A 72,089-nucleotide genomic window follows, 5' to 3' on the forward strand; every position below is an offset into this window, starting at 1 on the left:
TATTAGTTTATGCAATTTACCAAACATTTGAAAAGTTCCTACCAAATGATTATGTACACCCAGCCACAAAAGTAATTCTTCCCCTAAGCGCTATAATTCCATTACTTGGGGTCTGGGTCATTTGCAGTTGTGAGAACGCCTAGACAGAAGCAACTCAACTTACACGTAACTTTTCTTGGCACTGACAGCAGTTGGTAGCAGTGAGTTAAGTCTGTATTGATGTAAAATTGTGAGTAGATGACGCATGAAACATTTCTAAAATTCTGAGATCAATCTCTGTGGTTCAGAGCGTGTTGTCCAATTATCACCATATGTTATTCCCAATATTGATGTGTATGTAATTTTTTTCATTATATACTGTATATTCCAAGAAATAAAAGCACCGCTCTCATATCAATCAGAAAAAAAAAATGAAAGTAGCTGAAAATAACAAATGTAGAACAACTGCTGGAAACAATTTTGTAAATAATTGCCTACATTGAGAGTCCCCCAATTCTCATCATTCCAACATCCTTTTCTTTCTGGAGAAAAAAAGATCTTGCTTATCACAATTTAGTATGCATTGAAATTGAAATTGAAACAGAAACACTTGAAAAACTTTCAGCCTGGCCGGGATTCGTACTCGGGTTCACCAAATAGATGTTCAATTAGCGAACCCTCACCCGTCGCGCCATTTAAACTTCCACTCCAACTAATATCTGGTTAACGTCGTTTCATGGAAAAATACTCAAACAAGATACTCAAACAAAAAACAAACAAATAAAAATATAAACAAGAAAATATAAGCAACTTGTGTGTCTTAATGACATACTCGAGATTTCCATGTTTTACTAAAAAACAAGAGATATAGACGTTCCTCAATGAGGAAAATCACACGAAAAGTTCTTCAAGTTGATTCTACGCCATCACCAGAGCAATAATGATTGGGGGCAGGGATCAACTCCAATCCCCCTCCCCGATAAAAAGCTCCCGCCGTTTGAGGGGCTCCATTTTCAGAAAAAAACTTACTCTTATACGATTGGAACGTGAAAATAAGAATGAAGCATAGAATATGGTCGCCACATTGCATAAACAAAACAGCACACACAAAGTAAATAGAACAAAAATGAGTCATGGACCCATTTCAGTAAAATCTTCTACTATTAGGGGCTCTAGAATAATATTTATTCGTGTGGCTATGAGATTTATCAATATTGTCCCCTTAAAACTTTTGTCATGTACACAATGAACCCAGGGCGTAACTAACAGAACCACAGTCCTTGTAGTGCGGGAGGGCCCATAGGCTCCGGGCCGCCCATAAAGAATAAGAGAAAGTTGGAAAGAAGGGGACCAAGAATTAGAAGAAAAGTTTTTCTAGGGGTCCCAGATAAGCTTACTAATCCTTGCACCCACCGGAAAAAAATCTAAATTACGGCGCCGGTAACGGGTTGCACCGATTGTCCCGATTTACATTACATTTTGTCTATTCACAACTTCTTATTTCCAAAGAAGAAAACACGACAGACATTATTTTCACATTCTTTAAATTGTATGAACACGTGTAGAAATAGACAGTTCTAAGTTTATGTCTATAGCTACTAGTTTATTTTCTTATGTTAATATGTGAAAATTGTGGCAAATTGAGGCCAAATTATCATGAGACTGCTGATCATAAGGCGCAATCCACTAGGGGTTCGAATTCCTCTGAAGAGCAAGATCGGAATTTTAACTGTTCTCAGTATTTCTGTGCTCTCGCTCCTGCATAGTTTGCAATACGTCGAAAGCACATGATGTGCCAGTGGCGAACAATACTCCTGTTGGGGCGACTTGTTTAAAAGGAAATTGTGAAAGCAGGAAAGTCCCAATGCAGCTACTTGGGTTCGTCGTAGCAATTATAATTTTTCTGAATGGGAAGGTAATGTTTATGTAATTCATATTGTAATTATGTCATCCTTTATTATTATTATTACTATTATTATTATTATTATTATTATTATTATTATTATTATTATTATTATTATTATTATTATTATTATTATTACCACACAAAGAAAGAACAAGTAACATAGTCGAAGGTATATATAGGTACAGAAAATATATAGAGTATGTGTCATGTTTCTTAGGTTTATACCTGAACGCAATAATATTATTACGTTTATGGATTTACAGATGGAATTATCATTTTATGGCAGAAAATGGAATATAAAGATTTGTTACCTGATAACAGTAATGCATTTTGTTTCGCCCTTCTTCTATGTAGAAAGGTGTTGTGACATCTTAAATAGGATTATTTCAATGACTAGCTTTGTAAGTTCGATAACAATTTGCAATTTGCAACTGTGTATTCATCAATGCTTGACCAAACTGGTTACTTGTCAGACGGTTACGAATGAAGTTGATACGGATGCCGTAATTTTGTGTTGTTTGCATATAACCTGTGTAGGAGGCCGTCTCAACTCTTATACCCAGAGAAAATGAATATTTTTATGTTAGTATACATCAGAAGTATCAGTTTTGTATATTGTAAAAAAATACTGAATTGCAACACCTGTAATCGAACTCGCGTTCCCAACATTACGAAACTAACGCCTAAGCCACTACTCTAAGACATCACCGTTCTGGAAAAAGGAAAAAAATGTCTCTGTAGTGAATTTAATGTACTAGTGAATGTAGTGAATTACAAGCTGTTACGATTCCAGTGTAATAATTTTGATTTTTTCTGATTTCAGTCATGATAAAATAGTAAAGTATTATGCAGAATTAATAGTCTAGATAAGTCAACATTAAATTGACAACTCGTATGTACGGAGGCGCTGCCATATGCTGTCGCCTCTGGCCCTTATTTTTCACGGCACGGCATTGGACAGATACTTATCTTGATTAGAATTTCCTCTGTCAGGCCACTGGAATATTTTTAAGTTAATTAATTTAACGAACCTTCCACAGTACCTTGTTTCCTATTTTTACGCGCTTTACTCATTTTATAGTTTTCCCACTAACTCTTTTAGAAGAGGGACAAAAACAGAAACATTGAGGAGAGTGAAAATCACAAATGGTATTCGCGCGTTCTTCCCTTGCCTGAAATAAAACAATAAAATATAGTGCACATGCAATTTTTAGTCTTCCATCTTCTACGTGCTGTCAAATCTTTAACACCAAACCAAGCAGAGAGCAATACCACTACACAAAATTCTCAACATGTTAGCTATTCATGACATAAGTACTGCATGATATAAATAAGCCCAGTATATCCATAAATCATCATTTATCATATTTTACCAGAAAACATGAATTTCTGACAATCTGATACTTTAAATCTTGTTAATACAAACAGTTAATTGATCTCAGCACTTATTCACTTACTTTCTTATGATCATCACAACAATTAGGGTACTTCCCGTAGATATAGAAAGGTGAAATGTAGTATCTAGACTTGGTGTAGCATGCAAGTAAACAAATAAAAAGCAAGAGGATTATAGTTCCCACCGCCAAGTCCCCTTCAATGGAGTGTGTTGTTTATTCAACAAAAAGACGTGAAATCCAATCTGAAAATTCATAAAATGTAAAATACGTAGCCATGTCTCGACTTTGCAATATGAATAATAATAATAATAATAATAATAATAATAATAATAATAATAATAATAATAATAATAATAATATAGATACAATATCATTTACGTAAAAAATCCTTTCCAATCAAGAAAAAATAGTAAATGAAACACCGGGATTCGAACCCGGCTGACTCTAATGACAGTTTTCTGCTCTCACACTGAAATTAATTCCTAAGACAAAGATAAGAAAATAAACTTGTAGTTATGTTAGATAATCATAGCCCACACTATTTCTACACGTGTTGATATAATTCAGAGAATGTTAAAATAATTCCTATCGTCCTTTATTCTTTGGAAACTAGAAAGTAAAGAAGAATTCTAAGGATGGGCACGAGCGAGTTCGTGCGAGTTTTCATTCAAACTGGACTCGACTCAAAACAGACATCTTTGAGCTCGACTCGAGTTTCGATTCGAGTCGAGTCAAAACGAGAAAAACAAGCCAAATGCTGTGTGTAGTTTCAAGTACTTTTTTCAAGTATCCTACATAAACAATATAATTATTAACAATGCTGCTACTACTACTACTTATTACTATTATTATTTTAATATTATTATTATTCCTGCTACTATGGATCCGTATAGTAAAATTGCAAGCTTATTATAATGAAAAAAAGTTTTATGAAAATTTAAAAAATCCTTGGGCAATTTTTGAACACAAGCCAAAAAGTATTTTCATTACTAGAACGTTGTCCTAGAACGCTCGGCCACGAGGGCCGACAGCAGTTTCCTTTAATTTAAACTGTATGTAGATCATGACTCTTGATGTCCTAATTGTATCGGGCAATAAGATCAGATGATATCTAAAATTCTTGGAATCTCCCGCACACCAAAATCTGCGGGGTCGTTAGTTGAGCATCTGGGCCCGTTCCATACACGACAAATTAATTAAGGTGACCATAATAACAATTCTGCAATAATATACGAATATATATCATTTCTAGTACTCCTAATAGTAGACATTTTTTTTTTTAATGAAACGGGCCCACGACTCATTATTGTTTTATTTACCTTTAGTGTGCTGTTCTGTTTATGTAATGTTGTGAACATGTTTGATGCTTCACTTATAATTTCAGTTTGGTATCTTGTCATAAAATGGGACCCCTTAAACGGCGGGAGCTTCCCTGGGAGTAGGGAGCAGCGGCTCCCCTGTCACCACAACTTACAGCCCGTCGTCGTGACAATCATTCTTTCTTAATTGGAAGGCATTGTTTATCCAAGTATTTTTGTTGGATAATCAACAAACTCCACTTTAGGGGTTTGGAAGAGGAAAATATTATCATGTTTCTTTCCATTGGTTTACTTGCTCGATATATCAAGCATGGATACTACATTTCACCTTTCTATATCTACGGGAAGTACACTGAAGGTTGTGATTATCATAAGAGAAAAAGTGAATAAGTGATGAGATCAATGAACTTTGCGTATTCACAACATTTCTAATATCAGGGTGTCAGGAAAATCATGACGTTTTCGGTCAAATACGACAAATGATGGTTTGATGATATACTAGAGTTATTCGCATCATGCAATAGTTTGTCATGAATAGCTAAGATGTTGAGCGTTTTATGTCGTAGTATTGCTCTTTGTTCGGTTTGGCTTTACAGATTTGATCACAGATGGCGTGGGTCAATGAAAACTTGACAAACTACCCACCACGACCCACTCTGACTCATAACCCACCACATACCTTGGCCCACTCTGACTCATAATTCACCACATACCTTGGCCCACTCTGACTTACTAGCAACCATGACCCACTCCGACCCACCACCCACCGTGAATCACTGTCCTCCCAAAACACATCGTCATTAACTGTGACGCATGACCCACGTCCTCTTTTTTAGCGACTAAAGAGTTTATACTTGTAATAGAACCAGGTTGTCAAATTCTAACTAATTGGAGTTTGAATTTCTACGGTCCATCCCTCAAGCGCCGCTCTGTTACAATAATGATGGATCTGACCATTACGATATAAAATGGTAAAGTGCTTGTCATGGGAAGACTTACGAGAAATTTCAATTACATTATCATGGTCTAATTATTTTCTTGTTGAATTATCGATACTTCTCAATAGAAAAGTGGATGAAATTTGTAACTCCCAAATCAAGGTACGTAGACCAACATAAACAAGCTTATATTATAAATTTTATGTCTATTTTTCTGACAACTTTATGTTTTGATTGTCCTTTGCTCTAAGCGATCTATATAATAAAAAAGCTTTTAGCAATTATTATAAAGCGCATGGTAAGTATATATGGATATATGGTGCGAATGATATATAGTTGAGTTGAGTTGATTTTGAGTTTAACGTCTCTTTCAGCAGCGAGGCTATATGAAAATCTACCTATCCCATGCATTAAACGTCGCCAACACCTAGTGGACCACTTGTGGGTAAACGCCGATCATCAATATAGAGAGGAGTCGAAGGATTACCGCTATTGTCCCACTGCCGGCAGGGTTTCGTCGATCGAAACATATATTTCGCGTCGGGGTGTTGAAGTACCCAGCGTGTCGCAGCGAGGACTTCGTTTGATCCGCGCTCCTTCGATTCGTCGCGGAGAATCGGGAAGGGACCAACACGAACTATCGCCAGTCATGTGCATGCGGTTATTATTATAATTTTTTTTCCTGACGAATTGTTCCTAAAGTGAGCTCCGGCCGTCAACAATAACCTCTGCTCAACATCATGTAGTGAAAAATCTTGAGTGCGATAAATGTATGAATTTAGATGACAACTGTCGTCGATCATTAGAAAGTGAATATGTGAGAACTATGAAATAAAGTAAATAAACCAGCGTCATTTTGTCATAAAATTACATCGCGAATGCATTTTATCTTATCTTGAACAGTTATCGTCTTATATATACGGTTAAAAGAGCACTCTGATTGACAAAATTGAAACGATCTCAACGATTTATCCCTTTACAAGCGAGGACACCTTCTCCTCCATCGTTGTTAAGGATACATTTCTGGTACTTTTTTAGTGTTTTCTAGTCTCACCTTAATGAAACAGATCACATTTATAGGCGTTTGAACATATTTTGGGGGAGTAATTTTGTGGTTGTTTGGCGTTTTGTCGCGTCAAAAAATGCTGTTTACGATGCAGTGAGCAGATAGGGTCAGTGTGTCAGAGTGCGTCATAGTAAGTGGTGACTCACGGTGAGTGGTGCGTTGCAGCAGGTCACGATGGATGATGGGTCGCAGTGGGCCACATGCTCTTGACCCACAATCCACTGAACCACTCCAACTCTGGATATGTCAAGACAGAAAATTGAAGACCAAAAATTGCATGTGCACCATATTTTATTGTTTTACTTCAGGCAAGGGAAGAACGCGCGAATAGTGTTCATGATTTTTACTTTTCTCAATATTTCTGTGTTTTTGTCCCTCTTCTGTGGAAAAACTGTAAAAGTGATCAAAACGCGTAAAAATAGGTACTGAGGAACTGGTACTGAGGAAGGTTCGCTAAATTAACTTAAAACAAATAAACCACAGCTCTGAAACACCAGAGTCCAATCAATATAAGTATTTGTCCAATGCCATGCCGTGAAAAATCAGGGCCCGAGGCGAGAGCATATGTCTAAGAGTTGAGACAACTATTTTTAACGACTCTTGACGCCAACAACACAAAATTACGATATGTGTATCAACCTTCGTAACTCTCTGGCAAGCAACGTGCTTGCACAAGAATTGATGAACACATAAGGGCTAAACACATCCTTTCTGCTGTAGTATGGACCAAGTTCCAAGGAATTCTTCGTAGCTGTGCACAAATTGCTAATAGTAATCGAACTTACAATCGGGATCGCTAGTCACGAGAATTATTACATTCAAGATGCCACCTCACCTTTCTACTTTGATGAAGGGCGAAACAAAATTTATTCTTGCTATCAGCTAACAAATCTTTATATTCCATTTCTTGTTGTCATAAAATGATAATTCTATCTGTAAATACATAAACGTAATAATATTATTGCGTTCGTGTATAAACCTAAGAAAGATCTGATATACTCTATATATTTTCTGTTCCTCTGAATACCTTCGATTATGCTACTTGTTCTTTCTTTGTGTGGTAATAATAATAATAATAATAATGATAATAATAATAATAATAATGATAATAATAATAATAATAATAATAATAATAATAATAATAATAATAATAATAATAATAATAATAATAATAATAAAGGAATGACACAATTACAATACCAATTACATAAACATTATCTTCCATTCACAAAAATTACTAATTACCACGACGGAATTTCAACCCAAGTAGCTGCAGTGAGAGTTGCCTCCTTTCCCATTTTTTTAAAAAAAGATATCGCCCCACTCGGAGTATTTTTCGCCACTGGCACCTCATGTGCTTTCGACATATTCCAAACACTACAGGAACACGAATTCAAAAATATTGAGGAAAATTAAAATTATGACCTTGCTCTTCAGAGGAATTCGAGCTTCTATTGGATTACGCCACATGATCAGAAACCGAACGCACGGGGTCATTCGGTTAGTGCCACTTTACCTATATTCCCTTTTGAAATTTTCAAGTTGTCCCAGGACCCCATGATAAGCACCTTGGACATACCAAGACAACATCATTCCACGTTTCCTATGGTTTTTTACTCTTTCAATTTTTATTTTATCGTTTTCTACTGAAACGTTTCTGATTTGTAAGTACATTAAATTTTATTTGATACAGGACAATGTTTTTGGCCCATCTTGAAAGCGGTGTATCATATAAAAAATTGTTCAATTTTGCAATCTCTTTCAACCGAGGTACAATGGACGTATGATTCAATTTGAAAATTTCATGTACACCCGTCCTCTACCGACAAAATGGGGGCGGAGGAATCTCGGATTTGACCCATTTGTTAGGCTTCTCTGTATTATATAACGACTCTTGACATTTTCTCATTTGATGCATAGATCGTGAGATATTGGCTTCTAACATTTATTTTGACTGACCCTATATATAAACAGTATATATATTGTATTTTCGCGTAAAAGCAATGAACTTTTCGATGAAGGTAATGTAAATTTATATTATACATCCAAAGTTGATTTTTGTTTTTGTTAGTATTTACATATTGCAAGCAAAATTTTAAGATTTTACCTGGCTATAGTTGGGAGAGCAGAATTATAAGCGATGCAACTACCATGAACAGTATTTAAAAATTCTCCTTGAATGATGGTGCTTTCTTCAAAGTTAAGGACTGACCATTTAGGAATAGATCGGAGCTGAAAAACAAACAAATAATTAGCAATGTATTTAGCATTAATATGGATTATAATTGGCATTGGTCAGAGCTTATTATAGAATAGAGAATAAAATGGTTGATCCAAATTTTCTTAATCATTAAATCCCATTACAAATTATACTAAATAATTGGTAAGATGTTAAATGTATTGTGAATAGCCAATAGGAAATTTGTTAAAACTCAATAAGAGATTAATTTGCAATTATATTTTTATGACATCTGCACTGTTATTAATTGTAAATGAAGAAATAAATATGAAATTGTGAAGAAAATATATTTTGTAGGAGAACAGTGCAAAACGACAATGTCATACTACTGTATTGCATAAAATAATATTACATGGCTGTATTAAAATAAAAATATTTTTTGTGTAAAATGCGAGCAAGGGATTTAACAAAGAACCAAATTGATTGAGTGGATACCAAGAGGGAAGAATGATATGAAAAGTAAGAAACAAATAAAACCTTCAAGCTTTCTGCCCCACGAGTATATTTCTTATACTAAGGGAGACTGGTGTTTAAGGCAAGTGAATGATAACGCAAGAATTGGAAGCAGAAATGTAGAGACGTAACGGAATCCCTAATTACGGAACGCTGGCCGCCACAAACTTCAATGGACGAGGATAGAAAGAAGAAATCCACGCAGGAAAGATTATTGTTCTGGCACTGGTACACCGTGCCTCCTAACTCAAGAAAGAGTTTCTTATTATAGTGTTGGAGAATAACCACAAAAGTATATGCGAATATTTTAATGTATTATGTACGACCATAAGAATATCCAAGTTAATGGAAAAACTCTGCGTTGTTACATAACTTTAGAGAAAATTGGGAATCTTGCTTTAAATGTAAGCCGTGATGTACGTAGAGCAATTCTCGAAGCATCCAAAAATATTTTTCACTGAGGAGAGTATGTACATAACAGTGAAGTGACCTTAGTGATGTACTAGGTTGGGTCGTTTTGCCACTTTTTCTTCAGAACGAAATGTAATATCTGGCAAAAGTGGCCAATCCACATAGACATTTCAGGTATAGATTTTTTTTTCAAATCAGGTAATATCTTCTGTGAGAACTATTGCCTCAAAGTTTCAAAATTTCACTGAAAATTGCAAAAAATACCAAAATTGTTCATTTTTTTTTGTTATGATAAAGTAAACATATTTTTGGGTTTATACATGTCAGATGCTATGAAAACTCATTCCAGTCCCAAATGCCAGTTATATGCGCTTGGGGGGTATAGGGGTGCCTCCTCTGGGGCCGAAAAAGAGGGTAAATTCAGTACAATTAAGCGTTTCTACAACATATTTCGTCCTTGCCTTTTCCTTCGGGACCTGTTGGACCAATATGAAGATCAACGTGACAATTGTTTGGATAGCATCGTCACTGGAGATGATAGGTGGTGTTATCACTACGAGCCGGAATCCAGGAGACAGTCCATGGAATGCCGATTTTTACAAGCGTGACATGCAGGCTCTAATTCATCGTTGGCAAAAGTGTATAACAAATGGTGAGAGCTATGTGGAAAAATGAGTCTGTAGCTGAAATGTTGCTCGGTTTAGCTATGCTGTTGTTAGTTATGTATATCCATTAGTTTCCATAAAAAAAGGATGCATTACTTTACGAACGACTTTCGTAGATTTGACTGAAACTTTTATGATTACTCAGAGATACAATGTAAGCGAGAGGGCTGTAGCACATATTACAACTGTGCTTCAGGCAGCTTCAAAGGCTGGAATTATAACTTCTCAAAAATCTAGCGACATAACATCTGCTTGAACTGTAGACAGGAACAAAATAAGGCGTGCGAAACTTAAACTTGCTCGGAATTTAAAATAAAGTTCTAGAAATGATGATCCCATTAAAATCCTATACTTTGATGATACAAGGGATGACACTAAAACATACCCAGGCATCGTTAGAGAAGAGCACGCATCACTTGTGGCTGGACGTAACTCTCAATACGTTGGTCACGTGACACCATCCTCTGGCTCTGCACATGACGAGACCAGAGCTATTTTCGAATACATCATGAACCAACTCAGAGTTGGCTTTGATAAAGTTGAGGTTCTTGAGCGTGATTGAACATACACTAACATGCTTGGAATGGAGTTCTTCTTCGAAAATTAGAGGAACTAACAGGAAAACAAATGCAATGGGCTATTTGTCTCTTGCATTTTAATGAACTGCTGTTCCGAGCTCTCTTCACGCATATTCACGGCGCTCATTCAAGCCCATATTCTTACACACGTCCTATAGTTTCAAAACTATCTAACTGTGAAAAAGCTTTCAGTGTTGCTATTCAAACCAATAAAATGTGACTTACCTCATCATAGTCCAGAAGAGTACAGAAAACTCAGTAAAGACCTGAGACGCTTGTTCCAGATATCTCAAGCCATTGACTTCAGAGCATGTCCGGAAGACATTGTTTCTATGTTCCCTGGCAAACTAAACAAAGCTAGCTGGTTGACTAGCGCAAAAAGAATTTTAACATTGTATATTGCAACAAAAAACCTATCAAGAAAATAATAGAAATTGCGACATTAATACTTAGAGTCTGTGTGGTTATGCAATGCCCAATCAGAACATAGTCTTCCATTGCTGATGGTCCTCTCACGTCTTTGAGACCATTCAAGGTCTAGATACTTACCAAGGGAATACCAGGCTGTAATCCGTTCATCCATTCAGACGAATGCATTCTTTGCACTCCCAGAAAATTTCTTCTCGCCATGATGACTGATGGTCGACTTGCTGTCCGGCAAGATGCATTACATAAGATTCTTAGTGCTCGAGAATACGAAGCAGGGAATCTCCATAACTCCATTAGATATAACATCATTCCCAGACTGAATTTTGAGGCAAACGATTACACTGCAATGGTCTTTTGGGAAAGCACTGATCTTTCAATAACTGTACTACCAGTAAGTTCTATGGACAGCACCAAACAAACAGCTCATGGTCAAATTTTCACTTCCTGACAACACTGTGCCAGAATGGTGCCAACGGTTCCAGTAGAACGAATAGTGAATTTGTCACTGAAGAAGCCTCCCGATTATGTGCCAGTGATGCTAGAGGCGGAATAATCAGGTCAACCTTACTTTCTAGGCAAGCTGCTTCTAAATTTCAGTCAAAGTCCCAATTTGTGACAATTTTCACTGACAGTGACTAATCGGATTAGTTCATCCGGCCCAACATATGGTTGGTTGATTGGATAGATCTAGCAGAGGAGCCCTAGGTGCAGCCACCTCTACATGGTGGGTTCTGGGTTACTTGGACAGTCTATATTGGCAGGTGAGTGAGGCACTGCACAACCGTTTAACTGTACTGAATTTGCCCCCTTTTCTAGCCCCAGAGGAGGCACCCCTATTCCCCCAAGGGCATATAGCTGGCATTTTTATACTTGAATGTCAGTTTTCGAAGCAACCGACATGTATTTAACCAAAAAATGTTTACTTTAACATAACTAAAATTAATGAACAACTTTGGTATTTTTTTGTAATTTTCAGGTAAATTTTTAAACTTTGAGGCAATAGTTCTCACAGAAGATATTATCTGATTTGAAAACAAATCTATACCTGAAATGTCCATGTGGATTGGCCACTTTTGCCAGGTATCACATTTCATTCCGAGAAAAAAGTGGTAAAACGCTGCACCCTAGTGATGTACTGAGTAAGGTTCCTTACGGATTGCGTTGCTATTTAACGTAGAGTACACGAAAGTGTTAACAGCAATAAGTTGTAGAAAAGGCAATGCATATTACCGTCTCATCACCTCAATATTAATATTAATAAGAAGAAGAAAAGAAGAAAAGGAGAAAGTAAATAACAAAAGAAGTTTTACTAAAGAGGGGATGTGTTTCAAATTAAATGGATTAGTTTCCTATCGCCGGCATTACCAGATAACTGCTAGCGAGGTACCAGATTTCGTACTCATGCTCTGTTACGATATCAACACCATCGCAGTTTATATGCCTACTACTACCGATGAATTTATACAATTTGTCATATATCACGCACTATAAAGCTCGTATATATTGAATTACTGCCCTAATAACTTTAGGATATGTGTTGAAACTGTATGCCTGTTATTATAGCCGCATTTCAAAAGTGACATTTTAAGTTAGAAATTATCTAATAGGCCAAATGTTCCGAGTGCATTTGAGATAAGTACTGCAGATATCTTAACACGGACCAGGGGTTCTTCTACTGTTTTGCTTGAAATTTCGCAGACCAGACGTCCTGCGAAAAGATTTCAGAATAAACGGGAAGACGGAAAGCCACATGTCTAGGTTGCATTGTTAGAAAGGCCCAACTCACGAGAGTCCATCTTAAAAAAGGGCCTCTCTTCAAAATTGACCGAGTTCAAAGGGGTCCGCGTCAAAAGTAACAATGTCAAAATAGTCCTGGGTCAAAAATAATTATGGATTAAAACGATACGTTTCAGGTTAAAAAGTACGATATTTACTCACAGAAAGGGTCGATTGTCTCACAATAGGCAATCTGGTCATAAAAGTTGGTAACTGGACGCTACAGATTATCATGAGGAGGTCTTCTTGTTTCCTTCACAATGCGATGTAGTTATACATTCAGGGACTGTGGTTTGATGTGACCATCTTCATCTATTTCCTTACAACCCTTCTTAGTGAAAATGCATTCTTTACACTAACACTTCAATAACTGCCAAGCGAACTATACAGTAAGAGTGCCAATCATGACACATCATGTCAATCATGTACAACTAAAATTAATTCAATTCTCTTGCCTAGTTCGCACAGCGTAAGCAATAGCAACTCCTAATTTCAGAATGCGGGACAGCATTTTGAAACACGTTCCTACTTATTGTAATTACATCTTCCTAGTCTGATTTTCCGCGCGTATATGGTGGCACTTCATATGGAACCTTCGAATGTTTTTCAAATGTACTAGATACTTATTACATACTTCCAAATCCACACGCAAACACATAATTTTAATAAAACTGAAATATTATAGAGGATATCAGACTAAGCGCCTATTTTGAATTCTCCCTGTATGTAGTTATTTTGTTTTTCAAACAAGAAATTGTAATTATTAAATAATAAAGAAGATACTTCCCTATGTTGTCACCTCATCCCAATACAAATTCATGCTTACCATTCTCTTCCTAGTTTCCGTAACTTCATCAAAACAAGTTCAGCCACGCCATTTCAGCAATTAAACTTCCCTATTGACCAAGATAATTGTGATGAGCTAGTCATCCACGTGCGGAGCACCAGGAAGAAGCGAAAGCTAGGAAGTAGAACAAAACCAGGGGACACGGAACCCTCGAGGTGAGAAGTGTGACAGAAGCCACCAGAAACATACTTTGGACCCCTATTCAGAAGAGTCGTCGTAACAGCAATTGAGAGACGGTCGGCACGCCTGGGCCCTCACCATCCACTGCATGACAGAGGTGTCATTCCGAAGAGGCCAGGACATCTGGAAGCTGTTGCCCTGAGATCGAGAGGTTCTTCACTCTCGAACGTGAGGTCCGGGATCGATACCAGACTGAAACACTCAACGGATTGGAGGACAAGGCTTCACCCGATAATTGAAGAGGCTCATCATATCGAAATGGCTGAGGTACAGTAAAACCCTTTCCTTTCCTAACCTTTGCGTCTCTGTAATTTATTCTATTAGAAAACATGCATTTCATTTCATTCATCCCCAATTAATTACTTCAGCGCTGTACTGCTCAGATCCCCACGTATTTTCTCTCTTGCCATGCGAAGTGCTATCCCCACATTCTTTCAGCAAAGAACTGATAATTGAGCAAATAACTGTGGTTGTAACCCCACAGTACAGTACAGCAAGATGGTGGAGATTTGGACCTTCACTTTGTGAAGATTTTTCAGGCCTTTGCCTAGCATTTAGGAATTTTTTCTCCTAATATAGAAATGCAGCTTCTGTGAGACATTGTTATTATAAATTCCGAACCATAAGAATTTTAAATTAACGTCAATCCATCGATTTTTATCATATCATTTTTTGTTACAATTCTGTTACATCAAACCATGTTTTTCTTATTATTTATTTTTTTGAAGAGACGCAAAGATTGGGTTTATTTTAACTTTAAGTATGTTGTGGTGACACTGATTTTATATGCATGTTTACTTAGCATTTTCTGCATGTTTCGATTATTAGCTGAACAGTATCTACAACCTTTTGATGATCTAAACGATATTTCCACTACGCAGTACTTTGAACCCATAATTTGTTCATCACCGATTTCCATTCCAGTTACTAGAAATTTTTATACCAATCTTAAAGACAATTTGCATTTATCTACCCCAGTTTCAAGTATTTCTTATTCTTTCACACCGGACAGTTTAAACATGGCCCAGAATAATAGTGAGAATGTAGAAGGTTCATTGACCTCGATTCATACGATAGTAAGGCCCGAACCATTTTATGCTAAATTAGGAGAAGACATCACGCGGTATTTGCAGAAATACGAGGCTATTGCCTCCATCAATATTGGACAGGCATAAGAAAAAAGCTAATACTATGTACATTGATGAAGGGTCCGGCTGAATTTTGGATGGGCAATACTTCCAAAAAACCTGAATTTGCTAATTGGACTTACGATGAGTTCAAAGCAAAATTAATAGAAGCTTTTGGGAGCAACACCATGCCTCAGTTGACAGAAAGTGAAATGCGTGCTCGCGAGCAAGGAGAAACTGAAAGCATATCTGATTATGTTTATTCTAAACTCAACCTCATTTTGAGGGTAGACCCTCAAGCCCCCCCAGCGAAACAAACACAATTAATTATAGAAGGGTTGCAACCTGAGTATTTTAGGGCTGTTATTCGTAAGGAATACGATTCAGTTGAAAAACTGATATCAGATTTAATAACTGAGGAAAAAACAAAGATCTTATTAGAATGCAAAACCATCGAGAAATACATTAAGCGTAATTCGTCAATATTGCAGTCTTCATTAGTTTCTAGTAATACAAATGTTGACCCGATGAATACGCATTCTTGCTCTCAGCCTGCCACACAGTCCAGAGCTGTTGAGAAAATTTCTGCTCAGAAAAATGCTGACGCTCATGTAAACTCTCAGGTCCCTGACTCCAATGCACTGCAGCAAATACAGCAACAGTTAGAGAAACTTTCTTTAAATATTACGTCTCTCACTGCAAATCAAGGTCAATCGACAAACACAGGAAATGCAAGTTCATCTTTTCGTGGTAATAACAGAGGATGAAGAAGCCGAGGTAGAGGGGGAAACCAAGCTCGCTACTACAACAATTATGCTGAAAATCAAGGGAGTAATAGTGACAGGGGTAACGCGATTGACAATAACTCGAGTGACCAGGGTTCAAGCCCAGCTGTGGGAACTTCGAAACCACCACGTTCTCCTATTGTCTGTTGGCGCTGCCAAGGATTAAATCATATAGCCCGAGATTGTCGCGCATTTTTAAACGAAGAAACGGAATAGTTGGTCGGGACACAACTATTCGTCATTCTGTGTTACAAGTCCCTATATTCAAGGAATCAGAACTCCCATACATTAATATTAGAGCAGGGAGCGTGTACACTCCATTGTTAATCGACTCAGGATCACAAGTTTCTTGTCTCTCTGAAAATTTAGTTCCTAAAAGAGCAAAGAAAATTGCAGTTACTACAAAATTAAAGGGAGTGACGGGCAACACAATTGAAGTATCTCATATTGTTTTTTTGCGTTTCTTCATAGGAAAAAAGAGCTTTACGCATCCGTTCAGAATAATTCCTCGGTTTCCATTTAAGCCTTTGCTTGGTCAGGATTTCTTAACATCCCATAATGTTTTCCTGGATTTTCAAAACAATATTTTTTCAGTTAATAGATTTGGGAAACCACCTGTAAACCAGCTTCCACGTAATAACAATGAGGGTGTAATTTCAGAAACTTTAAAAGAGAAATTAGAGTCTCTTTCTAAAGATGTTTACACACTTTCTGAACGAATAGTGCTTCCTGCGAAAACACATACTCGAGTTTTTCTCACTAAACGTTACGACATAGGAGGGAATAAGAATCTTTTAGTGCCAAATATTTCTTTGCAGAATAAATTAGAAATTTTTATTCCTTTTTGTGTTTTGTCACCATCTCAGCCTTGTGTATGGATTACGAATCCCACTATTAATGACACAACGTTAAACGAGGGTCAAGAAATAGGGTTAGCCGAAGTATTTGAAGAAATATCAGCGGAAGACTCTGCTTATCTAGTAGGTCAAATTCAGGAGGAATTGTCACCGGAAATTTTAGAAAAAAGAAAACTTTTTGACAGGTCACAAATTCAGGTTAACCCCGAACTTTCTGAAAGTGATAAAGAGAAATTTTATGATCTCGCTTATCGTTATAGTGATATTTTCATGTGGCACGACCAAGATTTTTCTTTTGCTAAGGATTATGAATATCAAATCCAGCTCAAAGACAACACGCCTATATGCAAACCAGCTCTACCTATACCGTACCATTTGCGCGCTGTAGTTAAAAAACAGCTGGATAATTTATTACAAAGAGAGATCATTTCGAGAACTATATCCCCATGGAACTAACCTATTCTTTTAGTTAAAAAACGAACAGGTGATTATCATTTTGTTTGTGATTTTCGGGCTGTAAATGTAAACTGTAGGGTGGATTCCCTTCCGATTCCTAGCATGGAGGACGTGTTAAATCGTGTTTCTGGAAAGAAATTTATTACAATTGTGTGACCAAAAAGATGCCTTCTTCCAAATCCGCATTACAGAAGATAGCAAACCAATCACAGCATTCTCTGTTCCGGGGGAGGGATCCTTTCATTATAATGTGGTTCCTCAAGGATTACTTTGTTCTTCTGCGGCGTTGAACCGGCTCATAAAACTGACATTATCCGATATTCCATCGCCCCATATATTGAATTACCTAGATGACTATTTTATAGTATCCGACACCATACCGGAAATGTTAGAATTATGCACATTACTTTTTGATGATTTTCGCAAGCGAGGTTTAAAATTGTCTCCAAAGAAAACCAAGTTTGCACAGACTTCTGTAGTTGTTCTTGGACATAAAGTAAATAAATATGGTATTTCTGTTTCTGACAAAGTGATTGACACTATAAAATGTTACAAACGTCAAAAAACTAAAAAACAACTCAAATCATTTTTCGGCACTTGTAGTTTTGTGAGACGCTTTGTAAAGAATTTCAGTGAAATTTCAGCTCCTCTCTTACAATTACTTAAGCGTGATGCTAAATATAGCTGGAAAAAGCCACAACAGGATGCTTTTGAAAAACTCAAAGAAGCAATCATAAATTCACCAACTTTAATGAACTATCACCCCAACAGACCATTATTTCTGTACACGGATGGATGTAAATCTGGGGTGGGGGCGGTTGCTAAGCAACCAATTGATGATAACCCTAACAGTGAATTAGTTCCTATTGGGTATTGTTCCAGGTCTCTAAACGCCACAGAAAAAAATACTCAATATATGAGATTGAGCTTCTTGGGGTGCTATATGCACTACGTTCTTTTCGTTACTGGCTCATCGGAAGACATTTTTTTTTTCTAAAAACAGACTGTAGAGCGATCACATTTCTGAAACAATCTAAAAATGTTAGTGGCAAGCTAGCTCGGTGGCTTTCTCAAGGAAACATAAAAATATGAAAACCTGAAATTGAGACGCCAAAAACACCTTTATTTTTGTACTTATACAAATTGTGTTTCCTTATATATTATTCTTTTTCCTAAGACGTAGGCCATCATTTGTTTGCGTTACAGCCATCGATGGTTGATAAAACGGAATTTTACCGTTTCATTTGGAGTAGAAAGTTGGGCAGATTGATGCGATTTTGCTGTTGTTTTGTTGTGCGGCATGTTCCCACAGACAATCTCTTGCACATGTGTACCTAGTACCTACCATCACACATAAATTCATTAAAATTTAGAGAGAAATGTTATAACAAGGAGATTCATTATATATATATATATATATATATATATATATATATATATATATAACCATCTAGTATTCTAAATCTGAAATATCCCATACATCTTTGGTGAGTCTGAAAGAACTTCTAAATTTAAAATGTATCAACTAAGATATATGAACGTACATACGTGTTTACAGTTATCCTGGGCCGCATAGTGTCTGATGAAGCCAAAGAGTTTGTTGGCGAAACTGAAACACGTGTTGAATTTTAAAGATAATATTCTATTTTGCTCAGCAAATAATTAGTTTATATTCAACTAAGATGATTCCATCGGGCGAAATCATTAAAAGATTATCTAAATTCACAATTAGAACTCTGCGAGATATTATTGTAGGGTAAAAAACGAGAAGACGGAATCATTTGAAAAAAAAATATTGATCACGAGAAGCAAATTTTAAACTTTCAGGTGTTGCTAATAGTCATAACTGTGTTTAATATGTAACAGAAAACTACAATGTAATACTACAAAAACTACATTAACCTTGAATGAGATTTCCATCTACGCTTTCATGTAAAATGGTCTTTAGGTCTTTCTTTAAATAGAAATGTCTACAATCTGTATCTTCACATCTTATACGACATTGTTGAATAACAGTGTCGTATAACATTTATACTACAGCTGTCGTGTAACAGTTCCACAGTTACGGCTACAACATTTTAATGAAATTTATATGTACAGCATGATACAGCTCCTCACTAAGCGGTGAGAGTTCCCTTGCTTCTGAACTATCACTCACCCAAACGTTGGATAGGTCGTCTATGTCAAGTTATATGACCACTACGATCAACAGATCGTAACCCAACACATCATTGATGGCATACTAATTCCACAAGACATGTGTAATAGGGAATTAGAAATAAAAATATCTCTGCTAATGTGTGCTTGAGTGTAAAAACAAGATAGCAAAAATGTGTATGATCCGATAACCTGCACGTTGGTACCCTTAGAGATTGTACCTAGTTGTAATTCCTATATCATTCGGATTATAACTTGAGAAATATATTGTATTCTTCTTTTCAAAATTAACAATTCGTTATGCATAGGCTTGAAAAAAGAATGACAAATCTGATGACAAGTCAAAGCACGATATAGCAGCACTACAATTCAGTAACTGTTAAAATGCAGTGAAACAGTGAGGTGTGGCGAGTGACATTCAGCCAAACACAGAAGTAGTCTGAAATAAAGGATGGCAGTATGTTACAATGGGGAATGGCGGAAGCTTCATAACGAGGAACTACATAGTTTATACGGTTTACCCAACATTGTTAGGGTCGTCAAGTCTAGGAGGCTTACTTGGGCAAGTCATGTAGCTAGAATGGAAGAAAATAGAAACGCTTTCAAAGTCTTGATTGGTAGACCCATAGGAAAACGACCATTAGGAAGACCTAGGCGCAGATGGGAGGATAATATTAAGATGGATCTCGCAGAGATAGGAATACAAAGTAGACACTGGATCCAATTAGCTAAGGGTAGAAGTCAGTGGAGAGCTTTTGTGAACGCGGCACTGAACCTCCGGGTTCCATAGGAGATAGAGTTAGTTAGTTAGTTAGTATGTTACAATAGATTTCGGAAAGGTGAACAACGTTAGTAGATCTAAATGAAGTGTTTTGTAGGCGCAATGCACTACAAAGTTTTCAGGTACTTTGTGACGATCGTTTCGGCAAAATGAAGTAACAGCATCTCTTGAAGCAGTGTTCATAAACTACACTATCTCTTACCGTTTTCATTCTGCAACGCTCAACTATAAAACATGAATCGGATCATTTATGTCACTTATGATTTCAGTAGAAGTTAAAATTGAAGATGAAATATATTTTTGAGAATGTTTTATTGATTACAGAAAACCGCTTCAAGCAATCTTGTTGATTTTTTCTATAGTAATGAACGATAATACTAGATAAATGTAAGGGCAACGTTACTCTATTCACACACACAACTATGTGCTACGAGTAGTTACATATTATAAAGATTTCGATTTAAAGTCATGAAACACTGTTATAATTGATATCTACCTGCCTTTATGCAAAAACGAATTCCTGTTATTTTTCATGAATATTATCACCTTCTCTCTGTATCGCATTTTTTTCTGATGCTTACTTTCAACTTTGTGTTTAATCATCAATATGTTTACATTTACATATTTAAAATAGCATTTAAAATATAACCACTTAAAAATAATGGAAAATTAGCAATCTACTATTTAGAGAATATATACATTTGATGTCTATGTTTTGCCTTAAATATTTAGAAAATAAGCAAAAACCTTTATGGGAGTCAAAACTTGAGGACAATACAATTATTTGCTAATTATTAATAAAAATCATTGCACCATTTCATGAGTTGAAGGAAGACATTATGAATAGCGAATTAATTCAATCAACTATGCAGCGTCTCTTTATAATCGAGTATAATTTTTAATGAAAATTCTTCAAATAGCCCAAGTTAGTGTACAACTTCCAGTGACTTATAACTGTTGGTAAATGCTATCGCATTGACCTTTCATTGAGAATGCACATGAGAGAAACCTGCCGGGTCTTGATTTCTTTTAGGGCACTTCAATTTGAATAGAAACTCAAATTAACAAGTGAGGCCTTCTCGTGTACAGAAAAAAATATATGTTACAATGACGAAAATACACGAGGTGATGAGAAAATTTTAATGAAAAGAAATAAACATTTCCAAACTTACTCACTCAGATGTTCTAGATTACATAATTTTCAGATTATTTCAAACTTATATAATTCATTTGTGATCATATTTTTTTTAAATTCTCATATAGATTGTGTACATAAATGATAATAATGCATAAAACAAGTTACCGTGTCTCTGATATTTCTGCTCTCAACACTGACAATGCCAAAATTTGATTTAAAAAAATAATTTGAAGCAACGTCCTTGACTAAATCAACATAATTTAGCACACTCTAATTGACAGGATAGCTGTATAGGGTGTGGGTGAAACTCGAATTGCAGCCACCTTGTCGCGGTAAATTCTGGGCCATATCAATAAAAAAGTTGATAAATGGAGGATGAGATGCAAAATCATTATGAAAATAAAATATAAAATCACTCACATTTCAAATTATTAAAAAACATGATCTCACACAACTAAAATAACGTACCTCAACGCTATAAAAATGAGAATAAATCATTTTTATATTTCTTGCGTAAATTAAAATTTTGTATATATATATATATATATATATATATATATATATATATATATATATATATATATATATATATATATATATATATTTACATCAGCTAATGCTTGTGGCAACAAATACTATTCGAAGCTTTCTTGCACCCACTGGAAAACGTGAAGTATATTAATATTTATTTGCATATATTGTTATTGTAGACTGTTCCCATAATGCCCACCGACTTCGATTTTACAAAATTTGAGAAATAAATTTCACTTTTTATTTAGTGGTCAATTTGAAGGCATTTTGTTAAACTACCATTAAGAAACCCATATACATCATATTACGAATCAATCATTATGGAACAATCTCATGTGTGACACGCAGCAGTGGTACCAATCTTTGAAAGTTTCATTTACAACTTTTTTTCTTTTTTCTTTTTTAACTGATTTTGTGAGTAATGGTGCATTCAGTATAAAGGTACAACAAGATATTCTCTCTCTCTCTTTCTCTCTCCCTGTGTGTGTGTGTGTGTGTGTGTGTGTGTGTGTGTGTGTGTGTGTGTGTGTGTTTGTTTGTTTCTAGTTCCGGCGTAAGCGTGTGGATACTACCAGGTATACTTTCGTGTGTACAAATGCTAGTGTGTGTGTGTGGCGCGGGTATATGAACTATTAATTGGGATCGCGTAGTGGAACTTATCAATATTAGTACGTACATACAAACGGCTGTTACTTCACACGATAACTTTGGACGAATGCGAATTTTTAAATTCTGCTTTTTGCAATAAATAAGTAGAGTGATTCCTCTCGAGGGAGTTCCCCTAAATGGTAGCCCCTACCATGTCCAATTGAATCACAAATTGCCGCAATCGTTTGTACATTGTTTGTACAGAAATGTACAGGCCAAACTTTCGTTTGTACACTATTAGGGGCGCCGCCAGAACGAAAACAAATTGGGGCTGTTTAACTGGTAGCCCCCCCACCAACATGTTCTATTCAATCACTAATTATCGCAATCGTTTGTACTTCGTTTGTGCAGAAATGTGCAGGCGAAATTTTCGTTTGTACACAATTAGGGGCGCCGCCAGAACAGAAAAAAATGGGGGCTGTCTAAGTGGTAGCCCCCCACCATGTCCAATTGAATCACAAATTGTCGCAATTGTTTGTACTTCGTTTGTACAGAAATGTGCAGGCGAAATGTATGTTCGCACGGAATTAGGGGCGCCGCCAGAACGAAAAAAATTGGGGGCTGTCTAAGTGGTAGCCCCCGACCATGTCCTATTCAATCACAAACTGTCGCAATCGTTTGTACTTCGTTTGTTCAGAAATGTGCACGCGAAATTTTCGTTTGTACATAATTAAGGGCGCCGCCAGAACAGAAAAAAAATGGGGGCTGTCTAAGTGGTAGCCCCCACCATGTCCAATTCAATCACAAGTTGTCGCATTCGTTTGTGCATCGTTTGTACAGAAATGCGCAGGCGAAATGTTTGTTTGAACAAACTTAGGGGCGCCGCCAGAACGAAAACAAAATGGGGAACTGTCTGAGTGGTAACTCCCCCCACGATGTCCAATTGAATCACAAAGTATCGCAATCGTTTGTACATTGTTTGTACAGAAATGTGCATTCCAAATTTTCGTTTGTACACTATTAGGGGCGGCGCCAGAACGAAAACAAAGTGGGGCTGTCTCAATGGTAGCCCCCCACCAACATGTTCTATTCAATCACAATTTATAGCAATCGTTTGTACTTCGTTTGTACAGAAACGTGAAGCGAAATTTTTGTTTGTACATAATTAGGGGCGCCGCCAGAACAGAAAAAATTGGGAGCTGTCTAAGTGGTAGCCCCCCCTCCCACCATGTCCAATTGAATCACACATTGTCGCAATTGTTTGTACTTCATTTGTACAGAAATGTGCAGGCGAAATGTATGTTCGCACGCAATTAGGGGCACCGCCAGAACAAAAAAATTGGGGGCTGTCTAAGTGGTAGTCCCCGACCATCTCCTATTCAATCACAAATTGTCGCAATCGTTTGTACTTCGTTTGTACAGAAATGTGCACCCGAAATTTTCGTTTGTACATAATTAAGGGCGCCGCCAGAACAGAAAAAATGGGGGCTGTCTAAGTGGTAGCCCCCCACCATGTCCAATTCAATCACAAGTTGTCGCATTCGTTTGTGCATCGTTTGTACAGAAATGTGCAGGCGAAATGTTTGTTTGAACAAACTTAGGGGCGCCGCCAGGGCGAAAACAAAGTGAGGGGCTGTCTAAGTGGTAGCCCACCCCATCATGTCCAATTGAATCACAAATTGTCACAATCGTTTGTACTTCATTTGTACAGAAATGTGCAGGCAAAATGTATGTTCGTACACAATTAGGGGCGCCGCTAGAACGAAAACAAAGTGGGGGACTCTCTAACTGGTAGCCCCCCACCAACATGTTCTATTCAATCACAAATTATCGCAATCGTTTGTACTTCGTGTGTACAGAAATGTGCAGGCAAAAGTTTCGTTTGTACACAATTAGGGGTGCCGCCAGAACAGAAGAAAGGGGGCTGTCTAAGTGGTAGCCCCCCCACCATGTCCAATTCAATCACAAATTATCGCAATCGTTTGTACTTCGTTTGTACAGAAACGGGCAGGCGAAATGTTTGTTTGTTCACAATTAGGGGCGCCGCCAGAACGAAAACAAAGTGGGGCTGTCTAAGTGGTAGCCCCCGACCATGTCCAATTCAATCACAAATTGTCGCAATCGTTTGTACGTCGTTTTTAGAGAAATGTTCAGGCAAAATTTTCGTTTGTACACAATTAGGGGCGCCGCCAGAACGAAAACAAACTGGGGGCTCTCTAAGTGGTAGCTTCCCACCAACATGTCCAATTGAATCACAAATTTTCGTAATCGTTTGTACAGAAATATGCATGCGTAATTTTTGTTTGTACACAATTAATGGCATCCATCCTAACGATGATGGAATTAAATGTTTTTTTTGTTTTTTTCATATTTATATTTATACTTACAATCATTATTGCTGAGTTAGTTTATCACTCCTCGGCTCTTATTATTAAACTTATTCATTATTTCTTACGTGAACTGAATCCTTATGAGAAAAATTTATTTTTTTCTTTCTATCTTGCGCAGAAACCGTTATTCTCATCTCGTACAGGAAATTGATAAGTGGAAGATATAACAAATTCACAAAGTAGACTGTTAAAGGGAAAATTATAACACAGTATTTTGTTTTATTTGATCATCTTCATTAAATTCATTTTGCAGAAACTATAGATTGCATGGTGAAGTATTTTGGTGCATTCAGCATTCTGATTTACGAGTAGAGTTGCTAACTGGCCGGTATTTGCTGTGATTTTGATTAAGGCCGTGACCGGTACAAACTTCTTATTAGACCCCTTCTGACCGGTATTTTGGAATCTGCAATCCAGAATATAACATTGAACATCGAAATTTTTCAACAGTGCCTTTACAAACACAAATTTTCGTTGTATTATACATTATCGATATTTTTTTAATGTATGGCAGTTTTTTTTATTTATTTAATATAACAAATTTGATAACACTTATATTTTATTGTAAAAGAATTTTATTCATTTATTGAGAGTAGAAAATGACTTTTTAAAGCAATTTCCTTTGTTTGAAGTGAAGAGTAAATTTCATTTTATGAATCAACTATTGTTACATAAAGATTAATATCCAGTATTATTCATCTGTTTCGATAATTTTAAACAAGTGGCAATTGCTGGTAAATACAATAACGATCAATACAGTCTTCAGTTTCTCATTTGTACAGAGAATTTTGAGGGTGTGCCGGTAATTTTGTTTTCCTGAGTTGGCAACCTATTTACGAGGTTTTGTTTCAACTCTGCTACGTAGTGGCTCCGTACTGACACTCCGCATGCAAATAAGTATGTAAGGCTACCATACGCCCCGGTTTCTTAAAATTTGTCCCGGTGTGCAGAAATTTTCCTTCTTGTCCTGTTTTTTTCTTTATTATTATTATTAATTACATATCAAAATTTCTGAAAATATAATAAAATCGACTTATTCCTTTTGCTTTTAATTCCGACAATACTATAGGAACAATTTCATTCTAATCTTTATTATTATTGCAATCGCTGCTTCCCCGGATATAACATGCAATGTTTAAATCCTCCTAAGTAGCACTCTTATCACTAAAAGTAAGAATGTATACCCCGAGGTGGCAAATTCTTGTGACGTTGCAGACCAGCCCCGAAAACACATTTTTTTTCTGCTTCAGAAAAACAATTATGCAAATTGCTTTCTTTTAGTTCGCATTTTAGGTTAACAAAAATAAATCAGCCTATTGAAATTTTGAAACAACTTCATAAATCTGGATATTTTTCTTTATAGACATGTAGAGCATATAAAGGTGGTATGCGTAATAATATTGAAAATATAATTTTTGCCTAAATATTGTATGTTCACTGATTGCGTTTATATTGTATAACATCTTCTAGCTTCTATAATAATGTTTAGCACTGTTGATTAAGTATGGACAGTGGCGTATTTACGATTTTGTTTCGGGAGGGGCTTTGCTAACTTCCGGGGGTGCTTTGCCTGAAAATATGAAAATTCTGCAAGATATTTCATATACTTTACTATAGTAAGTAAGATTTCGGTGGGGGGCTTGAGCCCGGAAGCCCTCCCCCTAAATACGCCACTGAGTATGGACTATATTAATACATTATTTTAAGTTGTATAACTAGTGCGATACTGTAGTAAAATTCGAAAGATAAAATTAATACAAAATGCAATATTTACTACTAATTTGTAAGACGTCCCGTTTTTTCTGTTTTCAAAAAGTATGGTAGAATTAAAGTATGCTAAACCATACAAAATAAATTGTACTGTAAATAGTACCCCTCAGATAGTGCTCTCAAACGGGTCGGGTTACGGGTCGGGTTACGGGTCGGGTTGTCGGGTCGGGTCAGTCGGGTTAGCTCGTGTCGGGTCACTCGGGTCGGGTCGTCACATTCTTCACTTATTTTCTATACGGAATACTATAAAGAGCTTTGTTGTAGAATTCAATTCGAAGTTGGTGTATGAATGATAAATGTGACTAATTGAAGGTGAAATAGTAATAAAATTTTAATTTTACCCTATATTAACTAATTGGTATTGTAATTAATATTACTACTGACTTTTTTCCTTTCTGCGTTTCTATGTCAAGTTAAATGTCACATTAAATGAAATTGAAAGGAAATATCTAGTTAACGTCCCACGTTATGCACCAACGCTAAGAGAGACAGTGATGATGAGAAATAATTGAAGTGGTTGAATGAAGAAAGTGGGAGGAAATGGGAGAACACCGAGAAAACCCATGCACATGGGGTTTGTTCACCAGAAAACTTACTTGGTACGAGCTGGAATCAATACCCATGGACCTTCGGGTCAAACATCTGCCTTTGGGCAGGACACATTATTATTATTATTATTATTATTATTATTATTTTTATTATTATTATTATTATTATTATTATTATTATTATTATTATTATTATTATAACTTTAAGAGTGCCCAAGAAAGTTCCACCGCCTTTTCACCAACACCTTCGAACATTGGTATGTAACCTAAGACGTACCTGGAATATCAAAAATCGTCTCCATCAGCCTCGACGACCTTCTGAAAACGTTCTGGAAGGCCATGGATTCCATCGCAGTCGAACTTGGTGGGAAGTGAAGTGAAGAAGGTATCAAGTGCATATTGAACCTCTACTAGCGATTTGAATTGGCGTTCTCTAATGTGATTGCCCAAGGAATGGAACAGGTGATAATCGGACGGTACAATGTCCGTGGAGTATGGCGGATCCAATAGTGTTTTCCATCCAAGGCGTAGAATGATGTACTGGGTCATTTTAGCCACGTGGGGCTTAGCGTTGCCTTGTAACAAGAGGACCCCTTTGCGATTCAGAACTGCTGGATCCAGACAGTACACAGTGACAGTACACAGTTGCATTGATGATCTGACCAGCTGGTAGCAGTTCCCGATGGACGATGCCTCGAGCAGTCCACAAAATGCACAGGAGAACCTTATTCTGGCGTAGTGCTGGCTTGGGCTGTTTTTGAACCGGTTCATGGGATGCTAACCAACAATGACGGCGCCGTGGAGCTTCGTACAGGACCCACTTCCCATCACATGTCAACACCCTGTCTAGAAATTGCTCCTTCCTCAGACGAGACACCAAAGAAACACAGGTGTCTGCTCGCGTTGCTTTCTGGCTCCAAGTCAAATCATGTAGGACCTATAAACCCAACTTGCAGTGCTTCCCAAGTTGATGGTGGTGGTGCCGAATGGTTTCTCCACTTACACTGAAATGTAGTACCAGTTCCTCACATGTCTGTCTTCGCCTCAATTGCTGCCTGAAGATCTTTATTTTGAACATCTGTTTGTCTTCCGGCACGTGGTGCGTCTTCGAGTGTTTCGTCACCGTCCTTAAACCGTCATACCACTGCACTCTCCGCGTAGTCACGACACCCTCACCAAAGGTCTGTCATATCTTCCGCCCCGCGGAGCAGCAATTTGAACTCGTACAGCAAACAAGCCCTTATGACGCTCTGTGAAGGCCCCATGTTCACTCAGTCCTTACGCACGTTCACGGTGTATCTGAACAGCCACAACCAAGTAGTATGTTGGATATACTTACTAGTGTTGCTCACGAGACCTGGTTTGGGGCATTCTCGTTTCTAAAATGTGTCGTGAAGGTAGTCTCGTCTGGAAAAGTGCATATGTTTCTATTGAAAGAGCTCTGTCTCATCTCGTACCCTTTCATGAAAATTCTGTCTCGTCTCGTCTCGTCCAACAACTGACCTTCACCTTATATCCATTCGCATTCAACTCACGGTGTGAAGGCAAATTGAACACAGACCTCCACAAAGAGACAGAACTTTCTTGGTCACCTTCAAATATTATTATTATTATTATTATTATTATTATTATTATTATTATTATTATTATTATTATTATTATTATTATTATTATTATTATTGCTGGGGTAGTGATTTGACTTTCTCCGCAATAATTGCTAATTTTATATAACGTTGCAAATATCTTCTAGATAAATTAATCAAGAAAAAATAAAAGGTAATTCCCTACAGAATGATATTTCAGTGCAATTAGTTCCTTATGATTCTATCAGACAGCAACGTTGTTTTTAAATAGAAAAATCGGAATGTTAACGTGATGAAATTGTTGTTTGTTACACAGCAAAAAATATTAAAAGAAGTTCTATATACATTCCTTACTAGAAAATAATGTTGTCTTCAGAACTTTTATTCTTTTAGCCTTCAGAACTTGTCTTCAGAACTCAGTCAAATTTTATTTTGACTTTCGAACTTGATTGCCTAAATTTTAACCTTGGAAATTTGGATGTGGAGTAAAATAAAGAAGGTTAGCAGGGTAGAGAGGAAAACGAATTAGGAAATGCTGAAAAAATGCAAGAGACGAGAGCAATATTAGACGATATAAGGAAGCGAAAAATGGACGGATCACAAGTTTTGATCTTGCTAAGGGATTGCATTCTGAGGGATGTAGTAAAGGGGGTGATATCAGGAGAGCGAGAGTGTGTAAGAAGGTTGGAATTGATAGATTGTAATAAGGAGGGTGGTACTTTATGTTGGGTTGCGAGGCAGATATTAGCGGGAAATCGCAAAAATGGAAGCTTCTTACCTAGTTCACGGAAACTGGCCTGTTTATTAATGGGAGAACACTGAGGAGGAGGAGGAGGATAATTATACTACAAGTAAAAAAAGCCGAAACAATGGTTTATGCATAAGAATTGGTCAGCATTTTTTTTCTGGTGGCAGTTTTGTAAAGTTCTAGCTCTCTCAAACTGGTTAGATTGTAAGGTCAAGCCACTCGGGTCGGTTGTCGGGTTAAGTCACCTCGGGTTGGTTCACTCGGGTCACTTTGGGTCGGGCCAATCGGGTCAGCTCGGGTCGGGTTGTCGGGTCGGGTCAGTCAATTTGGGTCACGGGTGGGGTCGGGTCGGTCTTCAACACATATAATTTCCACGAAAATTACAATATACCACGGTTTATACCTCATTGGACTTCCAATAAAACATTTTCAATGATGTGTACACCATGTCACCATTTTTGTATGAGGGAATGTCTAGAGGGATTTTGTGGGAATTTGATAGAGTGTAGATTCCTGTGTGTGTGTGTGTGTGTGTGAATGTCTGTGTGTGTGTGTGTGTATGTATGTGTGTGATACCTTACAGGATACAAGATGTCGAGGAAGTGTGTAAATAAACCGGACAATTTCTGTTATGTATGTGGGGAGCTGATATTTAAATCACAACGTCGATGTTTTACTCCACTTGTGAGGAAGTGTTATCAGTTATATTTTGGTTGCTGTGTAGGAGACCAGGATAAGAACTGGGTTCCTCACTACATTTGTTGTACTTGCGTGAAACGTCTGACTGGGTGGGCAAATGGTGGACGAAACATGAACTTCGCAGTACCGATGATCTGGAGGGAACCAAAAGATCATTCTTCAGACTGCTACTTTTGTATGACACAGATAAAAGAAATAAGCAGTAAATCTAACCACACAGTACAGTACCCTAATTTGCATCAGCAATTAGGCCAGTTCCACACAGTGCAGAATTACCTGTACCGGTACCTCCTCCTCATCTTACGGAAAATGAGGATTACGTACTTGAGGCAACTATTGAAGTTCCAAATGAAGATGATGATCCTACTTATGTAGGAAGCACATCTACATTGGATTCCCATCTGATAACTCCGGGTGAACTAAATGACCTCATACGGGATTTAAAACTCTCCAATACACAGACAGAACTTCTTGATTCTAAACTTAAGGCTGGAATCTGCTCCATCGTGACACTAAAGTGTGTATTTTTCGAACCCTTCATACAGAGTTTCAAAACTACTATTCTCAAGAAAATGATTTAGTGTATTGTAATAATGTCTGTGCTGTGATGGATAGGCTTGGACATGCACATATAAGTACAGAGTGGAGATTGCTTATTGACTCTTTGAAAACTAGTTTTAAGGCTGTCCTTTTGCACAATAGCAACAAATTTCCTTCAGTGCCTTTGGCTTATGCAACTAATATGAAGGAAACCTATGAAAACATCGAAATAGTGTTAGAAAAAATTCAGTATGAGAAATACAAGTGGACCGTTTGCTGTGATTTACAAGTCATTTCTTTGTTAATGGGTTTGCAGCTTGGTTATACGAAATATTGTTGTTTCCTCTGCGAATGGGACAGCAGGAACAAAGCGGAACATTACATCAAGAAGGAATGGCCAACGCATGTATTAACTCCTGGACAGAAGAATGCTGTTTATTCCTCACTGGTGAGCCCTGATTAGATAATTCTACCTCCTCTTCACATAAAGTTGGGGCTCTTCAAAAACTTTGTTAGGGCAATGGACAAAAGTAATGCAGGATCTTGTTACCTCAAGGAAAAAATTCCTCCGGTTAGTGACGCTAGGGATTTTTGTAGACCCCCAAATAAGATGTTTGATTCGTGACCAAAAATTTGAGGATCTCTTAACTCTGATTGAGAAAGCATCTTGGTGTCCATTTAAATGTTTAACAGAGAATTTTTTAGGAAACAAGAAAGCCCCAATTTACCGTGAAATTGTGAGTGATTTCCGGCAATCATTCAATGAAATGGGTTGCAACATGTCCCTTAAAGTTCACTTTCTAGACTCCCACCTGCATTTCTTTCCTGAAAAGCTTGGTGCTGTTAGTGATGAGTATGGGGAACATTTTCATCAGGACATTTCCTCCATGGAGAAGAGGTACCAGTGACAGTGTAGTTCAAAAATGCTAGCTGATTACTGTTGGACACTTAAAAGAGATGTTCCAGAAACCAAACACAGAAGAAAGTCGACAACTAAAACACATTAGTTGAGGTAAGTAAGTGTCCATTTATTAAGAAGATACCATTCACTTCTTTTGTATTATTTATTAAGTAGATATAAAATGGTGACACGGTGTATACATCATTGAAAATATGTTTTATTTTAAATCCAATAAGATATAAACCATGCTTATATTGTAATTTTCGTGGAAGTTATGTGTGATTTTATCTGCACTAATGAATATTGTAAAATGAACAGTACACATAGCATATTTTTTATATAAATATGTTTATTTCTCTAGATAGAATAATGCTATTCTTATGAAACTTAGAGGGCTTACTAAGTATAAATCAGGCTAACATACAATATAATTTGTGCGTTTATATACCTAAGGTACCCAAGCTACAAGTATGAAAATGGTTTTAAAAAAAGAAAAAGAAAAGAAATTTGAGGGGAAATTTTCCGAAAACACCTCTGTCACGGGAAAACTGAGGGTGATGGAGAAAAATTGATTGCAGATTCGAATTCTACGTGAAAAGTTCTATTAGAATCAGGAATTTTCTTCCGTGTGCCAGAGAAAAAGATTTTTTTTTCAACTAGTGCAATAGGAACCATTTTCAAACTCATCAACCGTTATTCAAACCGGTTAATGTTGATCGCAGATATTAAAAATACTCACATCCGTATATTATTTAATACAAACGAAAATTTTACCTGCACATTTCTGCACAAACTATGTATAAATAGGGATGCATTCGAGTCGAGTCGAGACAGAATTTTCCTGACAAAATTCGAGTCGAGACACAGCTCTTCCAATAGAAAAATATATATTTTTCGAGCCGAGACATCACTTTTACAGCATATTTTCGAGTCGAGACAGTCTCAAATCTTGTCTCGTGCGCATCCCTATGTATAAACGATCGCGACAATTTGTGGTTCAATCGAACATGGTGGGGCTAGCACTTAGACAACTCCCCTTTTTTTTTCGTTCTGTCCACGCATCTGATAGCTTAGAAAAAAAATTTCGCCTGCGCATTACTGCTCAAACGATGTGCAAACAATTGAGATAATTTTCTTTTGAATCGGACGTAGGGAGGTGCTACCAATTAGGTAGCCTATACTTTGTTATCGTTTTAGCGCGCCCGCAATTGTGTACAAACGAAAATTTCGCCTGCAAATTTCTGTACAAAACCGTAACAAACAAGTGCGACAGTTTGTGGTTGAATTCGACATGGTGGGAGGCCTATCAATTAGAGAGCCCATAGTTTGTTATCGTTTTGGGGGGGGGGACATTTATGTGCAAACGAAAATTTCAGCTGCACATTTATGTACAAAGGCGTACAAACAAGTGCGACAGTTTGTGGTTGAATTGAACATGGTGGGACGGCTAAAATTTAGACAGCCCCCCACTTTGTTTTCGTTCTGTCGGCGACCCTAATTGTGTACAAACGAAAATCTCGCCTGCACATTTCTTTATAACTATATTCAAACGATTGCGACAATTTGTGATTCAATTGCACATGGTGGGAGGGCTACCATTTAGACAGCCCCCCACTGTTTTCGTTCTGAGGTCGCCTCTAATTGTGTACAAACGAAAATTTCGCCTGCATATTTCTGTACAAACGATGTACAAACGATTGCGACAATTTGTGATTGAATTGAACATGGTGATTGGGCTATCACTTAGAAAGCCCCCCAGTTTGTTTTCGCCCTGGCGGCGCCCCTAATTATGTACAAACGAAAATTTTGCATGCACATTTCTGTACAAACGATGTAGAAACGATTGCGACAATTTGTGATTGAATTGGACATGGTGGGGGGCTATCACTTAAACAGCCCCCCACTTTGTTTTCGTTCTGGCGGCGCCCTTAGTTATGTACAAACAATAATTTAGCCTGCACATTTCTGTACAAACGATATAGAAACGATTGTGACAATTTGTGATTGAATTGGAAATGGGGGGGGGGGCTACCATTGAGACAGCCCTCACATTGTTTTCGTTCTGGCGGCGCCCTTAATAGTGTACAAACGAAAATTTGACCTGCACATTTCTGTACAAACAATGTACAAACGATTGCGATACTTTGTGATTCAATTGGACATCGTGGGGGGAGCTACCACTCAGACAGCTCCACCCTTTGTTTTCATTCTGGCGGCGCCCCTAAGTTTGTTCAAACAAACATTTCGCCTGCACATTTCTGTACAAACGATGCACAAACGAATGCGACAACTTGTGATTGAATTGGACATGGTGGGGGGCTACCACTTAGACAGCCCCCATTTTTTCTGTTCTGGCGGCGCCCTTAATTATGTACAAACGAAAATTTCGCGTGAACATTTCTGTACAAACGAAGTACAAACGATTGCGACAATTTGTGATTGAATAGGACATGGTCGGGGGCTACCACTTAGACAGCCCCCAATTTTTTTCGTTCTGGCGGCGCCCCTAATTCCGTGCGAACATACATTTCGCCTGCACATTTCTGTACAAACGAAGTACAAACAATTGCGACAATTTGTGATTCAACTGGACATGGTGGGAGGGGCTACCACTTAGGCATCCCCGACTTTGTTTCCGTTCTGGCGGCGCCCCTAATTGTGTACAAACGAAAATTTAGCCTTCACATTTCTGTAGAAACGATGTAGGAACGATTGCGACAATTTGTCATTGAATTGGACATGGTGGGGGTATCACTTAGACAGCCCCACTTTGTTTTTGTTCTGGCGGCGCCCGTAATTGTGTAAAAGAAAATTTTCGCCTTCACATTTCTGTAGAAACGATGTACAAATGATTGCGACAATTTGTGCTTGAATAGGACATATTGGTGGGGGACTACCATTTAGACAGCCCCCACTTTGTTTTCGTTCTGACGGCGCCCCTAATTGTGTACAAATGAAAATTTCGCCTTCACATTTCTGTAGAAACGATGTACAAATGATTGCGACAATTTGTGCTTGAATAGGACATGTTGATGGGGGGCTACTATTTAGACAGCCCCCACTTTGTTTTCGTTCTGACGGCGCCCCTAAATGTGTACAAACGAAAATTTCGCCTGCACATTTGTGTACAAACGATTGAGACCATTTCTGATTGAGTCTGATAAGGGGGGGGGGGGCTGTCTAAATGGACGTCTCCATTTCACCTCTACTGTAATTAAATTCTTCCTCGAGAAAATCTGTAATCAACACTGTCAGTAGCTACGTCCTCGACTAATATACCTTAACATGTACAGCTTTATTTTCGTATATTTTTCAACAGTTAACCAATTTAAAACTATCGCAAACAAGAATATGTAGTCAACTTCTTAAATACTTCGCTCGCCGAAACACGTTCAGCGCGTGCAACAAGCAAAAACAACATGTTTTGCGTCTCACAAATGGAAAAGGGGGAAAAAAAGAGAAGGAAAAGCAGCACGGCAGTGCCTTATCGCAGTCAGAGCTGACAACATAGTTTCGGTCGTCACTAACGCGAATAGACCTACTAGCGGTGTACAAGAGTTATACAGTTACAATATACGTTGTGCCACAGTAGCGCTACAGGCGGAATGTGCACGAACTACAAATGAATATGTTCCCTTACAAGCATCAGTCACTGTTGCACCCTCTTTACATTCTACACATCCTTTTTTCTCCCACTTTTTGACCTTGACAAGCAGAAGTACCAGGCTTTCCGAGTTCACAACCATAAACTGTTTGTGTACAGAGTACGTTTTCAGTTCTTCGAACGACTGTGCGCGCGAAGAACAAGGGTGATGATCGGGCTACCGTATTCGGAAGTCAGAAACACCCGGTTGCAATAATAAATGTAAAATACAAATATAGAGCCTTGACAATGCCGTGAGGATGAATATATATATATATATATATATATATATATATATATATATATATATATATTCTTCATTTAGGCCATTTTCACGAACTCAAGATTCAAAGTGCGATCTTCTTCGTTATTCTTGAATTGATCAAGACGCGAATACGCAACTTATGAGTTCTATTAGAATTCGATACTCGAAAATTTCATTCTTTCGCTCCAACGCACTGCATAGTGTCCCGAGTGCAGTTCGCGGTCGAAGAGCATTAACGCTTTAGTTAGGTTTGAAGTTCTCCTAAAATGCGCAATCCACAAAGTCCTGCTTCTGAAAAGATACGCTATGTTCCAACTAAGCAAATAAAACAAACTAAAACTACTGATATTTTTAATATTGCAATTATTGTTCAAATCTGACGTAATTAATATTATCATTCCCTGTTTAAGTACAGAGCTAAATGTATATATATATATATATATATATATATATATATATATATATATATATATATATATATATATATACAAAATCGGTTATTTTTATTCCACCCGTCGTAAGCTGTCGCGCTGCTAGATCTGTCTGTATATGTGGACATATTACTGTCAATAAGTGTTTATTAAATATTATTTAAACCATTTAGGAACATTTTTTACAGAGTGTGTATAAAAAGAATTAAATCCATTTCGCAATCAATGTGGATACCTTTAAATTTCCCAACAATAAGGGTTTCACTGTATAACTGTTTTCACTCAGGTTTCTTTCTGTATAACTGCGTTTATACTGAATGGCTGCTGCTTCCTTTCGTGAAATAGTACATTCACGGCTAAAAAGCATTGCGCTAGTCTTTCATTTGCCTTGTGAGCTGCACTTGAACGCGTATACCTGCGATTCTTGACGTATGGCAAGATAGCGCCCCCCCCCTTACTTTAGAAAATTGAAACAATGACTAGGTCATTCGTTTGTACTACGTTTGTACCGTTTGTGCCGATAATATTTTCGTATGTATCATTTTCCTTATAGGGTTACTTGAGAGGTCAACTTGGGGGCTATCTTGGCGCCAAGATAGCCCCCTCGTATCACAACATTAAGAATTAAAATACACCATTCGAAAGCAAATCGTTTGTACTGTTTGTACCGAAAAAATATTTTTTTTTACTCTGATAGTTTTCGAGAAACAGAGGATGACATTTGGGGGGGCTAGCCCCCCGTATCACAACACTAAAAATTGAAATACACCATTCGAAAGCAAATCCTTTGTGCCGTTTGTACCGAGAAAAGCGAAGAAAGCCCCCCAAATGTAATCCCCTCTATCTCGAAAACTATCAGGGTACATACAAAACTTTTTCTCGGAACAAACGGTACAAACGATTTGCTTTCGAATGATGTATTTCAATTTTTAGTTGTGTGAGACGGGGGGCTATCTTGGCGCCAAGATAGCACTTCCCCCTTGTTGACCTCTCACGTAACTCTATAAGGAAAATGGTACAAAAGAAAATGTTTTCAGTACAAACGGTACAAACGTAGTACAAACGAATGACCTAGTCATTCTTTCAATTCTGTAAAGTAGCGGGGCTATCTTGCCATACGATGATTCTTGTTTAGGGTGACCAGACATACTGATTTTAGTAGAAGAGTACCGATGTTTAAAGGGATGTCTTCCGTATTTGAAAGGGTTCGTATTATTAATAAATACATTGTTTTTTTAAGGATATATCGCACACATTGTCCTGTTTTCACTTTGACTTTTTATCGACCTACCGAAAAATATGAGAGCTAATCTGATTGCTCTGTCTGCCTGCTTATTTTTCTGTTACCACACAAAATCTTTTGAAGTCGGATTAACAATCTGATTTTACCTATAATTGCACGTTCTCTTATAGATAACACACACGATACTTTCGAAACGGAACTGTCATCGGAAGTGGCGTGATGAAAGTCAGAAATAGCCACTATCCTAAACTTCACTCGTAGTTGCTTCAATAAATCGACTTTTACCTTAAAATCATTTACCCGAGTACAATAAATCCCGACTATTTTCGGATCGGAAGGGGCCTAAAAAGCCACTTCAGGTTTAGAACCAGAAGTCGGCTCAACAAATGAACTTCCCTATTAAGCTTAGGTTCTGTAGTACACTAGATACGGGGTATTTCTAGTCAGAAGTGTCAAGAAAGACCCACTTCTATAACTTCCGACTCGGATTTCAGATCAGCAAAAAGACTTTAGCATTAAACTCAGGTGCTCAAGTAGACTAGATATCAGGTATTGTCTAACAGGAAATGTGTCCAGAACTGACCTAACAGTCACTTCCTGTTTAAAGCCGGAAGGAAGATCAACAGAATGATTTCACCATTAAGTTTAAGTCTTCTAGCAGAATAGGTATAAGGCATTTATGAACCGGAAGTGGCCTAACATTCAGGTCACTTGGAAAACAAATATTCGCCTAAATATTATTCTCAGCTACAAAATTTGATTAGTTCGTTTTTATTTCTTTCTTTGTCTTACAGTGTTGAGAATAGAATAAAATAAATGCCTAGATTTTTATTTTAGGTATAGTACAACCTCGTTTATCCGGATTAGCAGGAACGAAATGCAATACGGATAACCTAACTCCGCATAATTCTGGTAATATGACAAATAAGCAAAGAACATTTTTGCGATAATTTTTCACGTCACTTCTTAACAAACTGTCTTCTGTTTCAAACACTTGTAGCTTTTGAAGGAAGCAAGGACCCGCAAACACTTTGTCATTAATGGTACAACTGGAGTGGTATCTGGCTGTCGCTCCAAGTACGCCAAAACTTATTATTGAAGAAAACCAGAATTCAACTATCAATACAGTTTGAAGATGGCACCGAGAACAACGTGTGTCAATGCTTAAAGTTTCAATTTATAAAAGAGGTAGAACGAATAGAGGCGTACTTTCCTAAGGGGCTCCAATTAGATTTCAGTGCATAATGGTGGAAAGACTGTATAACACAGGTACTACAGCGGAACACAAACCGGCTCGGGCCAACCGGGGTACCCGTGTGGTCTGAGTCGTCAGGCCGCCATCGTCACGGGTCTGATGGTCACGCCTACTCCCGGCTGGGATGTATTGTTTGTGGGTTTTGGACGTCGTAGAGAGGTCAATGATCTCACAGGTCAAACTCATAAGATACTCAGATGCAGGTTCGTACCCAGGGGTTCTAGGAAGGGCCGGGCTCCCTAAATTTTTGCTGGCCCCTCTAATATATTCCCGCTAAGCTTGCAAGTGAACTATATGTGGTGATCAACTATGATATGGTTGCATTGCATCACCCTAACTTCAGACGCACTCCCTTCTATAATTTTTGGCTGGCTATGGGCCTGCTCCGATGGTCAAAAATTAAGAAGTTATATTTTTTTTTATTATGAGTATTTAATTAACACCGTCTGGAAATGCTACTGTATATAACTCTCCACTTCCAGATTTTTCCCTAAATAATACTTTCGGGAAAAGAAAGAACATAAGTTGTAGTGGACAGGTGATTTATATTTCATACACTGCAACATAACCAAAACTTTTGTGCTATCTATTATAATTCAAAATTTCCACAGAAATAGTTCTAACTTCAGTATTCGTCTGAAGGCGCAAAAAAAGGAGCGAAATGAATTGAGGAGGGTAAAATATAAACGAAATCCTTTTACATTATTCTAGCCCTATGAGTGGAGGGCCAAATAAAGATCTTAATTTATCAAAATCAATTAAGGGAAACTGTTCAATGTGTAGAAATGAAGCGGTTAAGTCGGTGGGTTAGTGCACCTATAATACTAGTTATTATGTTAGTGAATCAGCATGAAAAAATAGGAGTAATGAGATCCATATGGTTAAGAACGCTCAGAAACCAATTATAGGCATATGTTGAAAAAATGAATAACAGCATACAAACTGTAATTGAAATTAATATTGAAAGAGTGGTGCAGAAAACTATACTGATTATTTTACATATATATTGAGCACGAAGCAAATTTGGCAGAAAAACTTCCAACTTTAAGCAAAACAAAATTACTGTATAGACAACTATGGAGCGTTCGATCTATGTGTGTCTGACATTGAAATCATACTTTAAATCTCAGAAGAAGGTGTTTCTTTATCTACTAAATAAAGAAGAGCGAAAATCCGCTCTGGAATATTTCGATTTACAATAGCGAAGAGATTTACGATAGGGATTCTTTCAGATGGATTTCCATCTTAGGAAATGTGACAAACTTCCTCAATTATTAGATATATAACCTCTGGTATCCAACCGTAAAAGTGTATCTGGAATGGTAGGGAGACGTATTTCGTCACTTCGTCACATGTGTATATTGTATATTTTTAGAAAGTTGTGGAACTTCACTGATGTTTTCTGGAAGTGATGGATATCCCTCTTGCGCTCGCTCTCACTTTTACCCCTGCTGGTATCTCCTTCCGATACAACTGTGATGTTATCAGATGAATTTAAAATCATAGTCCCGTAAAATGTTCATTCATTTGAGATAATTCTTAATCATATCCAATGAAGACAGTACAATAAAATAGTAAAAATCCTCAAAGAAGCATATGTAAGTATTTATTGGTAAGTAGTAACAAAAATACCTCTGATCCTAAGAATGATAATAAGTTCTTAGGGTCGTCAGGAAATGAACCCTGACAAGACTAGCCATCGAACTAACACACTTCTCCCTACACTAGGAGGGCAACTGTAGGATAGAGACCTGCACGGGCCGGGCTTGGGCGGGCAGACTCTGCTATTTCTTTGGGCCGGGCCGGGCTTGGGCTGGTCGACACTGATTTCTATTCAGGTCGGCCCGGGATGGGGCCGATCAATTGCAATTCTTTAATAATTATTGACTTTCCTTAAACTATAATTGGAATAAAGCCAAACGTTGAAGAAATGTGCCCGTGAAAAATGTTACAAAGAATGCAATAGCTATTTACAGTTTGTGTTGCTTAGCGGCTCCACTTTCACTATAGAGGATTGCAGGCATTATGCGGTATATTCAGCTCTGACCTTGACCTTCACTGAACTCAAAATATAAGAAGGGGTGGGAATGTTTTGCCTGTCGCTTAACAATATTGCCATCTTCACTTTGTGCTAAAAATCAATTATATTAGATTTTTGTTACAGGAAAAGGAGTTTTTGTTCTCTCGATGACAGGCAAAGTTGTAGGAGGCAATAGTACCATTCGAGAGGCATGCGTCAGGTTGTGAACCAGAGTTTAGAATATGTTTCTGAGGGTTAGGTCAAATTTAGTACTAAATTTTGAGAAAGATTGGAGCTCGAGCTAAAAAGAAAATATCGGGCTGAAGTCGGGCCAAAAAATTTTAAAATTTATCGGGCCCGGGGCGGGCTTAGGCCAAGAATTTGAAAAACTTATCGGGCCGAAAATCTCCAAACATTTTCGGGCCCGGGCTGGGCCGGGCCTAGATATGTTCGGGCTGGATTGGGCTCGGGCCGAAACTTTCGGCCCGTGCATGTCTCTACTGTAGGATAAATTCTTCACTAATGACCTCATTAAGTAAGGTAATTTAAAACAACTTCAAAAGTAATTAATGCATGTACCGTCTTTATGAGATCTTTTGGTATATTCTTGATATTGAAGAAATTGTTCAAGTTTTCTGCTATTATTATTTTAAACAAACGCAATTAACTTCAGAAAAGAGCTTTGTCTTTCGATAACTTTCGGGGTATAGAGGACCCCGCACAATCGTTATTGAAATTGGATATCGGTGGAAATGGTGGAAACCGTGATATGTTGTCGATATTGTGATCCTGAGAAAAGTCTCAATAAGTTCAACCATCCATCACTGACCGTTTGACCACATGAGAGCCACTTTTCCGAAAACGGCATTGGAAATGTAATTTTGGATATCGTTGGAATTACTTGAAATCGTGATGTGTTATAGATATTGTAATCCTGAGATATGATATCAATGGATACAACTACAAATCACTAACCGTTTGTCCACTATAAGGCCACTTATTGAAAACAGAAAAAGATAATGATAGTCTGGATTTCGTTGAAAATTAATGAAACTGTGTTACTTTGTAGATATTGAAATTGTAGAATAGTCTTAATAGGTATATCCAGTAATTACGAAGCGTTTTTCATTACAGGGCCACATTTATGAAACCAACACAAGGTAATTGTATTCTGAATATCTGCGGAAATAACTGGAAGTGTATTGTGATGCTGCGAAAAAGTCTTAATTGTCACAACCATTAATAACAGAGTTTGGCCACTGTTTTGAAAACAGCATAAAATAATGATATTTTGGATTTAAGAGAAGTCATGATTCTGAGCAAAAGTATTAATTTGTTGGTAACGAACAACAGTAGGTCAGTTGTTAGACCATTTGTTCGCACTTGTTCGAGAGATTTACCTCCGGCCAGTTATCCTGTCTACGGTTTTCCGGAAGTTTCCTTCGTCACGAAAGATGAATATCGGTATGCTACATATTCTTAAATTGTATTTGCCCCTTCTTTCTCCATGAATATTCTGCATTTTTATAAGATGAGAAGATGTAATCCTTTCAGAGAATAATATAATTCCAAAAAATCCTCAATTCCAGAGTACTGTTACCCTGGTAACAAAGATGGTTGGCCACCCTTTTGGACTTAATGGAATTTGGTCAAAACTGTGGGTGATGGTCGGTGTGAACTCATACCTGAAAAACATTCGTTGTCTACCAACTATTATCCAACCTTCACACAACGTTACAGGAATTGACTGTGTCTTTTCCCAACCAAGAAATGTCGACGAACCGCTCTACTAAAAGCACTTTGACTACCACTTGGCCACTTTGTTTTATCGTTAGCTAATGGTCGCGAACTCCATCATATACGATGCTGGTAGAGTGCGTAACTGCTCTTGCACAATTCTTCACCACCATCTTGTTGAGTTTCAAATACGAAAATAAAAAAGGAGTTCATGTTGTTTGTATTGTCATTTTTCTGTACAGTGTTATAGTCTGCTTTTTTAAAAAAGAGAATATACAATGCACAATAACTGTCAAATATCCAACCCTAGTAAAGTGTGCGATTATGGCCGACTTGCTCTTTCCGCTGGTCTAGTGGCTGGCACGTGCGCCTTTGGTGTAAATGTCCCGGATACTATTCCTGATGGGAGAATCTTTGAAATTTTAACTATCCTCGATTTTATTTGCGATAGTGTCCTTGTTGTTCTAGGTTACTGCAAAAGGGAGTAAAACAAGTAACATTTACTAAAAAATTTACAAGTAATAAGCAGTTAAAAAAGTTGGAAGCATGCATGCTCGCAACACTAGCAGCAAAATCGATTTCCAAAATGTTGGGAAAATAATGGCGATGTGACAGCGAAAGTGGTCCAACGTCAGGATTGGCCTCTTTGGCAACCATTTCACATCCAAACAATATCCCACTAATTTCCAACCTAATTAAGGTTGGGACTTCATTTACTCAACGAAACACCAACGAAATTGAGAATGTTGGGCCTTTGTTCACCTACCCAAATGACATTAATCGACCTACGCTATCGCAGCGAAACATCGACCTTGAATGTTAGTTAACCATGTATATGGTGATGTTTACCTAACCAGATCTAGCATAAATTCCTGGTTCCAAAATGTGTTCTCGCGGCGCTTAGTGTAGGGCAGTTATGCATTCGGTTTGGTGCGTTTGACTCTTTATATGGTATTCCTGACATATTCTCATTATTTCATAGTGTTAAGGACTTTATATATTCGATTAATGTTTAGTTGTACTTCGACTGGGCAGCAAAGGAAATAGTGGAAGCACCAGTGCACGCGACGCGAATCTCAGTTGCTCTGTTGGCAAGCACTCATGCTTCCAACGTTCTTAACTACTTATTACTAGGTTTTTACTTAATAGTTGTTGTGCGTTGAAAATTTTATTTTTTAAAAAAGGTTATTATATACTGTGTATAGGAAAATGTTTCAGCACACAATTCACTAACTTCTCATTTGCTTTCGAAATGTGAACACAACAAGGCGACGGTGAAGAACTGCGCATTACTAGAGACGCATTCCTCCAGCATGAAATGTCACGGCGATAGCGACCATTAGTCTACGATAAAATATACTATCCGAGTGGTAGAAAATTACTTTTTGTAGGACGCTGAGCCGACATTTACCAAAATTAATGTAACGTATTTCATGGTTGGAGAAAATTCATTTCAAATATAATTACGTGAAGGTCTTCAGAATAGAGGGTTGGCAAAATATAAATTTAACTAATGTTTGGCAAACATATAGGCTTCCTATTGGCTCGCACTGACCATCATCCACCGTTTTAAACAAATGCAACTCAATTCCCAAAAGTGGGAAAACGAACTTTTCTACTAGGGAAACCGAAGAACTGGGATTTGCGTCCCGTACACTGGTGTTTCCAATTTTGCTTTCCTTCAGGTCGAAGAAAAACATAACATTAGTCAAATATTTAAAAAAAAACAGTTTTCCATGATGAAAATTACATTAAAATTTTATGAACATTACATTAAAATTCTTTAAAATATATATATATATATATATATATATATATATATATATATATATATATATATATATATATATATATATATATATATATATATATAAAACAAACGGAATACCATATACCAAACCGAATGCATCACTACCCTACCACCACCTACAGCGAGGACACTTTGGGGCACGTCAGGAAATTATGCTAGATTTGGTCAGGTAAACGTCAGCTTTTGATGCTGAACCACCATTCAACGTCAAAGCTTTGCTGGGATAACATAGGGTGACTGATGGGATTGGGTTGGGTCACCGAATGGACAATATTAATAATGAAGTTGGGGTTTGAGAGCAATAACGTTGCGAGATGGTTGGGGTTTGGTTGGGCAAAAAGTTTGATTGATTTAGAAATAGTTTGGATGTGAATGGTTGTCAAAGAGGGCAATCCTGACGTTCGGTCACCGTTGGCATGTAAAATCGCCACCATTTTCTCAACCGTGGGTCAATATCTTCTTCTGTTTTTTTTTGTTTAAAAAAGTGGCCCTTTAGTGATCAAATATTCAGTGATCAGTGGTTGTGAACATTGAGACTTTTTCCCATGATTATAATATGTACAACATATCACTGTTTCAAGGAATTCCACGGAAATCCAATTTCCAAAAGGATTCTGCGTTGTCCTTTGGGGATAAGAAATCAGGTTAGTACACTTTTTACATCATGAAGCAAACTCAAAGGATGAGAAGTCGCTCAATTTTGAACAATACTAGTATAGACAATCTTAAAATATCGGAATACTATATCACAATATTATCACCTCCAAAGCAAGAGTGTCGTCTTGAGCATTACACTTTTCGATTGAAATTCAGCATTGTTTGAAAATACTTTTCCAGTGGAAAAAATAGAGAATTTCTACTCTTCTGATTTAGGGTATACTTCAGTCAAAATTGGTAAATCTGGAAGAAGGTGTGATTAAAATATACTTCAAATTCTATAAAGATTTTTCTTCGTTTTAATTGACATATTGAAAATATATTCAGTAGTCGTTCTATTCTCTGAAATTATATAACGTATTTGCTTGGGGTTAATGAAGGTATTGATTGGGACACTGTTCAAAATAATTTAAGATTCATAACGAAAATAAATAAATAATTGTCTGCTTTTGAGGAATGGATGATATTGCTAATGCTGAAGAGCGGTAAACATGGATTGAAATATTCAAAAAATTTGTTAATATTTTCATGGTATTTTACCGATCCTAGAATTAATTTTCCTTCTTACCAGTGACAAAGCCATCGACGGGAAGACTTTCTTTAGCAATTAATAAATTCTGGAAATTTGAGAAATCACAATTATAAACTTAAACTCTGAAACATTTTACTTAATGAGGCTTAACTGTACATGCAGCAGATTTTACAAAATTATTATTTTTTTAGAATTTACTGTGAGCTATAAATTCAATTAAAAAGTGTGGGATTAAAATAATAATAATAATAATAATAATAATAATAATAATAATAATAATAATAATAATAATAATAATAAATATTATTATTATTATTATTATTTATATTATTATTATTATTATTATTATTATTATTATTATTATTATTATTATTATTATTATTATTTATAATGTGCAACAAGAATACAAATTCGTTTTTAAATTTAATTTTATTTGTGGCTTTTAGGTAACAGACTCATGAACTTGAAGAGGACACGCTCCTGGTAGATGTCGGGCAAGGCCTGTGTTAAACGTTATCCAAGCATTTGACTGGTATGACGAAGGCATTTGCTTGTATATCTGCTATGTTACCTAAATAAATACTAACTTTCTGACTGATGGCAGTGTTGGAGGTGAACTTCCTTTTACCTGTTGTGGAATACTTTCTTAATGTTGCCCATGTTGGTAGCTTTTCGGTAATTACCACATCCTTAATATGAAGAGAAGGGATGAATACTTCTTGAATTATTTTTTTCCTGGGGTTAAAAATCTCTTCAATTGGAGTGCTTGATGTCCCCGCGCCTCGTCGTCTTCTTTTTCATCGTATGGTCGTCCGTGCAGATGTTGATGGGTATCTCTTCGTGAGAGTTTTCAAGATGGTCTTCTGTGAAGTGACCATGTGATAATTGTGTAAACTCTTAATTCAATTACTTTATTAAATTACATTTATCCATGACTGAATTATGAACCTTTAAAATCCAACGGAACAAAACTCTTATTACTGTTGTACCTTGCCAGACAACTTGTATATTCGTGTATTTGCTAATTGTCACTTTTGAAATTGTCAATAAACACGACTAGTTTCGTTCTTGATTTTCTTTATTCCCTTTCGCATAGCTAGATACTTCCCTCTCACTAAGCGCCAGACTCATCCTTTTACAGCGGAATAAAAGCACGGATGATGCATCGACAAGGGGTATACGACACATGGCTTGGACAGGTGCAGAATCTACGAGAGAAGCGGATCGCATCATCGGAGAACAACCAGCTCCATGTATTGGGAATTCCATTCTTTTGGTTGATCACCACAGATACATTTGGGTTTAACATCAGACTAATGGAATAAATATCGCTGAAGATGCGTCGTGAGGAGAGACCTCAACGCCCGTAACAGATCAACAGGATAGAGATCCAGTTGTTGACTGATTCCACAGTTTTCAGGTTCCTCCAAAGGAAGTCATTTATCATCCCAGATCACTAGGACACCGCCAGTTTCATTGGAATATCATGATAGTACTCTTCCTACATTTTATTGCTTAATCGTTTATCCTAGTTTCATCTTTCCCACGGCCAGTCATTTTCAATATAGAAACATTTAAATTTTATTTAAATTAAACCAGAATTTGACAGTTAAGTACCGTGTTATGCATGAGTATCACACCTAATCGTCGCATTCATTTAATGAATATTTTAGATTATTCTGAGCTAGTAACAGATGGCACATCCCGGCTCAGATTCATATAAAGTAAGCAAACTGGACAGTTGATAGTTAATAAAATGATAAGATGAGTCATATATTCTATATACTAATTATTTTAAGGAATTCCTTTTTGTGTTTTCGTGTGTATATCCTACAGGTAATTACGTACTTTTATTTAACCTAGTAGACAGTAATTATGTATATTATGTTGAAAAATATACAACTATTCTTAACTAACACGAGAAAATACCTTTTGCTGTAAATCAGTTATGTCGACATTCTGTAGTTCCTTTATTGATGAATATTTAGTCATTGCGTGCATGTTATTTGCATTTAAATGAGCCACATCTCTAAAAAACGATTTGTAGGTGTCCCGATCTCTCTTGGTAACTTCTCCAAAAAACCTTAAAAAGGAAAGTGTTAATAAATACCGAATACATACCTCTTAAATAACGGTTGATATAATACATTTTTTAAATTAAATAAACAAATCAAATATAATTAAACGCATTCCTAGGATGATTTATATGGAACTAAACATATTAAACATGATATAAAATATCATTATATATACACCTTGATCTGTTATGTATCACTGCTGCGAATATACTGTGCTGCCAAATATATCATATCAATTAAGTAAGGTATCTAAAGCACATTTGCTTGCGGTATTGTAAACAGTTATATTTAAGAGGGTTACTCAAGAAAATTATGTATAAAATTATTGTTTGTTTAAATCATAAATTCATGCTTAGAAAAAATCAATTGAATGAAAAATGCGTTGTTTTCGAGAAAACTACTAACCAAGGCCTAATAATTACTTTTGAATATACCATCATCCATTTTACCTAGGAACTTGTTCTTTTTCCAGAATGACCATGAAACCTATATTAAGAAATTGTCATTTGAAGCTGAAATATGTGTATTTAGTGAACAAAATAAACATTTATACGTCACTCTAAAATTTAGAATAAAATATGGGAAGTCGAATGTCAAGCCAAGATTATACATAATGAGGCGAAAACTGTTAAACTGTAATTGAAATTTTGGGGTTTGCAATTTAAAGTTAAATGGCAGTAAGTAATAATATATACTTACTTAGCCTTCATATGAATATAGCAAGTATTGATCACAAACTGTTACAAATATGCTACTGTTATCGCTAGGGTTGGAGGTGACATCTCTCTACCCTTGCACTCATAGCTGAGAGGTATCGAAAAGTGTAAAGCCCCAATAATCTCCTCCAATAAGACACATATCATGCTTTGTCAATTGGTATTTAAACTTGGGGAGATTTAAAGAAGAAATTCATAGGCAACGTGGTAGATTACGTACAAGCTATCAAAATTGGCTTAATTCTTTTTCCTCTTTTCTACCATTTATACTTATTGTGAGGGATAGCTCACTGCTTTGACGTTGGATGCGAAGCACATCCGGTAACCTACAAACTCGCGTTAATGAAGGAATAAAATTTACAAAACAAAATTATTTCTCAAATAGTAATTACGTTTAACTACTCATATTTTTATTTTAAGATTGATACTACATTTAGTATTAGACTTTGATAATCACAACTTAATAAGCTTCAAAAAATGTCAGAACACTACTTAAGAAAATAATAGTGTTTACAACACTTACACAATATACGGCCGTTAAAATAAGAATATCAGAGGTTACTTTTGAGAATTTCAACTAACTATTCCTCGTTTTCTTTTTTACATTAACAATAGGTTGTGAACATTTATTTATATGTAAGTGTCTCGTTAAGAATGACTTGAGCGTAAGCAATTGAGCGCTGTTACTTTTTTTCTACAATGGCACTTTACTAGCTGGCGTGCTAATTGGACATATTATATTATTCGTTCACTATGATTTTTCAAACGATATTCCTCTAGTGATTCTAAGACTGGATTCTTCCTCTGATATCAGAAATGCAATTTTGTGGCTACTTACAATTTTCTTCCGTGTTGCAATCTATGGCACGGCTTATCCTGTTCCACTGTTTCAGTAGATGACTGCACACCAAGTCCGGTCAAACTGCACTCACTCGAAAACTTTTTCCAGACGACTAAATAATTGAAACTGTGTTCGGACGTTGATCGAGATTAACTATACAAATTCACGATTAAGAACGTATGAAATTACCTTTAGAATGACTTTCGTGTACTTGGCCTATTGGCGGTTAACTACTTCGGGGTGGGTGATTTCACACACACGATTCCTAGTCGATGGCCGATTTCCCTCCCGTGATGGAGGTTTTGATGTTATCGAACGACTGATTAGTGATTCTTCTGGTTACCATGGGTCACGTGACTAGCAACTTTTCACTGAATATAACATTCCCCACTATTCTTTCAAGACCAAAAATTGTTCAAACAAAAATTAGTTTAGATGTCACTTAGGCAACTGGAGTGACTTGCAAATTTTCGTTCTCAAGGGGAACTGAAGTAGAAAAAGTCTCTTAGCAACTTTTCGAAAAAAAAGGGTTATTATTAAAAAGGGACACCCACGTGTAAAGACAAAGTTTAATATTGGCGTCTTTAACCTGATGATAAGACTGATTTCATTGTTACCAACTTGTGTCGTTTTCACTAAAATTGGTTGGGAAAACTAGTAAAATAAACGTACTAAATTTCTTGTTTTGATGTGCGTCCCACTGTCGATACCACTATCGAAAAAGATATAATGTTGTTTATTTTGTGATTTATATGACTACTGAATTATGCATATTCGTAAAACAAAATTAACCAAAGTGTTAAATTTATAAAGGAGACTCGTTTAATTGTCTATGTAGTGTAACATCATCATCATCATTCATGTTTATGAAATGCCAATTCAAGAAAACATATTAAATATGAACAGAAAGTGGAAGGAGATCACTCACACTCACCCAAATATACTAAGTTTCCTTCGTTTACTTTTCACAGACACGTAAAAGATAATGGAAAATATTAATTACATGTTCGTAATATACTTTCTTCAAATATTTCAACACCTGTTCGAACTCTTCACACTTGCGCAGCTTTTCATATGCGTTACAGCAATTTTCTTTTGTTAGTGCTGTTCGGAATGACTTAGGATGTTAACTGATTTAGACCATTTGAAGAACTTGAAGTGAATTAAATTTTCGAATCGGTTTTCGGAAAACAAAAAATAAGAAATAACTCAGCGTGAAGATAGATCTTCTTTCTGACACTTTAAAGCTCGATGAAAAGACCTATGTAATCTCGACGTACTGAATCGTTTTCTGATTGGTGGGAAGAAGATAATATCAATACGTTGTACAGTGGGCCACAGAAATTCTTGATGTACAAAGTTCGTGAGATAGGCAACCCAACAAACGCCCGCTCCAAGCCAAAATACCCCTGGTGGAGTAGCTAGAACAACAGCATGAAGTATGCAACACCCTTTAAAAGAACAAATCATAAAAGGTGTTTTTGTAAAAGAGTGAGGAGAAACGCTAGCTGACGAAATGAAAAAAGAGAGTCATTGGATACTTGTACTCACAGTGAAGAGCACAATACCAGAAAAAAATATGCGGACACCAGAGGAGCCGATGAGGAGATAACAATCAGGGGACTTAAATTATTTCATAATTAACTCAAATGAAAGATTATAAACAAACTAACTTACTTCAAATGACTATACATATATGTATATCAAATAATACTAATAAATTATGCGGGATATGTAATAGGTCATTTTTTAAGTAAACACAAATCCTTGTGCTGAGTTTTAAAACTATTAACAGTAGTCCTACCTGCAAATCAATTAAAGTATGGATCGATCATTCGAGAGAAGAACCCAGACTTCAATGAAAATGTTGTAGGTCTAACAGGACCTGAGCTCCTTGGTTCGGGCGCCAGTGATTGATACGCAATACTTCGAAACAAGAGCTTATCAGATTTATTTATTCGTTAAATGCCTTTTGAGAATGGTAAATATTGGTATACAGTAATTTATTTGTAAATATTAAAAATGCCAAATTCGATAACACTCAAATTGAAGAACTTATTGGTACTAGGTTGGAAATGTAACTGATGGTTTCTGATTTATATAGTATTTCTGAAAATTTACACATTGAGAGAAGGAGAAAAAAGAGAGTATAATGTCAATTATCAAAAATTTAAAAATGCACGAAATTAACGGATAATATCAAAATATAGGACAATTAACAGAAAATAACTCTGTAACACGTTTCCTCCATTCATTTTTCTTCTTTTATATTCAGGATTACACTATCACTGAATTTCTCCAATGGAGATTATCTTCGTTAACACCATCCAACTGCAGCTCAGAAAAAAGTGTAAAGGGTGAGGACGCGAATCGAAGCCCGACCGGAAAATTAGGAAATCTCCACGCTAACCATTCACCTAAAGCGTTACTTACTCTGGGTCGCCTAAATAAAGACCCCTTTCTTGTTGCTCAAAAAGTAGCTTCTTTAAAGATAAATAGATTGGTAATACGCAGGAATATGGAATTGGGGACTCGCAGGGCATTATATCACTGTATTCACTAAATTATCAACATTGCAGCTTTTTAGACAAACAAAATACAAAACTCCTTTACTTTGAATCAAATACGGCACGTATATTATACACGTAAACAAACTAAAAACGAACCAATTAACGGGTAGTAATCGTGGTCCAGTGGACAAGGTGCTTCATCACTAATTTCAAGGTGCGGGAAGTTTTTCTTCAATATATAGAAACATTTCCTTAAATATAGTTATCTTTTGAAGTGCTCGAAAAAAATAAAATCAACTCGTTTGTCACATTTCAAACCTCAGTCACATTTAATCACAATGGCCAACGTTTGTATACAAAGACGCTAAAATTAGGAACGTTAACATTGTTTTAATGTGAACTGGTTTCCGATTTGAATACCAATCTTAAACCACACGTCCAAAATTAAAATTATTTATGTTCCTGATACCTTCTGCAATATACAAGTGTATATGTAGAGAAACAGAGATACTGTGTGTGAGAGAGATAGGGTAGAAAGAGAAAGAGAGTATGTGAGAGAGATAAAAAACAATATATGCTTGGATTTTTACTTACAATGTAAAAAGTTTTTGTAATTCATAATCTGGATTTTTCTAAAGCTATTTGAACGCTAGATGCCACTTAATGTTCATAAAGCTTATTTTTCTTAAATCTCTTATAAATAATGTCGCAAATTGTCAGATGCCTTGTAATATGTTCCAAAGAAATAAATACATGGATTTAACAGGATAGTATCGTCTACTCCTTGCTTCCATTGGTGGTATAAAACTAGCGTTGAGTTGATGCAGAGTTTAACGTTCCTTTTAACTCCGAGGCTATGTGAGACGTTTAATCGAACTCTGTCTCTTACGTCAAAGGTATGTACGCAGACCGCTTAGCCACGAAGAAACTCGGTATATAATTAAAATACCACACATTACCCTATCGTACTTCATCGACAGATTTCTGCTATATGATCAATTAAAATAGTATTTCTGGACATCCTAGCGAAAAATGAATTTCTTATTTCATGCGCTATACGAAAAATACAAAGAATAAAGAAGAAACGAAACCAGGACAAGGATTCATTGCAAAATGTTTTGCCTCTTTCGAATAAATTCCTCAATGTATTACGAGTGCATATCTCGAGCATTTCCAGTAGAACTACTAAACCGCGCTGGCCATATAACTTCCCTCTATGGTTTACTGGATAGGACGTGCGTCTATGATGTACGTGGTCCCGGGTTCGATTCACGGTGGGAGAACTTTCGGAATTTTAAATGTTCTCGATGTGTTTGTGTTCGTGTCCCTGTCGTTCAAGGTTACTGGAAATAACTGTATAACCGAGTAGGAACACAAGTCACTGACAATGGGAAAGCAGACTTTGCTAAATGTACTCCTGCGCTACCTTTCGCAAGGTAGGATTGCAAATTTAGTGTCAATATTACAAATTTCGATAGGCAGAAAACTCGTCTTAAAGTTTCTGGCTCTCCACAAAAATAATAGAACGCGTTAAGGTAACAAGTTTCAGAGTCAGGAATATCTATACGTTACGAGTAAAAGGTCAAGCTCGAGTAATTTTTCTTCTTGTACGCAATAAAGTAGCCATTTGTAACTAGAAGTAAGGTATTTATTCACCATATGTTTATAATGGATACGACAATAAAAATGTTCAAATCAGTTGTATCCGTAAATATATTGACAGTGACTTAATTATAGGAGTGGCTATAAGGCTGAAGCCCCTCGAAATAAATTTCGTAAATACACAATTTCATTAAAATTTGTCTGCCCCCAAAAGGAAAAACATAAGTGATAACTCTCGTGTTGTGCATGGCCCCTCGGTGAAACAAAATCCTAAATAAACCACTGTTTATTGATGTCACTAGATATTTTATGGTTATCACAGTTTTGGAGCAAAGAAAATTCTTGACGCTTCGTATCAATATCTCTGGAAAGTGCGAATTACAAGGGATATGAGAGGGAAATCCTGTTTGATAATACTTAATACCTGCTACAACCAGAGGGTTAATTTGAGACGTTACTTGAGGGGGACAAGAGCACAACCGACTCTCACGTTTTGTAGTAGCATATTAATACACAATTGATTAAAGTATTTGTATTCCTCTAACTCTTGTGGGGATTAATTGTATCCTCTTTCTTCCCTAAATCACACCTTTGGCCACAACTATTATAGTTTCCCATGCAACTGTCGATTCAAATGACTTTCCTGGTTATACCAAACATCCAGCATTACCAAAGGGAATTTCCACTCATCCCTCTTGTCCCTCATCACACTGTCCACTGAAAAAGAAACAAAGCACCAAGAACATATTTTACACGACTGTGGAAAAAATAATATATCTATTGATATCAATATACAGTGGCGTATTTAGGATTTTGTTTTGGGAGGGGCTATGCACAACGCAAGAATAAGCCCTTACATAAGTAAATAAGGGGAACCAAAAGGTTATGAAAATGTGGGTTGTCAGGTCCGTGCTGTTTGGTTATACGGCTAGCGTATTGGCTTGCGTAATCAGAGATCCTAATTTCAATTCGCTCGCAAAGTAACAATTTTATGTGTACTTTTTCACTCAAATAAGAACTTCATACATTTTAACTTCGATAAAAATAATGTATTTATCTGTAATTTAAAGGGTTTGCTTTTGTTGTAAATAACGCTACGACCTCTAATCGTAATAACACTATTACTAAGTACCACTTTTAAAGCTAGTTTGCAAAACAGTTATCAAAATTTGTATTGTGTGTAACGAAAATAAAATATTAATTGAAGCTGAAATGTATAACATTATTACTGATAACTTCCTTGGGTCGGTGTCTAAATTCGGGGATGATGACACAAAAGTTACCTTCCGTTCACCATCTAGAATGAAATGGAAATAATCTAACTTACTTAAATCATGTAAGAGGTAAAATACTTGAATTAACAAATCAGATTAAATACGAATTCTGCTCATGCATTTCATATATGAATGAATATTTTAATGTGTGAAGTGTGTGTTTGAGAAGAGCATTTAAGTCAATCACGATAGTGACATTGCTGGACATTATATCACTGATAACAGATTCAAAGAAGGAACACATACCTGATGACTCTTGGACTTCCCCTTGTTTGCAGATGACAATGTGGGTCTGCACACACAATCTCCTGGAACGTCAGTGGGCTCGGTCTTCTCCTTGTTTACAACGAGGTTCTTCGATGGAGTCTTAAACGTCAACCCGTAAACTTAAGTATTCTCGGAGTAACGTGGCTCATATCTCGGATGACTTGTACTTCGCTAATTCGAAATCGCCTGCTATATCTCACTCTGTCACACAAATCTCGCGCCGTTTGTTGTGACTATCTTTCCTCCAACTTTTCTCCCTACCAACTTCCTCCGACTTCCTCCTCTAAACCAGCGACCATCCGGTTTTGTTCAACATCCCTCCCTCTGGATTCCGCTTCATCATCATTACGTAAGGGGCGTGATGCCCCTTCTGAAGGAAGCTTCTCAGTTTCATCATTGTTGATCAGTAATAAAAATCTCCAGAATGCCTACGTCCGCGAAGCTGGCAGTTTTAAGATTTCCGAAATTTTGTCTGTGTTAACAATTATTTACAAAAATTTTGTTAGATAAAATTTCCTTCATTTTTCTCAAGTAATGACTATTTCAGATTCTTTTCTCTTTTACATCTGTTACAATAACGTGCAGAATCATGCCTTCCTTGACGCCGAAGTTATATAATCATTTCATAAATCTAACTACACAACTTGTAGCTTGTGTAATGTTTTTGTTATTTAATATTTCTTAATCTCATTCAGCTAAAGTAATCAATGGATAATTTCTGACTTTTCAGGAAAACAAAAATAATTATTGAAATAGAAAATTAAATGAAATAAATATTGAAAATATAGGCTCTGGGCTACATTATTTAGGAAAGCAAATAAAGATATTGCCTTGCGAGGGAATAGAATGCAACACCTCTGAAGCAGGATTTCAGCACGCTAACCATCTGGCTGCTTCATATTTTCCTTTTAAAAAAAGTTGAGCGGGGCACATATCTTCTAACCTTTGTTTACGAAATATCACGTGCACATACTGAGGGCACCTTGGCCCCAGTACTGTTTTTTGGGCCCAGACCCCCTCTGAAAAAATTATATTTTAACGTAGTAGCGCTGCAAGGAGCTGACCGAAGCACATGAAATTGTCTGTAGGTATTGTATATGTTAAATATACAATAAAGAGTCTGTAGGCTCTTTTTCGCAAAACTGCTCCGCCAAAGTTACAGCGTTTTGTCACGACACGGCAGATTTTATATGCACAATATCTGCACACAATTTCATTCGCTTCGGTTTACTTTTTCCGCCACCTAACCCTTCGGTCCACGCAACAATTATCTTCTTATTATTATTATTATTTTACAGGAAAATTAGAATCACGTATTCCATAATCTTATGTCTACAATATCTATACACAATTTCTTTCACTTCTGTCCACTTAATCTTGGCTTTCGGACGTCAACTTTCAAAACTCTCAGTGGGGGCTTTTTCCCCTTAAACCGTTGTTCCACAGAAAGTAAATCGAAAACACGTATTCGTTTATGTGTAGTATCTACCTGTTAAATTTATCATAATCGGAGTGTTACAATTGGGAAGTGTTACATGTAAGTCAATTGGTCTTCCTCCTCTTGAAAATTCCCAGTGAAATATCTTCCTCTATAATAAACCATATGCGCTTTCACATTCAGAAACCGGATTTATTTTCAGATTCAAACTCAAATGCCTCGTACCAAAGACGAGGATGCTAATAATTAAAAAAAAAGCTCATTTGACATATTTGTTCCTTGGCCTTATATTCGCTTTGGAACTTCTACACTTGTATATCCTTTTATTACAGTACAGAAAAACATAATTTTAAAGTTCAACTCCCGAAGCCCAATTCAAACTTACAACAGTTATAACGTGCGTTCTTTATCCGCAATCTTGTATTCGTACGGTTATTTCAGAATAAGAGTTGATTTTGAGTTTAACGTCCCTTTCAGCAGGAGGCTATTCATAAGAAGTGAAAAAAATTAGAAAACCTACTTCCCAATAATGATTATTAGTATTTAGATTTAAACCCATATTCGGAAGTAGGAATTTTGAATTTGGAAACATTTTAAAAATTGGCGAAATTGTAAATTACACTTGCAACTTTTTATGGAAAACACAAGCATTCTATATGTGTGTGCGTCTTCATACTCGTCGTACCGAACCGATTAAATATATAGATCAGGAAAAAAAACGTGTTAAATATTTTGAAAAGGCTATCCAATGATATCAAACGCAACCCGTATCCCTACCTCATTCGGAGATACGGGGGGTAACTTTTAAAATTTTAATGTGAACCCACATTTATTATTGCACATTTGGATTCTGCAGAATAAAATGATAGATGATTTGAGGAAGAATGAAGACAGGACCTTCACGGATGGCCCTTGAAACGACACACAAAAAAGGGAGTAAGAAAACGTTATGAAAATATCGAAAAGTCAGCACGTAGTCTGTGGTCAGATGGTTAGCGTCCTGATGTTCTGCTTCAGAGGTATTGAGTTCTATCCCCGCGCTAGTCAATATCTTTTTTTTCAAAATAATATTTTTTTTACATTTTAGCTTCAATTAATATTTTATTCACGTTACACCCAATACAAATTTCGATAATTGTTTTGCAAAGTAGTTTTATGAAGTGGTACTTAGTAATAGTGTTATTATGATTAGAAGTCGTAAGTTTATTTACAACAAAAGCAAACCATTTTGTTGCAATTTTATTATCTTGTAAATTAATATATATTTCAGATATTTACATTACTTTTTTTATCGAAATTAAAATGTATGAACTTATTATTTGAGTAAAAAAGTACTCATAAAATTGTTACTTTGGGCGCTTTTTGAAATTAGTGTCTCCTATTTCTCAAAACAATACTCTAACCGTACGACCACACAGCACGGGCCTGCCAACACAATTTTAATAGTGTTTTAGATTTCCTCCTTTGCTTATGTAAGTGCTTAATCACGTGTTGTGCATAGCCCCTCCCGAAACATTATCCTAAATACGCCACTGTATATTGATATCAGTAGATATATTATGGTTACCATAGTCGTTGTGTAAAAATGTTCTTGTAGCTTTGTTTCTTTATTAGTGGACAGTGTGCGAATTACAAGGGGGATGAGTGGAAATTCCCATTGGTAATGCTGGATGTATGATATAACCAGGAACTTCATTTGAAACGACAGTTGCATGGGAAACTATAACAGTTGTAGTCAAGGGCGTCATTTAGTGGAGCAAGAGGGGACAATTACCCCCCCCCACACACACACAAGAGTTTGAAAATACATATACTTTAATTTATTATCTATTAATATACTACTACAAAACCTGAATGTTTTTTTGTCGGTGGTGCTCTTGTCCTCCTCAAGCCAAATTTCAAATTATGTCTCTGGTTGTAGCAGATATCCAGTATTACCAAAGGGGATTTCCCTCTCATATCCCTTGTAATTCGCACTGTGCACAGATATTAATAGGAAGCGTCAAGAACAATTTTTGCACAACGACTGTGGTAACTATAATATATATAGTGACATCAATTAACAGTGGCATATTTAGGATTTCGTTTCGCCGAGGGGATATGCACAACACGTGAATTAGCACTTACGTTTTTGCTTTTGGCTGCAGACAAATTTTAATGATTTTTTTTTATTTACAAAATTTATTTCGAGGGGCTTGAACCAGATAGCCACCCCCTAATTACACTTTGAGAATATATTTACGGATACAACTGATTTGAACATTTTTGTTGTTGTGTTCATTATAAGCATATGGTGATTAAATATTTTACTTGTAGTTAGAAATGGCTACTTTCTTACTTACAAGAAGAAAAATTACTCGAGCGTGATCTTTTGCGCGTAAGGTATATATATTCCTCACTGTGTCACGTGATACCTTAACGCGTTCTATCACTTATGCGGAGAGTCAGAAACTTTTAGATGTTTTTTCTGGCTATTGCAATTTGTAATATTAACATTTTAAATGTGCAGTCCTACCTCGCGAAAGGTAGCGCAGAAGTAGAGTTTGCAAAGTCTACTTTCCCCTTGTCAGTAACTTGGGTTCCTACAAGGTTACACAGTTATTTCCTTGAACGACAGGGAAACTAACACAAACACATCGGGGGGCCGCCATGGCTCAGTGGTAGAGCGTTCACCTCTGTTGCCTGGTGTCCCGGGTTCAAACACTTCTCCCACCAAGTGAACTTTGTGATGGACAAACACCGTGTGCGTGATTTTTCTGGGGGTTCTTCCGTTTCCTCCCAATTTCTTCATTCCACCATTTCATTCATCTCTCATCATCACTGTCTCCCTTACCATAACAGGCATAAACGTAAAACTCAAAAATTTGATTTGATTTTCCTTTACAAACACTTCCTGAATATTTAAAATTCCACACGTTCTCCCACCGTCAATCGAACCCAGAACCACGTTTAATAGTTGTGCTGGCCAGCGCGGTTTAGTAGTTCTACTGGAAATGTACACTTGTAATACATTGAGTAAATTATTCGAGAGAGGCAAGGAATGTTACATTGAATCCTTGCCCTTGTTTCGTTTCGTGTTTATTCTTTGTATGTTTCGTATAGCGCATGAAATAAGAAATACATTTTTCGCTACGATGTCCAGAAATACTATTTTAACTGATCATATAACAGAAATCTGTCGGTGAAGTAAGATGAGATAATATGTGGTATTTTAATTTTATACCGATTTCCTTCGTGGCTAAGCGTTTAGCGTACGCATTTATGACCTAAGAGACCCGTTTTGATTCCCGGTGTGAGCTCATGTCGTTCGGATTCCAAGCTAATCAATAGATAAACATTTCATATAACCTCGGTGCTAAAAGGAACGTTAAACTCAACATCAACTCAACGCTAGTTTTATACCACCAATAGAAGCAAGGGGTAGACGCAAACCATGCATTTATTTCTTTGGAACATATTACAAGGCATCTGACAATTTGCGACATTAGTTATAAGATATTTAAGAAAAAGAATCTTTATGAACAATAAGTCGCATCTAGCGTTCAAATAGCTTTATAAAAATCCAGATTATGAATTATGAAAACTTTTTACATTGTAAGTAAAAATTCAAGCATATGTTGTTTTTATCTCTCTCACGTACTCCTTTCTCTTTCTACCCTCTCTCTCACACACACAGTATCTCTCTTTCTCTACATATACACTTGTATATTGCAGAAGGTATCAGGAACATAAATAATTTTAATTTTGGACGTTTGGTTTAAGGTTGTTATTCAAATCGGAAATCAGTTCACATTAAAACAATGTTAACGTTCCTGATTTTATCGTCTTCGTATACAAATGATGGACATTGTGAATAAATGTGACTGAGGTTTGAAATGTGACGAAACGAGTTGAATTTATTTTTTCGAGCACTTCAAAACAGAACTTTATATTTAAGGAAATGTTTCTATATATTGAAGAAACTTCCTGCTACTTCAGATTAATGATGGAGTGCCTTGACAACTGAACTGAAGTGATTGAAATGTACTATTATTTCCGGTTTCAATACCGAATAGAATAGAAACAGTAAATGCTTCAAGATGCGGTCTTTTGCAAATAATTAGTCGTCCAATGAATAGGTTTCATTTCCTCTGTTAAACTTCTACTCAAACTGGAATCTGTTCGAATTAGCCATTTCCTTTTTCAATGTTTGGCGCCATAGATAAAGCGATAACATTTAACGACTTGCGGTTTCTGCAAACTAATCAGTCTACAGACAACATATCATGAATATCTACAATACTCTACCAAAACCGGATGTGGTTAAAATTTACTGTAATTTCTGGTATCAATAACGGTTTCAATGTTTGTCGCTATGAAAACCAAAACAGCAACAGATAGCGAGATGCGGATTTTGGCAAACGATTCAGTCTCTCAACAAAAATATTCCTATTATCAGCATAATTCTACCAAAAACCAAGAAATTGTTCAGATTTACTAGTACTTCCTACTCCAATACTGATTTCCATGGAGCAAAATTGGTAATAGATAGTATGAAGCGGCTTCTTGCATTCAAGTCGTCCTCAAAAAAGTAGCATTCTCCTTCTCCGTTAAAGCTTCGTCCAAAGAGTTGTTAAAATTAGTCATATTCTGTATGAACGTTCATCGCCATTGAACAAAAACAGTAACGTAGCGAGGAAGGTTTTCTTCAAACGGTTTAGCGTCTAAAGAGAATAAAACATAATTATTGTCAACACTTTACCAAAACATGAAGTGGTTCAAATTATCTATTATTCCCGATTTCAATACTTTTTTCTATAGATCAAAAACAATAAGGAATATTGAAACACAGTTTAAGATTCATTTAAGAGTCCCAAGGAAATGTTTCGTCAAGAATTCTGTGCCCAAGAATAGTTTTTGCCAACCTCTATTCAAAAAAGAGCTGATTGAAATTAGTCATGTTCAGTTTCGACGTTCATTGCTTTAGAACGAAAACGATAACAAAGAATTCTACTGCAAGAAGCAGTGATTTAGAAACAATTCTACTTCCAATGGCAACATATCATCACTATACATAGCAATCTATCAGACCCGAAAGTGAATAAATTTACTATTGTTTACGGTTTAAATACGTTTTAAACCCTTAACATAATAGAATAAATACGGTAGCAGATAGCGAGAAGCAGTTTGAAGTAAACACGTTACTAGGGTGTAATTCTGTCCCGCATTCCTAGTTCCGTTCATTATCCTGTTGATCACTTGTGAAGTTCGTTTTCCCCACATTCGAAGCTGTCAGGCTCTACTGCTGTTCATTTCCGGAATATATGTTATATAAAGTTTTTTTTTGTTTCGGTGAAAAGAACCTGTGGTTTCATTTTTTAGCATTACTTTTAAGAGACCCTCTTTAATGACTATCGACAACCAGTGTTGAGTAAGTTACTTGTAAAAATATAATGCGTTATAAGTTACTTTATCTTGTCTTAAAATATAACATGTTATTAATGCGTTAGTTGCCCCAAAAAGTAACTATTACCCTACTTCGAAAGTAACGAGTTACTAACGCTTTACTTTTATGTCTCAAATTTTGAATACGTGAAAAATCTTATTACTTTAACTTTATGTATTATTATTATTATTATTATTATTATTATTATTATTATTATTATTATTGAATAATCTGAATCGCTTTTTCAACATGTAAGAATAAATTCTTACTTGGTGGCTATTGAACATTTTCATATAATGAAACACTGAACAAAACGCCATACTGCGTTACTCGTAGGAAGACACATAGACCAAATCATGTGAGTAGTTTCAAATACTCTCCTCAAGTACCCTCATATAGAGGAAAGGAGGGCAAAGCGGACCACTAAACTTCTAGAGCCTCAAGTGGAAACTAAAATTAAGACTAGGAAACCAAAGTTTTGAGGAAATATTTTATGATTATTAAACTTTCAAATAACAATACAATAGTAACGAGAATTTCATATACATAAATGATATTGCTTAATTATTAAACTACTGCAATTTACTCGCTTTGCCCCACCGGTCGGGCAAAGCGGATCATGATAGTGGGGCAAAGTGAATAAGCAAAAACTTATGCATTAAAAGTCAGATATGCAAAATACCTAAAGTCAGTCACCTAAACGAACTGCTTCAAATACCAGAAAATTAAAATGTTTAATATTTTGTGAGTATTAGCCTAACACATTGAAATATAGAATTAAGTCTAGACAAATCTTGCTTACACATGATCCCTAAATATGTTTTAAAAGCTCAAGTCCATAGAAGTCTTCTTTCTTATCAAGTAGGCATCTAGTTTCTTTGAATCTATAGTAACCCTAATGAATACAATCTACGTAATAGCAAACAGATTGAAAAAATAATAAAAAGGTTTAATGCTGAAAATAATATCACATTACACGCTTCGTTTGCACAGATCACAAATGTAAGTGTCTTGTTCCTCATAATCGGTACTGTTTTCGTGAAACCATGACAGACAAATAGAACACTGAATCCAGTCTTCATTAGTTGGATCTGAATAATATTCATGACAGAACTTGCATTGGTAACTACCGTCTCCTTCTGGTGATTTTGAATGTTTTTTCTTTGTAATTCCAGATGTATTTGGTAGATCTATAGTCGCAGCAAAAACATTTCTCCTTGCAGGCGTACATTCAATGGTACCTTTCCTTCTTTTCTCTAGTAGTTCCTTTACTGAAGTTGCACTACTACTTGGTTCGGTAGACCTAGTAGACTTGCTATGCTTCTTCGCACTCTTCTGTTTTAAAGATTCCTTGATAGGGGTAATCGTTAGTTCCTCTGCACGTAGAGACCTCGAGCTTCCCTCCCCTCTTAAACGAACAAAATTCCACCGTACGCCACTGTAGTCATTAGTACTGAACATATATTCAACACTTTACGTAAATCGATTCGAGGCAAAAAGTAGAGAAACAAAGAAACGAACAAAGAACTGAAGTTAATTAAAATCATTTTAAAAGATGTAAAATTATCTTAATAGTTTCTTAACAGTGATATACACTATGTAGAATTACATAGTTTAATATAAAATAAGTTGCGGTAATAGCCGCTGCTATTATTTAACTGAACTCCTATCCTAACCCAGGTTACTACTACAACAACTACTGATTTTACTCTACTACGACTACCACCACCACTACTATTCCTACTACTACCATTTTGTTCGGCGAGTATTATCGGAAAAAAAATTCAATATGAATTTTTATACTCAATTTAGCTGTGTTGCAAGGTATACGTAGCGTCAATACCACATTTAGTGCCAAACAAAAGTTCTAAAACAGTACTGCATTATGCTTTGGGCAAAGTCAATCGCTATTCGCTTTGCCCCTTCTAAAATTATTCTCTTTGCCCCACACTACCACATGGGACAAAAGACTGTCCACAGTATACGGACGACGTATTTACGATAATTCTCAAACATGATAATAAAGGTAAGATCCCACCCTATCCATGCATAGTGGGTTCGCAAACATTCTACGGAATAGTAAGAAAAGATTTTAATCCTTACTTCTTGAATTTTTTAGCAAAATGCGTATTTTCTTTCCTTCTTCTCTCTCGTCGAAACAACAACACGTACACACAAATCAGTAACGTCCTTCTCTTCTTTCACTAGTGACGTCATAACCTGGGGCAAACATTTCCTGCACTCTGTTTTCAGTTGACTGTAAATTGCGTTATTCGCTTTGACTCATATATCCACTTTGTCCTCCTTTTCTCTACAATGCAATTATTATCAATAATATTCATACAACTTATTATTATTTCTTATAACAACACTGTATGAACATGTAAGATAGGCGGTGTGTATCTGAATACCAAAAAACTAATTGATTGCCAACCTGGGGAGGCGTGAAGTCTAGAAGACAAGGACATAGTTCACGTGCTTCTGAATTTGGGTTGAGGGTCTAGGTTGAGTAGTCGAACTCGTGCCAAACATTGTTATCAGTTACAGGTCGCTGGCCAAATATGTTCAAAGTAAAGAGTATAGAATATAGAATAGCGTAGGATAAGCAAACTAATCTGAAAGAACTCCAACATTACATACCACCAACAAACAATTTTCTAGTGGTATAGTAGGCCTGCTTATCAGAACACAGTTTATTCGTATTAACACTTCACTGTATATCGTTAATTATGGTACCATAGCTTTTCAAATATATATTTCCCGCCGGGACACTTGCGATACTTTACTTTTAAATTCTGTCCACCATCATGTTCACCTTTTAAGAAAAAGTATTCTTGGACATGTTCTAACGGTAAAATATATTTGTTCTCCATCTTTATAAGAACAAGACCAATGATAGTAAAATACACTACCGCTACCACTGCACTCGTAGTTCACTTAATGAATGTATTGATTTGGAGCTGTCATAATCCATGACAAAATCTTCCACGTGCTTGCAATCAGTACGCGTGATTTCAATGAGGCTGTTCTCATCTTTCAAAAACGGTGGTTTCCCGTTTGGAGTATTTCCGCTTTGCCTACAAACCTTCCAGCAATTTAAAGCATTTTCTCAATGTCATCTTATCTGTAAGCAAAACGATTATTCCCGTTTCGGCTACGCACACTAAACGAGAAATATTTATTTTTTGAGTATTTGAGGTTTGAACGCTATATAATGATTATAAAAATATTAATATACCTACTAAATGCAGTAATTCCGTTTTCAAGTTAAATCTGTAGAAAATAATATGTGTAATGAATAATAAATTAAACGAACTGCAAAGAAAAGTCCAGAATTAACATTGCATAGTAATCTTTATATTGTCTAAATATTCTGATACTAATTAATAAATATTGCAATGAGTTTCCCTTTTCTCTAAATTGTTTTTAAGTTTCTATACTTAAACTTACGATATAAAACTAATTCCTTCAATAAGAAAAACATTCTATAAAAATAGTAATTTAACTAAAATAACTTTAGAGACATTGAGAAGGTAACTACGCCCATTCGAGCTATTCTGCCCTTTATTCCAGATCCACGTTAAATACTTAGGTAAGTTGGAGAAATATGGCTACATGGGGAATAATGGCAATATTAAGCTTATACATTCACAGTTCCTGACCGTAAATAAGAAGAAATTCGAAATGAGTGCTGGCAACAATTGTGAAATGTAATTGCTTGGCTAATGGTCACTGTTTCATCCAATAGGAAAGTTACTAATTGTGGAATGAGCGAATGGAATCGGGGTAAAATTATTAGAACAAAACATTGCTGTTTAAGAAATTGACAGAATAAAGCTTTTCTAAAAAGGCAGTGTAGGTTATGGGATTTGAGTTGATAAACGTGGATAAAAACAAAATACTTTGGCAGCGTGTGATAACCGTCTACTCGAGATGAGTTTTAGAGATTTATTTTGTTAATCATAACTTCTTTATTTCTTAATTTTTACAGTCACATTTTTGGAAATATCCGCATCTACTGCATATTTCCAAGCAGACATTTATCATTTAAATTATAAGGAAAAGAGTTAGTAATATACATTTAATTTTGAAATACATGCGACAAAAATTCTGGACAGAAGTTTCTTATTTTATTTATACTCTATTCCTAGACACAGACAAAACAATTTTCCTCTATTTTATTGTTTCTTTAAACAAATCACATAATGACCCATACTTTGGTTCAGTTCTGCATGTCAGCAATCAACTTCTTGCGTCTCACCTACGCCTTTTCTACTTGTGCTCAAGAAATAAAATTGGTACTGCGTACGCAGGAATCTATCCGTGGATTACAATATCTTCAGACCACCTTGCTATCGCATACTCTACGAGGGAGGATGGCCAGAGCAGAGAAACTGATTTCTTTGTTCAAGACACATACGCACATTAACTTCCTTCGTTACCTCGATCTGTGTGCGAATTTACACAGCTAACACGGTCTTCAAATTTTACCCGTGTTTTCGGTAACAAGTTATTATTAGCTTTAACGCTACATGCAATGTTGATAAAGCATTAAAGGAATTACACAAATTACAAATAGTGGTCGAACTTACAACTGTAGTAACAAGAACGATTCTATTCAAGGTGTCACCTCACCTTCCTATCTAGAAAAAGACCAGAGTTCGATTCCCGGCAGGAGATTATGTTGTCGGGATTCCACGTTAACCAGTAAGTCCCGTTTAATATAGCCTTTCTGAGGAAAGGAAAGTTAAAGCAAAAATCAACGTAACCTATCTAGAAGAAGGACCAAACAAAGTTCATTGCTGCTACCAGGTAGAAATATTTGTAATAATAATAATATTATTATTTTTATTATTATTATTATTATTATTATTATTATTATTATTATTATTATTAATAATAATAATAATAATAATAATAATAATAGCAACAATGATCATAATAAAAATAATAATAGTAATAATAAATGGGCACTGTTTCCTTCAGAAACTTGCGACTTTGAAATTATATATTTCGAAATTATGTATACATGGGAACTCATGGTAGTTGCCTCAATCCAGCTATAATCAATGCCCTCAATTTCCTTCGTGCAATTCAAACCGATTTTCCTGCAAGCTTGTACAGAACGACAATTAGTCTAGTTATCTCCTTGTCGAACTGCTGAGCGAAAGGCGAGGCATCGAATCTCGGAGATGGACATGTAAATTTTTATTACTTGCAGAATTATTCACTTCACCCATAATGAAATGAGCATTAAAACAGTTAGTGTTTCCGTGGAAAAGTAAGAATTTATTTCAAGTTAATCTTTTGAGCAGTGAAGCAAAACGAATTGGTCTCATAGGTGTCCAAATACCGGACGATTTGAGTAAATCATACGACACGCCTTTAGTATGGAGTTGAAGAGCTTTCTGATACGTATAAAGAAATCTCACTGACCTAAAACCCATTAGAAAATAGTACTTAACAGAAGCTTCAACATCACGTCTGCGTCACCTCGGTGAACGCTGCATGGAAACTTCCTATATAAATTTCACTCACTTGACGTCTAGTCAGTCGACCGTACTTGGTTTGTTAGCTAACTATATTGAAAGGGTATAGACGAACAATGTGCAAAATCCAATTTTCAATTTTGTCAGGAAACGAAGAAAATGTGACGTTCTCATGTTTCAGAATTGTTGAACTTTTTGGGGGGGAATTTCACTCATCTGTTATAAGGAGTGATTACTGCTGTTAACCATTGCTTTCTTTCATTTTTCATTTACAAATCCTATCCTCTTGCAAGTTCGGTTCCACATGCCATTCCACTTAGTTTCATATAATCTGTTCGATTAAATTCACATTCCTCAATCTCTTATAATATGTCCAATTAACAAAACGGTTCTCTTGCTTTCTTTCTAATAATGATTATTTATATTTCAAGAGAGTTAGTTTCAAATAAACTTGCAACCAATTTGTTAATTACTACAAGAATTGAGTTCTTCTTCATTGTATGTTAATATATATTTTCAGTGTTTACATTCTAATAATAATAATAAATATTTATGCCACAATTAATTATGATTGCAGTATACGAAGGTTAAGTGTGTAATAAAGCAGTTGAAGCCGATATCATACTTCAATCTGTATCGTAGATTACAATTATCGTTAAAAGAAATTGAATATTCGCACCCAAAATTGATTTTATCTAGGTAGGATAGATAAGGATGCACACGAGACAAGATTAGAGGCCGTCTCGTCTCGACAATATGCGGCAAAAGTGATGTCTCGACTCGAGAAATGTATATTTTTCTATTGGAAAAGCTGTCTCGACTCGAATTTTGTCAGGAACATTCTGTCTCGACTCGACTCTGCGCATACCTCAGGATGGACAGTTTGAAGAGCCCAGTATTCGAAAGCTGGTGGGGTAACCAATTACACCATTACGCAACATCTGTTTGAGATACAACCATTATTTTACACTTCATTTTCACAAGCTTCTTCTTATAATAACTATATCTATTTCCAACTTAAATTCAATTATAGATAATTGTTTCTTATGTAGCGGCTAATATTCATGCAATACAGTATAAAACAAATACACATTCAATGTAAGTAAATAAAAATGTAAGATGTTACAGATTACTGGCATTGCAATTTGAACCGATTTTGGCAGTACATATTTTCTAAATAATTGTTCAAATTCCTTTATGAGAATTAAGATTATGAGGTACCCTAAGTTTTTGTAATGCAAAAAAAAAATGCAAGGATGTATTTATTTTAGGAGACTTCCGGGCTCGATCCATCCCCCCAAAATTTTATTTTTATTCAAATAAAATATTGTAAAGTGAATGACATATCTTGTAGAATGTTCACATTTACAAGAATGAAGTTATCAAACCCCCCGAAATATATATATATGAATAATTTTCACGTTGGACGTGTGGTTTTAGGTATTCAGCTGTGTTCACATTTCTCATTTTTGCGTTTTCGTATATGAATTATGCACATGGCGGGCTAGTAAATGTGACAGGGATTTGAAAAGTGACAGTTCTTCCGACATGTGTTTCCAATCACTTCACAGTAGAAATTTATATTTATAAAAAAGTTCTCATGTATTAAAAAAAAGTAAAACTTTAACATTCCGCACTTAGGTTCGAACCGTCGGCCTTCGTTTCAGAGGTGTCAGTAGCAGTACCAAACCCGCTTCACCACAGACGCAACTAACAAGACATTGTGTTATAATATTGATAATAGAATCACTCCAAGCACAGGTTCCTACTTCGAGGTTTTGATATCCATTTTCTGTCGTTTTCAGCGCTTTCTACTTAAGATAATGGTTGATTTTGCATACAGAACTGTGTATGAGGTGTGAAATCAATATTAATTTCAGAAATAAGTAGTTCGATTTTGTTTTTACATTTTCACATCGCTCGTATGACAGTACGGTTTGCAGCTAATGTCTATATAAAGAAAAGCGGGAATATGCAATTCCCTGTGCATAGGTCTGCGGGAATTGTGACGGATCTAAGATCACTTTTTCGGACTTCGTTTCTGAACGAGTTTCCACTTCTTTTGTGAACAGGTGTGTACAAGGCTTGTACACTCCTGAGGATTCAGTTTTATATTGAACACACTACCCCAGAAGTTGCCATATAGTAAAAGGATTGCTTGCTGCCAAGATGTCAACCAAAAGAGAAACCCATTACTTACCCTAGAAAACTAGCCACGTAAGTTCCTCCAGGAAGATTTGCGATTGCGATAAGGTGATTTAATTGAATATGCGTTCTAATTAAATACTGCAGTGAAGATACACGCTTTATACTATCCCCTGCAATCCGGAAAGCGAACACATACATTTGGAAAAATTCCATCCCAATGATAGGAATAACTAAATATGAATTTGTGTACAGGAGGTAGAACCTATGGCCCACCTGATCGTCATATATTCATTAATTTAAAGTTCCTAAATCCTCATCAAATCTAGGCTGATATCTAATTAATATCCTGCTCCGCAGTCAACATGATTTTTTTTTATTCCATTAACAAAGTCCATGGTAGTTGTTAGAATTGCTGCCACATCAACATCGACTTGTGCTTATCTTATATGTAATGTTGCCCGAAAATATTTTGTGTTATCACTTGAAGGTTTTTCCAACGATTTATAAGGTGTGAATGATAAAGTATTGTGTGGATCAAGTTATTTCCCAATATTAATCACCCAAATGGGTTTCATATGGCTCTGAGTAGCTGTATGGGTTTGCTTCATTGCTAAGAAGTTTTCTCATACAGCACTATTATGTCGTAATTCTAAGGAATGCTTGGGTTTCGAAGACTTTTTGGGTGTCTTTTCAAAATTTGTAATTTTTTAATTTAGCCGTTTTCTCCTATAGCATTAGTGACTTTCCGATACTATCACATTAAAATGACTAATGCAAGAGGACACAGCAGGAGTGGGTTCGTGTCTCTAAGCTGCTTTTTCAAGATTTTGAATATATTAGCTAATAAACTATTAGGGAAGTATGTGAAGTTTTTTTTTTTTTTTGGTTGCAGTGGAGCATTTAACGAAGGATATCGATCGTACTTGTAAGTCGCCAAGGCCACATAAAATGTCGTCATCTATGTCATTGTCATCTATAATTATATATAAAACTCATTCACAATATCCTCGTACTCATATAGATGTGTTTTAACTTGTTCTACAAATGGCACTTTACTCTCGATTTGGGGTACCCTCCAAAATGTTGAGCACATCTACTGACAAATTTTGCCATTACGTTTTATTATTGTTAGACCTGTTCGGGCCAAACTATTAACTCTAAAAACTAAGACGCCTAAATAAGCGTAACAATATCGCGATTTTTTACAAATAGAATGAATGTAAGATTGTTACTTATAAATGCAAGGCCCCATGTTACGTATAAACTGAGCACAATGTTAAACTTAAATGAACGTAACAAACTTGATATATGTTACATATAAGTAGAAGTGACAACCATTATACATAAATAGAATGCACACCGTTACATATAAATAGAAGAGACCTCATGCTGGTATATAGGGAACATAATTTAGGTATATTTATCGACACTGCGTAAGGTAAATAGCTCACATTAATAAACTCTTGCATTGAAATGACGAGTCTAGTTTGTCATGGCTGACGGTGCAAAATTGCAAAATGACGAGCTACACCTTGTCATAAAATTTTAACTATTGTAGCATCTCGCAGGGTTACTATATTGATGTTTTGAAAGTAATATAATGATAAACTACTTTTATAAAGTTATATAATAATACACTTTTATAACTTATACTTCAATTATCAGAATTCAGAAAATAAATCGTAGTGGAACGGGTTACGTATGATGTAAATAATCCAAATACAATATCAAATTGTCTACTTTGTTTTGTTGAAAGCTCAAAAGAACAATCTAACTTACACTCTCAAGAAAATTGATTGGTATAGCTTTGCCCGCCCCCCTCGCAAAAAAGAGCGACAGAGCGATACCAATAGAAGGTTGGTTAAATTTCTCTTAGGACTATTCCTCTTCAGCAATGTGGCAGAGAAAGGTAGACACGTACACAAAATTTAGATTATTTACGATTTTATCTAAAAATAAGAATATTTCATACAGGCAGTCACCTATGAATTTCATACTAATTTATTATTAGACGTCATAAGTAAATCTCGACAATATTGTAGGGGCCACGGTAGCAGAGTGGTAGAGCGTTCACCTCTAGTGCATGGGGTCCCTGGTTCAAACCTAGCTCCGGCCAAGTGAAGTTTGAGGTGGACAAACACCGTGTGCATGGGTTTTTTAGAGTCCTTCCGTTTCCTACCACTTTCTTAATTCCACTATTTCATTCATTTATCATCATTACCGTCTCCGTTAGCCTAGCCGGCATAACCATGGGACAGTAAAGCAAAGAATTCATTTCGACCAATATCTGTGATAATTAAGATGTAAAGCTGAACTTAAACATTGATTTTCTGGTCCTTACCTTGAAAATGTTGTAATATTCAGAAAACAAAGCCTCTCACACTCCGAGGCCACTATCTTGAACAGAATTGAACAACAGGAAAAAATATCTAGCACAATGAAACAAAATAGCTGCATTGCCCACCATTTGTTAACAAAAGAAAAAAACTCAGGAAACTGTTGTTTGTCATCTTCGTGGTAACAGCGCAACATACACCCATCCCTCACGGTCACTGACACAAATCCCGGCAGCATGAGAGGGAGCATGTCCCTCCCCCAATAATCCGAAGTGAAATGTGTTTTTCGGGAGAAATGTAATGATTTGTGTCCGATTGCCACAAAGAAAAGTGTGTTGAAATTGATATTTCGCCTGCCTCCCAATGTTAAAGGCTACTCTGCTCCCCTGATCCTCAACTGCATTCTTCTTCAACTTCATAATTATTTTGAACATCGCAAAAAAAGAAATAGAAAAGAAAACCCGTTCCCCCAATGTTGAAGACATATTTGCACCGCTTCACGCGGTCCATGCAGTGACACCCCTTAGTACTGAGCGGCAGTGAGGAGGTATATCTGATCGAATCCCACCGCCAACCATCCTTTCTTAAGT

The sequence above is a fragment of the Thermobia domestica genome, chromosome 1 (assembly GCF_964235325.1).
Source record: "Thermobia domestica chromosome 1, izTheDome1.hap1.1, whole genome shotgun sequence".
In the NCBI taxonomy this organism is placed as follows: domain Eukaryota; kingdom Metazoa; phylum Arthropoda; class Insecta; order Zygentoma; family Lepismatidae; genus Thermobia; species Thermobia domestica.